Source organism: Cervus elaphus, chromosome 19, assembly GCF_910594005.1.
Source record: "Cervus elaphus chromosome 19, mCerEla1.1, whole genome shotgun sequence".
NCBI classification, from domain to species: Eukaryota; Metazoa; Chordata; class Mammalia; order Artiodactyla; family Cervidae; genus Cervus; species Cervus elaphus.
The window spans coordinates 74,467,216-74,528,163 of NC_057833.1; the positions used below are offsets into that span (position 1 = coordinate 74,467,216).

A 60,948-nucleotide genomic window follows, 5' to 3' on the forward strand; every position below is an offset into this window, starting at 1 on the left:
CTACGTGGGTGCCCAGGTGTGAGCCATGAGTTTCCAGCAAGCATTGTGAAGGAACTTCCTTGGCTGGTGGGGTTTGCTCTGGCCGCTGGGTGGCCCCTGGGTGCTGGGCCGGCCCACGAAGTCAGTGTCAGCATTCCATTTGACAGATTCAGAAGCTGAGGCAAGCAGCCCAAAGCTCCAGGCTCCACCCAGACCTGCTGGCCCTAGAGACAGGGACTCAGCTCTCCCCCTACAAGGGCTAATAGCTCAGGCTGACCCAGCATCTAACCACCCACAGTCCCCTGAGGGGCCTCTGTGTCAGCTGCTGGCTGAGGGGCTCTGTTTCCCCTCCCCCACTCCCCACCAACCAGGAACAGAGCCCCCCAGAGGGGCCGGGGGAGGAAGGAGAAGCCATAGTGGGTGGGGTGTCCAGGCAGGAAATGTGGGGGCCGCAGTATCGCCATGTACTCCACAGGGGCCACAAGAACCCAATCTTTCCGACGGCTTCCCTCTGGGGACCCCCTCTGGGATGGGGGAGGGTGGGCAGAGGAGTTTCTGGGTGAACCCCCAGCTCTTTCTCAGTCGGGGCTTTCCCAGCTGGCTGGTTTGGGGGGCCACTTCCCGCTCCGCCGTCAGACCCCCTCCCGCCGCCCACACTGGGAGGGGCCACGGGGATTTCTCTGCCAGTCCGGGGCTGCAGTCTTCCAGCTGCCCAAGTTCAGAGGAGAAAAGAGCCGGCCTGAATGAGCTGGGCCACTCGGAGGGGGTAGGCCCCCCAGGGGAAGAGCCCACAAAGCCCTACCAAACCAGGGGAGTGACCAGGAGCGGACCCATAGATGTCCCTCATCTTCTTCCCCGCTCTCTGGTCAGAATGCAGGCCCTGGGCCACCGGGGGCTGTGGACCAGGGAGGACCACCTGCAGCCCTAACACCGCAGGCCACACTCGGAGCCGCCTCACTGCTAAAGTGCGGTCCACCTCGGCATCGACCCTGGGGAGCGTCCCAAGGGCCGGGCAGCACCCCACCCGCGAGTGTGCAGTGCAGACCCTCATTCCCGGGGGCAAGGCCTAGCCTGGCCGGCCAAGTGCTGCTCTAGAAAGCAGGGTCCGGATGGAGGATTAGGCAGCTTAAATTCCAAAGGGCAAACCCGGGGCAGCAAGGAGCCACGCAGTCACGGATGCAGCGCCCTCAGCAGTGGTCGGACCCAGGAACACAGGCTCTGCATATGGGCATCCCTGGGGGCGGCCCCCAAACGGGGAGCGGGCAGGTCTGCCCCCCACCCTGTCAAGGCTTGCCCTGGGGGGCCTCTCCATGTGGCCGCTGGTCCAAGTCAGGCTCAAGCGGTGTGACACCAAGACAGAAGCAGGAAGCGGCCACGGGATTGTGTGGACACGGCGGCTGGACGTTGCCCCAGGCCACTCATGCCCACGGCTCGGTGGCCACAGCCCCTGCGCTGCACGTGGAGGGCGGGGCTCAGGACAGGTGAGCCGCCCCCACAAACCACCTGGGCCCGAGCTGCTCTCTTACCACCTTGGTGCCCGGCTCTCCCGTCCCCTCCCCTGGACTCCCCGGAGGAGAGGTCGGGTCCCTGCTCCACTGCGGTGGGGGGAGGCAGTTGGGCTGCACCCTGCGGGGTGGGGTCTCCCGTCCTTCAGTCCCACGGTCAGGCGTGTGGGCCAAGTTCCGGCCACACCCGAGGACTGATGCCCACCTCGCTGCCGCCCACCAGCCCTGAATTGAATTGGCTGCGGAGGAGGCTGGCTTTGACTAAGGACTTGCATCTCCTTGTTTTCCGGATGGGAAATCCTCTCTCTCTCTGAGTTCAGGGGCCTGAGAGTATCCGCTTGCCCTAAATCTCCTTTAGTTAGCCAGAGGAGGGCGGGTATGGAGATGCCCAGTGTGGGTGGAGGGAGGGCCGGCCTGAAGCTCAGGGAGCGAGGGGGGGCTCCGGGCGACCTCAGGAAGTGGACACTGAGAGCCCAGTGGGGGCTCCCACAAGGAGGTAGGGGGGCGTGACCTCGTGTCCCCGGCTCCCCCATGTTCCGAGTGCAGGAGGGAAGTCACCAGTCACCCGTGGACTCACCCAGGGTCGCCCCCAGCTCCCCTCCCCCACCCCAACTCCATCACCCACGACACCCCAACTCAGGAGTGGGGGCCAGTGCAGTCAGGGGGCCTGGAGCTGAGAGAGTGCTGCCCGGCAGGGCAGGGGAAGGACAAGGGCAGGCCCCATACCCTCACAAAAGGGGGGCCTTGGGCACCCCCTTCCCATCCTTTCCACCCTGCTGCCCCCCCCAAGACCCCTCCGTGTCCAGACAACACTCCACAGGTCCCCCTGACTGTCGGGCACAGTGAAGGCTCATGGGGCCGGCTGAGTGGCCAGGCCAGGGGCAGAGACAACGCTTCCCCTGTCCATGAGGTCACGGTGGTGAGTCCCTGCCCTCCCAGGACAGGTCCCAGCCAGCTTCCTGAGACCCACAGTTACCACCATCCCCCAGCAGATTCACCCCAAAACATGCCAACCCCGAAACGTGTGAGTCCTCACGATGCGGGGAGCGGGGTGGTGTCTGGGGCACTGAGTCTGTCACATGGACACTACCCCCCCTCCCCTTGACCTCAGGCCTCACGGACGCTCACAGAAACACAGAAACCACACCCCGCTGCTCCCCTCTCCTTCGCTCTCAGCACAAGTGGGACGGGGGAGCCGCCAGCACGCACGGCCCAACTCTCCTCTCTGGGAGGACAGACGGAGGGTGGAGCTGATTCAGAAAGCCGCCTGGGAGTGCCCCTGGGGGGTGGTGGGGACCCAGAGGCCCCCTGGCCTTCCCTTGCCCACCCCCTCCCCAGTGCACAGGGCCGCGGGGGACACGTCCCTGGGCAAGGCTCCAGGACCGTCTTGCTGGTGGGGCGGGGACTTGATCCCATGTTCCCTGAGTGGCGCCAGCATCTCCTGGTTCCGGGAAGGAATGTTTGGGGCCCCGTGGGCGGCAGCGCCTGGGCCCGGGTCAGCGGCTGCCCCATGAGTCTGCTAATAGGTGAATCATTGACGCCAGTCTTCAGGTCATCCATGGGTGGGCAAAAGAGGGTTGCCATAGCAACGCCTAAACAGGAACCCAGGCCTCCAAGTGTTAGGATGCAGGCTGGGCTCTGGGGGCCGGGGGGTGTGGCGAGGAACCTCAGACAGATGTATCCAAACCCAGATCTTAAAGCAGTAGCATGGCTGCTATGATAGAGACTACGGGGCGGCCTGGCCTGGGTGGGACAGGGTGGGGGGTGGTCATCAAACTCTTCACAGATCACTCACTGTCACTTACCACGAAGTCAAGGCATCACAGAATTTACTCACAAAGGGGCCTGAGGGACCTGCCCTTCACTTCATGGGTAGGAACATCCACTTGGGTTAACCCAGCCAGTGGTTGTGCCGGGGCTCCCCGTGCCCCAGGTCGCCTACCGCCGGCTGTACATTTCTAGGCCTCAGTTTCCTCTTCTTTAAAATGGGCTGGTGTCTGTCCTGCTGACCTCAGAGGCTTCCTTCCAGGGCCAAGAGGAGAGTGCCAACAAGCGAGGGAGTGGGTGTGACTCAGGCGGTCAGTCCTGGCCTGGGTGGAACAGGGGCCCCCAAAGAGCTGCCTCAGTTCTAAACCCAGGATCCTGCAAATGCAACCTTATTTGGAAAAACGGTCTTTTCAGATGGAGTGAAGGTAATTCTGGAATGCGCTGGTTGCCTAGTGGTCAGGATCCCAGACTTTCACTGCCATGACCCAGGTTCAATCTGGATTACCCGGGTGGATATCAAATCCAGTGACCAGTGTCATTAAAAGAAGAGCAGAGACACAGCAGGAAGGGGGCCCCATGACTGTGGAGGAGGCAGAGAAAGGGTGAGGGGAGCAGGGGGACATGGCCATGAGCCAGGGAGGCCCCATGACCCTGGAGGAGGCAGAGCTGGGGGCAGGGAGCAGATGTGGCCTCTGCCAGGGGGGCTGGCAGCACCAGGAGCCGGAAGAGCAGGAAGGAACCCCCTCAAGCCTCCTCAGGACCGATGACCTGACCACTCTGGCCGCCAAACACATGTCCATTGCTTGAAGCAGTCTGGTTCATGGTTAGTTGCTTCAGCAGCCCTGGAGACCTGGACAGCTGAGCAGGACATGAGCTGTCCTTCCCAGGAAACAAGCTCTCCAACAGCCAAGGGAACCGGCGGTAAAGACAGTCAGGATGTGGCTTGGGAGGAGATGGCTGGGACTCAACCCCTCGGAGCCCACATGTCCTCAGACCCCTGGTTTAGCTCGGTTTTTCACAGGAGACAAGCAGAAGCAGCTGCAACAGCCCCTGGTGAGTCCCCACAGGGAGCCGGGGGTGAGCTCTCAGCATAGACCAGCACGGGAGAACCCCACATCGCTATTACCAGCCGGCAGGAGGAAACTGATTTCCAGCGCCTCCAGGAACTGCCCCTTTCACCCTCATCCCAGCGCCCCTGGGCCAGCACAGGGCCTCCAAGTTCCTGCAGACAGAGCGTGGGTGTCTCATCTCCTATTCAGCCCCCAGGTCTGAAGGGTCTCCTTTGCTCGAGCCCAGAGCGCCAACCCCTCCATACGCAGCAATCTGCAAACCCATCCCCCAGCCTTACCTGCAGCAAGTCTCTGAAGACGCCTTTGAAAGCCACAATTTTGAGCCAGATCTTTTTTGTATTGATTTCTGGCTCTTGGTTGGGGGAGGGGGGAAGGCTGTGCAGAAAAGCTGGGCTCTGGGGACCGGACAGTCCCAGGGAAGACGGAGCCACCCTGCTCCTCACACTCCATCCCCATGACCTTGGGGTGCCCTTGAGCACACTGCCCCACCCTCTCTCGCTAGTCTCTAGCAGCAGCGGGTCAGCAGGTGCTTCCAGCAACACAAAGAACACTGGGCCTCCCTAGAAGTGATGTGACGGATCTGCTGACCGACACACACACAGGAGGTTTCCCCTCGAGGTGGAGAAGCTGGCAGGAAACATCTTTGTGTGACTATGCCTTCAAGTTCAAGTACAAATCAGACACAGAGGGAAGTCAATGAGAAGCAGAAAATAGAGCCCAGAGCAGGTGTGTGTGTGTGTGTTCTCTGTGTGCATGGATGTGCAGGTGTGCACACATGTGCATTTGTTGCTCCGTGTGTTGTATGGTGTGCACACATGTGCTTGCGTGCCTGTGTGTGTCTGCACGTGTATGGGACTTGCTGTGTGTGTGTGTGCACGTGCGTGTCTTCTACTCGGCTCTGTTTTTCTGACAGCAGCCTGCACACATAGGCATGGGGCTGCCCGCCTCCCCCACCCCTGCAAATTCAACCCTTGGCCTGGGATCTTGGAGGAAACCCCGCATCAGAGCACCTTGCCCAGTGACCACAGCAGCCAGGGAGTTGGCCCTGACATGGGCCAAGTGGGGGCTGCAGCCTGCATCCAGGCCACTGCTCAGCTGGCTGCGACCTGAGTCGGAATCCCCTTCCAGGACCCCTACTCCCCTCCCTGTTGCAGCAGGTGCCTGCCCGTGGGGACGCAGGTCCAAGCATCGACCCTCGGATCCCAGGTCCCATGGCAGCTTTTCCACTTTCAAATGCCGCTCTGACACATGTGCATAAGCCTCTGGGTCTCAGCCCGCTCCCCAGCAGCCACCCGCAGCATCTGGCTGGCAGGCCCTCTGAGCCCATGACCCGGACACTTGTGCCAGGCTCTGGGGCTGCCCGCGGAGTCCGCGTGCCCTCCTGGGACATGGGAGGACAGACACTGCTCTGCGAGTCTCCCCAGCAGCGGCTGTGGGGGCGGGGAGACAGGTGGCTGGGGCGGGCTGACATACCTCGTCATTCTGTGTGGGAGGAGATCCCGCCAGGGCTGCGGGAACCCCCAGCGCGGTGCTGGTCTGCCAAGGCAGTGATTTCCACTTTTTCAAATGATTTTGCAAAAAAAATAATAATAAGGCAAAAACTGCTTATTACAGAGAAATACCCCTGGGTCCCTGTGGGGCTTTCTGTGTCTGTTCTGGAGTCCTCTGCTGGACCCTGGCTCCCTGAGTCAGGATGGGGGCCTCTCAGAGCTCTCTACACAGCCAGCCCTGCCCACACAAGCGAGGGCCTCTGCGGATGTGTGTTGCGGCTGCTTCCCGAGGTCTGGACCCATGAAGGTGACCTTTGTGACAAGCTCCGTGCCTCCTTCCGGCGTGTCTCAGCAGCCAAGGCAAAGCCTCTGCTGCCATCTGGTGGTAAAACTTGGAGTGGCAGGTGTCATCTGGGAACTAGACATCCCAGGAGCATCTTGTCCACCACCCTGGTAAACTGGTGATACTCAGAGGGCTTGATAAACCTGTCTGTGGTCACACAATGAGTTGCCTGCAGAACAACCAGGCTGGCTTCCTCAGAGCCGCTGACTTACAGGTTAGGGGCGATGCTGTATAATAATACCCATCAAGTAGGGGTTCAGAGTCCTGCCTTTGAGGTCAAGCAGATGGGGTGGGTCCTGACAAGGCCCTCACCAATGGGGAATGTCAGGCAAGTGACTCAGCGTCCAAGCCTGGGTTTCCCCATAACAGTGGAGCCCATTACAGGTGGCTGGGCTACCTGGGGGCTGCCAGCTGCCAGTGCGGTTGGCACGGTGTCTGGCACACAGTAGGTGCTCAATCAGTGCTCTTGCTGCCACTCCTGCTGATGACAGTGATGATGTTATGACAATAGTGATGATCTCGCCACTCAGGATGAAAATGAGACCCCACTCAGGAACAGGATTGTTCTTGCTCCAGAACCTCGTAACCACATTCAAGCTGGTGTTTGCCGGGTTGAGATGCTGCCCCCCTCCCCACAGAGATGTAGAATGAGGCCTGAAGGAGGAGGCAGATCCTCACGGGACTGCCTTCCCCCACACTCACCCTGCCCAGGGACATGGTCACTTTCCTAAAGCATCCCCAGATTCACCTGGTCGTCAGTACCACTGGAGTCATCAGGCACACAGACTCCCGACTCCAGCCCCACAGTCTCGTTTGCTGGGTCTGGGGTGGGGCCTGGGCCTCTGGTGGGTCCCACAGGCCGGCAGTTTTGGGGGATGCTGACCAATTCCACCTTCTGGTCGATTCTGGTCCGGTGGTTCTGGTCGTGGGGACAGCCACGTGTCCTAGAGAGTAGAGGGCCAGGTTTGGTGGCCCAGGACTGCCGGGGAGTCCCCCCTCCCCAGGAGAGAGGTGTCCCCCAGGAGAGATGTGACCAGAGGTTCCCCAGGGCAGGTGGGGGCCTGGCACCCACACAGGTGATGTGCGCCAGGCCTGCATCAGGTAGACGGACATGAGCCTGAAGAGGGGAGCAGACAAATATCACAGACACAGAGGCCTAAGCATCAGAAGTTCATTTTCTCACAGTCCTGGAGGCTGGAAACCTGAGCTCAAGGCTGTGTCCTCTAGGGCCTCCCTCCTGGGCACATAGCCAGCCAGCCAGCCGGCTCCTCCCTGTGTTCCCAAGTGGTTGTCCTTCTGCATGTATGTCTGTGTTCAAACCTCCTCTTCTTATAAGGACACCAGTCCTGCAGGGCTAGGAGTCATTTTAACTTCATCACCCTTTCAAAGACCCTCGTCTCCAAAATGGGCTTCCCAGGTGGCACTAGTGGTAAAGAATCCGCCTGCCAACGCAAGAGACATAAGAGATCCAGGTTCAATCCCTGGGTTGGGAAGATCCCCTGGAGGAGGAAATGGCAACCCACTCCAGTATTCTTGCCTGGAGAATCCCCATGGAGAGGACCCTGGCAGGCTATAGTCCATAGGGCGGCAAAGAGTCGGACACGACTGAGCAGCTGAATGACAAGGATGTCTCCGGAATAATCACCTTCTGAGATGCTGGCATGAGGACTTCAGGATGGAGACTGGGGGCTCACAGCTCAGCCCGTGACCAGGCTGGGAAGGAAACACAGTGAACAGAAGAGCAGCGGCCTTCAGTAACAATTCCATCCTGGCTGCAGCCAGACCCACAGACCCAGGCCCCCCAGGCCCAAGCAGTGAGAGGAGAGTGTGCACAAAGGGAGGCGCCTTCTGGGGGGACCCGAGAGGAGCAGGCCACTTCAGAGACTCTGATTTTCCTAAATACCCGCCACTTCCAAAGAGACCCTCCCCAGACCCCAAGTGCGGTGGCCATTTATGCCAGTTACACAAGGTGCCCCCTTCTCCACGGATGTGGGTGAAATGGCAGGATGGTGGCAGGGGGCTTCCTATTGGAAGGAACAGGACAGGTAGGGGTGGGAAGGAGTCTAGAGAAACTCCCACAGAGGGAGGACCCTTCTGTAGACGGGGGCCAGACCTAGAGAAACCCCAGGCTACAAGGACGTGTGTGTGTGTGTGTGTGTGTGTGTGTGTGTGTGTGTTCCACTGCTTTCCACTAAAAACCCCCGTAACAGCAGCTGTTTCCCTGTGTTGAGCTGGGGTCACTTCTGGAAGTTCTCCCAAGTGTCCTCTCCTCTTGGTGTCATTTCTCCAGGAGGAAGAATATGGACACTGCCCCAAGGACCAGCCCACTGACCCCATCAGGCTGCTCAGGGCCCCCAGCCTCCACTCCCCAGGACAGGGTTGCCTCCAACCCGGGCATCTGCCTGCTTTCTGCTCCCAGAAGCCACGTCTAGCCCCACCGCCCTCTCCATGGTCACCATGCTGCCGGCAGGACCCCTGGCTGAGCCCCCTGCGAGCTCCCCAGTGGAGGCCGCTGGCCTCCTAGTCTCCTCCTGTCTCAGGGGAGTCTGGGCAGACAGGGAGAAAGCCACCCCTCTGGGTGAGGGACATTCAGCCCTGGTCACCAGAAGCCCCCCGAGGGCCCCATGACTGCTCCAAGAAGGGAGTGGCAGAGTGAAGGGGCACCTCCCACACAGACGCCCAGGGCGTGGTGCCTAGGCGAGCAGACACTTCTGACAGCCTGCCCTCCTCCCTTAGGGAGCAAAACCCCAAGGGAGCCTGGGCGGGATGATGAGGCCCCACGTGGCAAACCAGTTTGCACGCAGGTTAGAGAGGGGACCTCAGCTGCTCTCCCTCCCACGTCCCCCTCCCCACCTCCTTCCAACCTTGGGAGGAGACCCCGCCTTTCTGCACAGCTGAGGTCGAGGGGGGCACTGGTCTGGGAGCCGGGGATGTAACCTGGTCACTCAGAGGTGGCTGGGTTGAACAGGGACAGGTAGACCCTGCCTCCCCTCTCCCGTCACCTCCCAACCCAACAACAAGTCCCCCTCGCCTTCTCCATTGCCCCCCAACACCCCCGCCCCCCAGCCCCAGACAGATCACACAGCCACCACACCGCAAGTTGCTTGTGTCACCTGCTCTTTATTGACTGCCACGGGCTGCCTTCTCAGGGGTGACCAGATGCCCCGAGAGCGGCGCTACAGAGAGGAGGGTTGAGGGAAGGGGGTTTGAGAGGCCAGGCGCAGGGGAGCCCCCACCAGACGGACCTCACGAGAGTGCCTGCCACCAAGGGCCAGGACCACCGGCTGGGCCTGGAGACCAGAGGCCACCCAGAGATGGCTCAGAGACGGGTGCTCTCTGACCTCCGGGGCAGAAGCTGTGATGGCGGTCACTTCCACCAAGGAGCTGATGTTGGGATCCGGGTCACTCTGAGGTCTCTGCACCACAGGCTGGGGCCCTGGGTCCTCCTGGCTACTCTCTCAAACCCTCAAGCCCTCGGAGAAGAGGAAAAGGAACTGGAAAGGGGGGAAAGCAGAGGGAGATGGATGCCCCCACTTTCTAGGGTTCCCCAGATGGATGGGTGTGGGGGCCGCAGCGGGTGGCAGCCGAGGCCGAGGCCGAGCTTAGGACGAGGGCGCAGAGCTGGGCTTCTCCTCCCGGGACACGGGGATGGCCCGCTCGCTGTGGCCGGCGTCCACGCCAGATGGGACCTTGGGGCCAGAGAAGGTCAGCATGCCGTCCGCGGACAGGGAGCAGGAGAGTGCAGACTGGTCCACGTTGGAAGGCAGGCGGTAGCGGCGGTGGAACTCGCGGGAGATGTAGCCATGGTCATCCTGGGGACGGGGAGGGTGCGGTCAGAGGCGCTGCAGCTGCCGGCAGCCCCCAGCCCCCGTGGAGGAGGCCCAGGCCGCACAAGGTCAAACCCACGATGCTCCTCCAGGCAGTGGGCGGCAGGTGCTGGGCCGTGTCCAGGGCCCTGGACCTCCCTGCCTCCCTGCATGAGATCTGGGCCCACCCAGGGCCCTTTGCTCTTCTCGCTAATTTCATTCCAACATCTCACGAACGGTCCTGCCCTGGCCCCGCCCTCAAGTCCAGCTTCCCCTTCACCTGTGGCCCCAAGACCATTTGGGCTCAGGTGCCTGCCGTCCACCTAACCAGAAAGCCACACCTGGACATTCCCATCTCCTGAGGCCCTGGCCTGACTCCCCCCACCTCCAGGTGGAAAGACTCGGAGCACCGGGGGAGTGTCCGGGCTTTTCTCTGGGGCCCCAGGAGGGGAGGACAGCAGATGGATGGGGTCTGTCCCCCAAGTCCAGCTCCCCCACCACTGGAGAAGCCCTGGTCTCCGACCTGTCCTGGCTGGCTGGGGTCCTCGCTGAGTCAGGCTGTACCCCTGCCCCTGAGATGATGGGCAGCAGGGCTCCAACGGGAGTTGTTGGCTGCACTTTCCCCCTGAGTGAGACAGGTGTGAAAGCCTGCCTGGCTAGGAGCTCGCCCCTCAGTGCAGCGTCTCCCAGGGTCTTTCATAACCCTACCCCGTCACCCAGGGGTTTGTACAGAGCCAGGGACACCAAGCAGTGCCCCAGTGGGGACTGGCCACACTGCCCCAGCCTGCGGAGGTCCCCGGGGTTGGCCAGGGTCTGGAGCGTGGTCCTGCCTCTCGGCCGAGGCTGCAGCCAGCCCCCGGCTCACCTGCCGCTCATTGTGCTTGCCATGGATCTCCACGAAGTCCTCCTGCACCTTCACCGTCAGGTCCTCGGGAGAGAAGTGCTTCACGTCCAGGAAGATGACAAACTTGTCCCGGTCGGATCGGACCTGAAACCAAGCACCCGTGTGGGTCCTGCAGAGCTGCGGCTCAGGGACAGGGACTGGCTGGAGCAGCCGGAGCTGGGTGGCCGGGGTTCGGTCCCGAGTTATTGGAACAGAAAGTACCATCAGGGCTCTGATCGCTCCCTCCGAATGCCCAGAGACAGGGGCACCCGGGACTCAGGAGCGGGTGGACACTCAGCCGACAACCAGAACCTCGGAGGTCTGCTGTCCGCCTGACTGGTGAGGGGTTGAGTAGCCTGTTATAGATTGGTGGGTTAAGGTTGTAGGGTTGGTTATGTCTTAGTTGCTGGCTTTTTGGCTGGTTATGGGTTGGTTAACTATCCAGTTATGGTTGTGGACTGGTTATGGTTTGTTCAGAGGGCCGATGAGATCAAATACTTGGGCCCTGCCCGCCTCTCCATCAACAGCCTGGGGCCCTGTCTCTGCACATGGACAGATGTTCCCAGTGGTCTGCACAGACCACCCAGCTCCTCACACACTCCCCCTTCACTCCTCGGAGTGGTCAGCCTTGCACCAGCTCTGGGCAGGTCTCTGTGTTTTAGGCAGTGGTGAGACCCAGCACCCCCAGAGAGCTGGACCCTGCAGAGGGAAAGCCTGTGGGCCTCCTTGCTGCCCTCGGGGGCCTGGCCTTGGGTAGCTGGGCAAACTCTGCAGCTCTGGCCACAGACGGCTTCAGACGGGAGGCCTCCGACCCGACCTCGGGCAGCACAGCCCACGTCAGGTATCCGGCTGGAGGGCACGCACAGCCTCGGAGCATGAAGCTCGGCCTTCCAGCGCCCATGCCCCAGTGGCGCTGTTCTCGGGGACCCCGGATGGCAGTGGGGACCTCACCCACCACATACAGCTCATGAGTTGAGGGCAGGACGCATAAACAGTGGGTGGGCTCCTCTTCCCACCACCCCAGAGGCATGGAGGCTCTGCTGAGGGGATGGCCTGCCCAGCCTCTGAGTCCAGGGGGGACGAGATCGGGCAGGAAGGGACAGTGGCCCCGCGGCCCTTACCACCTGCTTCACGAGACACGATGGGAGCAGTTGGAGCAAGGGTGCCCCCGCTGGCCCTCAGAAGCCCCTCTCTCCTATCCGGCCCGCCCCACGGCCGCAGCAGGAAGCAGCTGCCCGCAGTCTCACCTCAGAGATGCCGGAGTCCAGCACGGTGCGGAAGAGGGACTGGCGGTAATAGGGGCTGATGGTGGAGGACAGGAAGGGCAGCAGGTCGTACTCGAAGAGGCCCTCGCCGAAGAACTGGTCGAACAGCCGGCTGGGGTAGAAGGGGCCCAGGGCGCGTTTGAACCAGGGGTGCTGAATGGCGATATCCATGGCGGGCAGCGGCTCTGCGGGCAGCCGGGGCGAGGAGATGGTCAGAGCAGGGCCTGTGGGCAGCGCACTGAGGAACTGGGATGCGGGCCCTGCCTATATACGCCGGGGCAGAATGGAGGCATTAGAGGGATTTGTCTGGAAAGCGCGAGCTCAGGAGGCAGGCCGCCCAGTCAGCAGAATCGTGGGCCGGCCAGGCTGAGCGCCCACCTCGCCCAGCCCTGGCTGCAGCGCCGACCAGCGGGAGCTCCCTACGCCAGGAGGACGGGGCCCCCAGGCAGCTTCTCTGTGGCGGCTCTGCGTCCCCCACGCTCTCCCTGGTATACAGGGGAGACTCTCATCTCCCTTCCCCAGGGGAGGGTCCGTGTGCCAGGGACAGCGCCCCTCTCTGCACACATGGTCCCCTGTGATCCCACGGCTGCCCCCCGAGTGAGAGCTCGTACCCCTGCTTCACAAGCAAACAGGCGCCCAAGTGGTCCCCCAGCCCCACAGCTACCAGGTTTGGCTGCATTTCCTTAAGACAGAATTACCTCCCTTGTATCTTGGTGATTACAAAAATGATACATACTTGTAAAAACCTTGGGAAAGACAAAAAGTGCAGCTCAGAAGCTACAAAGAGCCTGTGACTCCAGCACCAGGGAGGCCCATCATGGCGTCTGTGTGCATCCAGGAGGGGAGGTAGGTTTGCTTTGACAAAGGAAAACCGCACGTGCAGGAGTCTCCTCTGGACCCCGTCCCTGCAAACCTCAAGGCCTGGGAACAGACAGAGCCAGGCTCCTTCAAGCAGGTGCCCTGCCCTGTGCCAGGTATGTGACTGGTCTGCCCGTCCAACTACGGCCCAGAAGGCGTTTCAGGGAGACCCACCACAGTCAGGACACCCCCGGCTTTAAGGCTTTCATACTTCTCAGTAGCTTGGCCTCTGGGAGCCTTACACTAATGCACCATCCCCCTCCCCACTCACAGCATAATAGAGAGCCATTCCCACGCCCTACCCCAGCAAGACACTTATTCACCCGGCACATCTCCGGGTCCTCCTGCAGTTTCTCGTGTACTTAATCATTCAGTCACGTCCAACTCTGTTGTGACCCTTTGGATTGCAGCCTGCCAGGCTCCTCTGTCCGTGGGATTCTCCGGGCAAGAATACTGGAGTGGGTTGCCATTTCCTCCTCAAAGGGATCTTCCCAACTCAGGGATCAAACCCTCATCTCCCATGTCTCCTGCATCGCAGGCAGATTCTTCACCCGCTGAGCCATCAGGGAAGCCTGCAACTTCTTACAAAGGCCTTATTGCAGAGCCCTTGGGTACCATTCAAGGCCAAGATGACAGCGCCCTATCAGTTTCCAGCAGCTTCGATAACTACTAAAAAGGATCATTCCACAACAAAGGCCTTTTTGGACAGTTGGAGTATGGTGACCTTGAAAAGACCACCAACTTGTGGTTGAAAACAACATAAATGTATCACCTTGTGGGTTGGAGATCAGAAATCCACCTGCATCTCACTGGGCTCAGATCCAAGAGCCAGCAGGGCTGGCCCCTCCTGGGGATCACCCCCTCTCTTACAGTCTGCTCTTTAAGGAACCTTATTTCCCTGCTTGCCACATAAGGTGACACAGTCTTGGGTTCTGGAATCCCCCCACTGCAGCGAGGGTTGGGGAGAGCTGTGACCCTCCCTTGGGGCATCCATTGAAGGGACCCTCAGCTCAGGAAAGTCCTGCCAATCACACCCAACACAAGCTCACGTCACTCAGAGACAACACCTAGTTCATGTCAACTTACATCTCAGGCCTTTACAACTTCCTCTCCGGTTTGCCGACCTCACCTATTGGCCAAAACTGTGGGTCACACGTGCCACAGCAAGTGGCCCAGCCTGGTTCTGCAGAGCGGACCCGGGGATAGATGGAGGATGGCGGATGAAGGCAATGGGCACCAATGTTTCCAGCTCGCCTGTGCGGCTTCTCCTGCTCACACTTGGCCTCTCACACACAGCCCTCCCACCCTGGATCCTGAGAAAACAAGACCCTTTTTATCCAGGTCTGGGTTCCTCCTTGAATTCACAGCTGTGTGCTAAGGGGTGTGCTGTGTGTGTGCAGAGATTTCTTAAAAACAAGAACAAACCACCTAAAATCTGTTCTAATTATGCAGGTGCAATATACACCTCTTCTTCTGTTAGTCTACCTAATAATCTAGTTGGTTCTTGGGACTTCCCTGGTAGTCCTGTGTTTAGGACTTCATCTTCCAATGCAGGGGGTGCAGGTTTCATCCCTAGTCAGGGAACTAAAGCGGCTTCCCAGGGGGTACTAGAGGTAAAGAACCCACCTGCCAATGTCACATGAGACGCGTGTTCGATTGCTGGGTCGAGACGATCCCCTGAAGGAGGGCATGGCAATCCTCTCCAGTATTCTTGCCTGCAGAATCCTATGGCCAGAGAAGCCTGGGAGGCTACAGTTCATGGGATCACAGAGTTGGACACGACTGAAGTAACCCTTAGCACACATGTAAGAAGCTAAGATCCCACATACCTCGGAAGCTAAGATCCTGCCTACCTCGGAGCCAAAAACCAAAACCTAAAACAGAAACAACATTGTAACAAATTCAGTAAAGACTTTAAAAATGGTCAGAGTCAAAAAAAAAAAAATCTTAAAAAAGAAAATGTAGTTGGTCTATTTATTGGAAGTAGGAACATCCTATAAAGTTGCTGTGGAAGACGAATTAGCAGCTAGTGAGTCGTGGCCCCAAGGGAAGCACAGGGTCAGAGTTCTGCCAGCCTCTGGCCACAACAGTTTCATCAGCCAATCAATACTTGAGCTTGTTTGGTGTGTGTTTCTAAGTAAAGACAGCTGATTTCATGCGTGTTGTTGATTTACTAACCCTGAGCTCCCGCCTGCATCCCCATAACTCACTCCTGTAACAAAGCTCCTCTGTGACACCCTACTTTCTCCGGAGGTCACAGCCCAGCCTCCTGAATCTGGGACCCGAGACAGCATTCCCACTGTGCTTGGGCCATGAGAAAAGCAAAATCACCGGGAAAAAGCACAAAGATGTAAAAAACCTGGCACTCAACTGGCCTGGAAAAGAGGCTGGTTTGCAGCACGAGCTGAAACAAGCAGGCGGAGTTGCCCTGTCGCCCTCGGCTGGGGACGTGCATGTCCGGCCACTCAGATTCTCCATGTCGTCTGCGCTGCTCAGTGAGTGGCTGTGAAAAGAGCCGTGAGAATTGATTCGGGGTCAAAAATAAATGTCAGAGAGTAGATGATATGGACTGACTTGCACCTCCCCAAATTCCTGTGTTGAGGTCCCAACCCCCAGCACTTAGAACGTGAACTTGTTTGCAGACAGGTCTTTTAAATAGGTGATCAAGCTAAGATAAATCAGCCTGTGAGGATGCGTCCTGGCCTGATACGCTGGTGTCCTCACGAAAAGAGGGACAAGGACACAGACACACACCGGGGAGGACCTCATCCCCTAGGCTGGTGTCCTTACAAGGGGAAGACACCAAACACGTGTGGTCCCCAAACACGTGAAATACCCTGTGAAGACACAGCGGGAGATAGCCTCTCCACGCCAGAGGGGGAGGCCTCAGGGGGTCCAGCCATGCTGCACCTAGCTGTGGCTCCAGCATTCACACTGAGGAATCATTCCTGCCGTGTAACCACCCATGTGTGGTTCGGCGCTGTGGCAGCCTGAGCACCTAATGCAAAAGACTGGTCCTCAAACATGGAATCCACAAATACACAGAGGGCCTGCTTGTGTGTAAGCTTCACATCTGAAGAGTTCTTTCTTCTTAGCCATCTCTAAACATTTGCTGGGGCTTCCCAGGTGGCGCTAATGGTAAAGAACCCATATGCCAATGCAATAGACCTAAGAGATGCAGGTTAGATCCCTGGGTCGGGAAGATCCCCTGCAGGAGGGCATGGCAACCCACTCCAGTATTCTTGCCCGGAGAATCCCATGGACAGAGGAGCCTGATGGGGCTGCAGTCCATGGAGTCACAAAGACTCAGACACGACTGATCGACTGAGCGTGCAAACATTTGGAAATGGTGATCACCCAGAGGACCCTCAGTGACATGGCTAGCCCAAAGCTGGCAGATTCCACTCCATGTTTCTGTTCTGCAGCCCGTTTCCAAGGTCAGGAACCAATAAGGCTCCCAGGGCAGTTCTCACCTCTGGCCTCTGTGATGTGACTTATTTCTGTGCTTAAACATGGGATTTTTAGAATGCAGTGACAGCCCATGTAAAGCCGCAGCACCAGTTATCCTCGTTCTGTGGTTCTGTGTGACTTCTCACCACTTTTGTTGTTGTTTAGTCACTAAGTTGTGTCCAACTCTTTTGCAACCCCTATGGACTGTAGCCTGCCAGGCTCCTCTGTCCATAGATTTCCCAGGCAAGAATACTGGAGTGGGTTGCCATTTCTGTCTCCAGGGGATCTTCCAGACCCAGGGATCAAACCTGTGTCTCCTGCTTGGCAGGCGGGCTCTTTACCAGTGAGCCACCAGGGAACGTTTTGGCACTTTTACTGCATGTTTAAAAAGCTGTGAAATGAAGCACAGACTGTTACATGTGATGCTGCAGTGCAAACAGTTTTGGACACTGATTTAAGATGGAAATATATTCTATTTTATGGTTAATTGTTTGTTTTAAAAAACAAATCAGGAAACTCATGTTTATCCATGATTATTCTCCGATTACACTGGAAATAACTGTGCTCTGTGGACAAGGAAGGGTTCCAAAGTGACTGGCTCCCGGGGTTAAATGCACCGGCACGCCACTGGCCTGGGCTCCTCCGAGCACCCCACTGGCAACCCAGGGGCCTTCTGCAGCTTGACTAGGGTGGCATGGGCCCCGCAGCTTTCCAGAGACGACCCGAAGTCCACCCTACATGTGTCCCCTCAGGAATTCTCAGAAAGGCCTTGAGTGGAGCCCTTTGGCCGGGACTCCGGCCCCGCCTCTGGGAGTTCCAAGGTGTAACCCGCCTGGTCACCAGCAGCCTTGGGAACCCCAGGAGGAGACGATGCTCTAAGCGTCCACACCAGGATGTTGCAAGCGTGAGGTGCCACTCTCCACGTGCCACCCAGAGACAGGACCCCTGGTAAACCCACCCAGGGCAATGGCTCCTGCCTCTCAGCCCTTAGTGGTCAGGCTTGAGCTCTGAGGACCACACAGCCTCATGGACGACCCTGGCGGACGCAGCCCCCAACACTGTCCTTTTATTACTCCCAGGAACAAAAGCAGATCATTGACAGGAGGGGTTTTTCCAAGAAGGTCTGTGTGAACTAAGTTTTTAGAAGAGGACCAATGAGCCCTGTGATGTTCTTTCTATTTTAAACGGCATTTTTATTATAAAAGTGGTCCATCGCCCTTGTTCAGAATTTGGACAAATCCAGTAATCTAAAAGTGGGGGGAAAACCCGTCATCCTACCGAACCCTGAGTGTTTAGTCTTGGCTGCCTCAGAGGAAGGGTGAGACTTCCCCCTTCTGTTCATTGGGCTGTTATCAGGGTCCTGGGCACCGACCACAAAGCGGTGCCCAAGAGAAGTGGAGCCACAACACCCCAGCAATGTGCTCCTGAGACCCGTGGGGCCTCCAGGGTGAGGACTCACAGCGAGGAGGTGTCCTGGGGGCCCAGCCACCTTGCTCTCTGTCACAAAGACACCCCCGCAGGCCTGTGCAGAGACCCCTGCCCTCGAGCCGAGCGCTAAGCCAGGCCATCCCGGCCAGGACCCTGATCTGTGCAAATCCCTAGTGACCAGACAGCTGTATTCCCATATCCCTGGCCCTCTGGCCTATCCCCAGACCCCAGCAGAGGTCTTCCCACCCAGCCCAGCCATGGAGGCTACAAGGCCAGAGTTGACCCCAAGGCCACCCCCAGTACCGATAAGGGAGCAGATGCCATGCACAGACGTGCCCGTCTGCCTCCTGGGCCTGGGTTGGCCCCGGAGCCCCCACCTGGAAAGGAAGGACCAAGCTCATGGAGGGCCGGGGCGGGGGCAGGCAGGAAGCCGAGGTCCTCAGGCTCCCCAGTGTATGCCTCTGTGTGTGTCTACTGAGGGGGTGCAAGTGTGTGCCTGTGTGTGTAAGTGTGTCTCTGTGTGTGTGTCTGTATGGGGTGGTGCTTGTATGGTGTGTCTGTTTTCTATGTGTGTGTGTGCATGTATGTCTGTGTGTGTGTCTATATGGGGGGATGCACATGTAGGGTATGTGTGTCTCTGTGTCCATGCAAGTGCTTGTACGTATGTCTTTTTGTATATGTGTTCGTGTGCACCTCTGTGTGTATATATGTGTGTCTCTGTGTATGTGTGCTTGTGTGTGTCTGTACAAGGGGGTGTCCATGTGGGGGGTGTGGTGTGGTATGTGTGTTTGGGGGAGCATGAGTCACAGTCCCCAAGATCATCTCTCTAACATCTGAATAAATTGGGACCCGTCAGGAGTTTGGGGTCCGACCCTGGCAAAGCCCTGCGTCGGCAGGAAGTGGGGCCTTGAGGGTGATCCCGGCATTGTTTCTGCAGCGCTTAAGCTGCTCTCAGCAGTTTTGCATCCCGCTGCCCCAGCTGAATGTCAGCCCTTCCCACACAAAGGCTGGTATTTGCTTTATCCACAGCATTCCTGGACGTCAGCAGTCTGCAGGCGTGTTCGCAAATCCCCGGGCACCCTGATTTTCCACTCCAGGGCCCAGCGGGGCTCACCCACAGATGTGCCCCGTGCAGGCCATCAGGTGGTGCTGGGGGTCAGTGGGCTGAACCCTCACTCACCCTGACTCTCCGTGAGGCCGACGGGCTGCAAAGGCAGCCCCCTGCCCACCCCTGCAGCCCAGGGAGGGAGGGCAAGTCTGACCACCCTGCACCAGCGCCTTTGCAGGTCATGCTTGACCCTGGCAGGACATACACTTTTGCCCACAACACTTCGCATTTTCAATTTTTGTCATGAGAGTAAAGTGCTATCTCATTTAGTTTATTTTTTGTTACAAATGTTTTCATACATCTAAAATGTAGAAAAAAATGGTACAATGACCCCAGGTACTTATCAACCACATTCAGCAATGATGGTGAGTCTGGTCCCACTTGCTTCATCTTCTTTTTTCTTTCCTGAAATATTTTCAAGCAAAGCCCAGACTGCCTGTCATTCCGCCCTTATATGGGTCACTCCTTCTCTTTTTTCCTCTATATTCCAATAAATGGAATGTAGTGGCTTTACAGTGTTATGTTAGCTTCTTCTGTACAGCAAAGTGAATCAGCTGTATGTGTACATATATCCCCCTCTTCCTAGAATTTCCTTCCTGTTTAGGTCACCACAGAACAGAGTAGAATTCCTTGTGTTACACAGCAGGATCTCATTAGTTACATATGTTATACATAGAGTGTATATACGTCAATCCCAATCCCCCATTTCATCCCGTGCTTCACTTTCCCTCTTGGTATCTATATGTCTGTTTTCTATATCTGTGTCTCTATTTCTGTTTTGCAAACAAGTTCATCTATACTATTTTTCTAGATTCCACACTTAAGGGTTCAGTTCAGTTCAGTCCCTCTGTCATGTCTGACTCTTTGCAACCCCATGGACTGCAGCACACCAGGCTTCCCTGTCCTTCACCAACTCCCAGAGCTTGTTCAAACTCATATCCATCGAGTCAGTGATGCCATCCAAATATCTCATCCTCTGTCGTCCCCTTCTCCTCCTGCCTTCAATCTTTCCCAGCATCAGGGTTTTCTCCAATGAGTCAGTTCTTCCCATCTGGTGACCAAAGTATTGGAGTTTCAGCTTCAGTATCAGTCCTTCCAAACAATATTCAGGACTGATTTCCTTTAGGATGGACTGGTTTTATCTCCTTGCAGTCCAAGGGACTCACAAGAGTCTTCTCCAACACCACAGTTCAAAACCAGAAATCCTTCAGCGCTCAGTTTTCTTTATGGTCCAACTCTCACATCTATACACAGCTACTGGAAAAACCATAGTTTTGACTAGACGGACCTTTGTCGGGAAAGTAATGTCTTTTTAATATGCTGTCTAGATTGGTCATAGCTTTTCTTCCAAGGAGCAAGCATCTTTAAATTTCATGGCTGCAATCACTATCTGCAGTGATTTTGGAGCCCAAGAAAACAAAGTCTCTCACTGTTTCCACTGTTTCCCCATCTATTTGCCCAGAAATAATGGGACCGCATGCCATGATCTTAGTTTTTGAATGTTGAGTTTTAATCTAACTTTTTCTCTCTCCTCTTTCACTTTCATCAAGAAGCTCTTTAGTTCCTCTTGGCTTTCAGCCATAAGGGTGGTGTCATCTACATATCTGAGGTTACTGATATTTCTCCTGTCAACCTTGATTTCAGCTTGTGCATCATCCAGTCTGGCATCTCGCATGATGTACTCTGCATAGAAATTAAATAAACAGGTTGACAATATACAGCCCTTACATACTCCTTTCCCAATTTGGAACCAGTCCGTTGTTCTATGTCCAGTACTAACTGTTGTTTGGAGAGGGGAATGGCAAACCACTTCAGTATTCTTGCCTTGAGAGCCCCATGAACAGTATGAAAAGATAAAAAGATATGACATTGAAAGATGAACTCCCCAGGTCAGTAAGTGCCTGATTTGCTACTGGAGAAGTGTGGAGAAATAACTCCAGAAAGAATGAAGAGGTGGAGACAAAGCAAAAACAACACACCGTTGTGGATATGACTGGTGATAGAAGTAAAGTCCAATGCTGTAAATAACAATATTGCGTAGGAACCTGGAATGTTAGGTCCACGAATCATGGCAAATCAGAAGTGGTCAAACAGGAGATGGCAAGAGTGAGCATCGACATTTTAGGAATCACTAAACTAAAATGGACCGGAATGGGCAAATTTAATTCAGATGACCATTATATCTACTACTGTGGGCAAGAATTCCGTAGAAGAAATGGAGTAGCCCTTATAGTCAACAAAAGAGTCTGAAATTCAGTACTTGGGTGCAATCTCAAAAGCGACAGAATGATCTCTGTTCATTTCCAAGGCAAACCTTTCAGTAATCCAAGTTTATGCCCCGACCAGTAATGTCAAAGAAGCTGAAGCTGAAAGGCTCTATGAGGACCTTTTAGAACTAACACCAAAATAATATGTCCTTTTCATCACAGGGGACTGGAATGCAAAAGTAGGAAGTCAAGAAACACCTGGAGTAACAGGCAAATTTGGTCTTGGTAGACAAAATGAAGCAGGGCAAAGATTAAGAGTTTTGTCAAGAGAACACACCGGTTCTTCCAAACACCTGCTTCCAACAACACAAGAGATGACTCTACACATGGACATCACTAGATGGTCAATACCAAAATCAGAGTGATTAAATTCTTTGCAGCCAAAAATGGAGAAGCTCTATAGAGTCAGCAAAAACAAGACTGGGTGCTGACTGTGGCTCAGATCATGAACTCCTTATTGCCAAATTCAGACTTAAATTGGAGAAAGTAGGGAAAACCACAAGACCATTCAGGTATGACTTAAATCAAATCCCTTACAATTCTACAGTGGAAATGAGAAATAGATTTAAGGGAGCAGATCTGATAGAGTACCTAAAAAACTATGGACAGAGGTTCATAACATTGTACAGGAGGTGGTGATCAAAACCATCCCCAAGAAGAAGAAATGCAAAAAGGCAAAATGGTTGTCTGAGGAGGCCTTACAAATAGGTGAGAAAAGAAGAGAAGTGAAAGGCAAAGGAGAAAAGGAAAGATATACCCATCTGAGTGCAGAGTTCCAAAGAATAGCAAGGAGAGATGAGAAAGCCTTCCTCAGTGATAAATGCAAAGAAATAGAGGAAAATAATAGAATGGATAAGACTAGAGATCTCTTCAAGAAAATCAGACATACCAAGGGAATATTTCATGCAAAGATGGTCTCAATAAAAGAACAGAAATGGTGTGGACCTAACAGAAGCAGAAGATATTAAGAAGAGGTGGCAAGAATACACAGAAGAAATATACAAAAAAGATCTCATGACCCAGATAACCATGATGGTGTGACCACTCACCTAGAGCCAAACAACCTGGAGTCTGAAGTCAAGTTGGCCTTAGGAAGCATTACTACAAACAAAGCTAGTGGAGGTGATGAATTCCAGTTGAACTATTTCAAATCCTGAAAGATGATGAAAGTGCTGCACTCAGGATGCCAGCAAATTTGGAGAACTCAGCAGTGGCCACAGGATTGGAAAAGGTCAGTTTTCATTCCAATCTCAAAGAAAGGCAATGCCAAAGAATGTTCAAAGTACCGCACAATTGCACTCATCTCACATGCTAGCAAAGTAGTGCTCAAAATTCTCCAAGCTAGGCTTCAACAGGATGTGAACCTAGAACTTCCCAATGTTCAAGCTGGATTTGGAAAAGGCAGAGGAACCAGAGATCAAACTGCCAGCATCCGCTGGATCATCGAAAAAGCAAGAGAGTTCCAGAAAAACATCTATTTCTGATTTATTGACTATACCAAAGCCTTTGACTGTGTGGATCACAACAAACTGTGGAAAATTCTTCAAGAGATGGGAATACCAGACCACATTACCTGCCTCCTGAGAAATCTGTGTGCAGGTCAAGCAGCAACAGTTAGAACTGGACATGGAACAACAGACTGGTTCCAAATTGGGTAAGAAATACGTCAAGGCTGTATATTGTCACCCTGCTTATTTAATTTCTATGCATAATACATCATGTGAAATGTCAGACTGGATGAAGCACAAGCTGGTATCAAGATTGCCAGAAGAAAAATCAACCTCAGATATGTAGATGATACACCCTAGTGGCAGAAACTGAAGAGGAACTAAAGAGCCTCTTCATGAAAGTGAAAGAGGAAAGTGAAAAAACTGGCTCAAAACTTGACATTCAGAAAACTAAGGTCATAGCATCCAGTCCCATCACTTCATGGCAAATAGATGGGGAAACAGTGGAAACAGTGAGAGACTTTATTTTCTTGGGCTCCAAAATCACTGCAGATGGTGATTGCAGCCATGAAATTAAAAAATGCTTGCTCCTTGGAAGAAAAGCTATGACCAGCCTAGATAGCATATTAAAAAGCAAAGACATCACTTTGCCCCCAAAGGTCTATCTAGTCAAAACTATGGTTTTTCCAGTAGTCATGTATGAATGTGAGAGTTGGACCATAAAGAAAGCTAAGAACCGAAGAATTGATGCTTTTGAACTGTGGTCCTGGAGAAGACTCTTGAGAATCCCTTGAACTGCAAGGAGATCAAACCAGTCCATTGCAAAGGAAATCAGTCCTGAGTATTGTTTGGAAGGACTGATGCTGAAGCTGAAGCTCCAATACTTTGGTCACCAGATGGGAAGAACTGACTCATTGGAAAAGACCCTGATGCTAGGGAAGATTGAAGGCAGCATGAAAATGGGAAGACAGAGAATGAGCTGGTTGGATGGCATCCCCGACTCGATGGACATGAGTTTGAGCAAGCTCCGGGAGTTGGTGAAGAACAGGGAAGCCTGGGGTGCTGCAGTCCATGAGGTTGCAAAATGTCAAACAGGACTGAGTGGCTGACCTGCTTGAGTGAATGACCACCTGCTCAGCCGCAGGAGCAGAGAACTGGGCGGAGCCTTCTCTCTGCCTAAACGTGGGAGAAGAGCGCCCCCTCGTGTGCATCGCCTCAGCCAGCTGGGAGTTTCCACTCCTTTCCCGTCAAGAACCTGAAATTTACAACGTCTGTTCCTGACTGCTGTCTGGTAGATACACCCACAACCACTGACATACAACACACTACTACATATGAAATAGATGACAAATGAGGACCCACTGCATAACACAGCAAACTCTACTCAATACTCCATAAAGACCTAAATGGGAAAAGAATCTAAAAAAGAGTGAATCTGTGTATATGCATATGTATAGCTGATTCACTTTGTTGTACACCTGAAACTAACACAACGCTATGAATCAGCTAGACTCCAATAAAAATGTTTTAAATAAAATAAAAATTGGCTTTCAGAATTTCCAGAAATTAGAAATAAGTAAATACACCCACAACCTTCACACCATCACTCAAGATTTGACACATCGGAAACCAGCTTACAACAGCTGCCAGATGGAAAGAGCTCAAAGTTTACAGAACCACAGACCTCCTGTCTGATGCAGCCGTTTCACCTGCAGGAAGGCACCCTACAACGTGTGTTTAATGGTTTCACAGGCGTGGAGTAGCCTGGGCCCGGGGTTACTTGGTCCGGCTGTGTTCGTGACAACAGCAGTGGACACTAGATAAAGGCACCCCAGAGAAGGGTAGGTGCACTGAGTTCCATTGCCTAGGACATTCTGAAACCACCTTCAAAATGAAGAAGTATGCACAGCCACACCCCCAGCAGCTCATGCACATAGTGAAAAGGTGGAAGCAACCTGAGTGTCCATAGCGGATGACAGATAAACAAAATGCAATCCATCCACACGGTGGAAGGTTTCTCTGTCTCAAAAAGGAAGGACAGATACATGTATAATATGTATGGCTGAATCCCTTCACGCTCCTCACCTGAAACTATCACAACACTGTTAATCAGCTATACTCTGATATAAAATAAAAGGTTTAAAAATTAATAAGTAAATATGCTACCAGGGGAAAAATTAAGCATGTGTGGCATATAACAAAAGGAAAGACATTCCAACATCTGCTACAGTGTGGATGAATCTTGAGGACATGATGCTCTGTGACGCAAGCCTGACATGAATGGACAAATACTGTATGATCCACTTATATGAGGTCCCTGGAGGAGTCAGATTTATAGAGACAGAAAGGGGCTGAGCGAGCGGAATGGCCATGAATGTTTAATAGGGACAGAGTTTTCCTTGGGGATGATGGAAAATTCTGGAGATGGATGGTTTTACAGCAGTGTGAATGAGCTGAATACTGTAACGAAGCAGGATACTGTGGGGCCTTCCTGGGACAAACAGCCTACCCCATCTCTACCGTCCTCCTTGTCTGCAGAAAAGCATTAGCTTCCTAGGCTTTCCCCGAGTTCTAAAGAGTAAATTTAGTCAGAGGAGTGAGAATAGGCAGAAAGAAAGGAAAATAGTTAAGCAAGACAAAATAATAATAGTTTGGCCATTAAGCAAAGTCAAGGAAACTTTAGTTCCTCTCAAGGGCTATAGATAATATTCTGAGCCATGTCCTTTGAGCTGCTTTGCCGATGCTGAAACCCTCACCAGGAGGAAGTTAACTCTGTGCTGCCCACAAGCAAGTGGACCCCAGACCAGTTAGAACTAGAAGGTTGAAGATGTTGACTCCTGATTACCTCACCACCAGCCAATCAGAGGAGTGGCCATGAGCTGATCACACACCGCACAACCCTTCTCACTCATCCTGTCTTTAAAAACTTTTTCCTGAAAGCCTTTAGGAGTTCAGGGGTTTTGAGCATGAGCTGCCTGGACTCCTTGCTCGGCATCTGCAATAAGCGCTGCATTTTCCTCCGCTGAAACTCAGTTGATGTCAGTAGATTGGCTTTACTGCTTGTAGGAGAGTAGACCCAAGTTTGGTAACAGTCCTCTGAACTGTGCACTTAGAGATAGTTAAGATGGTAAATTTTGTGTAATGTATGTGTGTTAGTTGCTCAGCCCTGTCTGACTCTGTGAGACCATGGACTGTAACCCACCATGCTCCTTCATCCATGGGATTTCCCAGACGAGAATACTGCAGTGGGTTGCCATTACCTTCTCCAGGCAAAGATGAAGCTATAAATGACATTATAAATGTCAGCTATAAATGACATGATATAGCTATAAATGACATTATTTCATTCTTTTTATAGCTGAATAATATTCCATTGTATATATGTACCACATTTTCTTTATCCGTGCATCTGCTGATGGACATTTAGATTGTCTCCATGTCTTGGCTGGCAGGTGATATTTTCTGTTCACAGCAGGCAATGTTTTTGTGCCCATCACCTTTGTCTATTGTAGAATAACACTGCCGTGAGCATTTGGGTACAAGTTTGTGTGAGACTGAATGTTGTTCTAAAATCGGATGGTGTCGGGTGTTCTCTGGTGGACTAGTGGTTAGGATTCAGTGTTTTCACTGCTGTGGCCCACGTTCGATCCCTCGTCAGGAACTAAGATTCCCACAAGCTACACCTTACGGCCAAAATACCTTAAAATCTTAACAAAATAAATAAATAAGTGGATGTCATCGGAGAGCTTGAATGACACACTCCACCTTTGAGACTTTTAAAACATGAATCAGATCTCAACTCTGTCCTCCTTCAAATTTCCCAATGGCATCTAGCAGTGTCACAGTGACATCTACGTGACCTGGCAGGAGCAATTTCCAAACTCGGTCAGGCTCGCCTCCGCTCCCTGCCCCACTCCCGGGGCACTGGCCCCCCTCCTGTGCCCTCCTCTCACCAAGTTCACTCTCCACTCCCCTCCATTCCCAATTCTCCACACCAATCAGGTCTCAGATCCAGCATCAGGACTTCAGTGGCCACCTTCATCCCATGCCCACCCTTCCAGTCACTCATTCCTTCTTAACTCCCTTCACAGCTCTTAGCAGGATCTGAAATTAGCTCATGCATTTTCTTGTTTTCTCTCTTCCCCTTAATGAGGGTTTGCTGACATTTTAAAAAAAAAAGCAAGAGTTCCCAAATGGAGCCATTTGCACACACACACACACACACACACACACACACACACAAACCAAGACTTAATTTCAGTGCCAACCACTCACAGGAATGTGACCTTTAAACTGATAATCTAAAATTTCCGGATCAGCAAGAGTTAGGCAGGCTGAATGGTACTGACCCTGCCAGTCCCTCCCCCAAGAAGGTGAGGGGCCTGAGAAAACCCTTTTTCTCCTGTTAATACCTTCCTCTCCATCCTTCTTCTGCTTCTTACAACCCCCTCAGGCCCTTCTGTTTGCTGGTTGTTATTGCTGTTTAGTTGCCCAGTCATGTGTGACTCTTTTGTGACCCCATGGACTACAGCCCACCAGGCTCCTCTGTGCATGGAATTTCCCAGGCAAAATTACAGGAGCAGGTTGCCACTTCCTTCTCCAGGGGATCTTCTCGACTCAGGGATGGAACCATGCCTTCTGCATTGGCAGGCAGATACCTGAGCCACCAGGCAAGCCTCTGTGTACTAAAGGAGATGTTATTGACTAATGGTTATGAGTCATTGAATAAAGCCAATTAGCCTTTCAAATCTATGCAGATGAACTTCCTTTTTCAACACTTGAGGACATGACCTGGTATCGCACGCCTGGTGTCCCCGTCCTTCCAGCAGTGAATGTGTGGTCCTGAAGGTGCCAGGGAAACAAGTGATGAGTGAAGAAACAGAACATGGAAGCCCCAGGAGCTCCCGCAGTCCTAGCTCCACAGGGCTCTTTTGAGATTAGCAAAGCCTGCTGTCCTCTTCCTACCCCACCTACTGTGTTTGTTAAAGTGCCTGTCTAGCGAACAGGAGATGCTGGGTTTGAACCCCAGTGGTATCTGGGACAGTTGATTGTATGTGTATGCAGTTTTGCTTGTCAGTCGGTTGGTGGTTGTGATTTGAGGGTTTTCTCCTAGATCCTGAGAGCAATGCATCCATCCACGGAAAAAGGTAAACTGTCCTCTGCCAGGCCTGTCAGACTTGAAATGAAGGAGGGCATGGGTGCTACCAGCATGCACACAAAGCGTTTTCTTCTCCTTTAAACATAAAGCAAGAAAGAGCAGGCGTGTGGCTTTGGGGTGGGCATGGCTGCCAGCAGAAGCTGCAAAGGCGCAAAGCAGCCTGTAGCTTCTGCCAGGAAGTCCTCCCCACCCAGAGGAGAGAATGCTTGGCTGATGTGCCCAAGTCCCCCGTCCCCTGTCCCCCTGGCATCGCTGGACACCAGCACCCAGTTCATCTGTACTGCATCACCTCCCTGTCTATCCGCTACCTTGGCCTAAACACACTCTGGTCTCATCTCCTCAACAGTCACAGGACAGTGGTCAAGTGGTCGGGTCAACCAGACACCAGTCCCCAGGTGGAACTACTATTACTATGGTGGAACTAGGGTTTAATTCCACTTGAAAGCCCACACATGGCCAAGAGCCTATATCAGCTATCTTCTGCCACAGTTAACGCTGCGTAACAAACCACCCTAAACCAACAGTGCTTTTACAAGCACATGATTCTGGGGATCAACCACTGAAGCTGGTCCACTGGGGCTTGTCCACTGGCAGCTGGACACCTCACACATCTGCCATCAGCTCAGGTGGACACAGCTGTCCCAGGCTCCAGGCTCCAGCAGGGTGGCCCGCCTGTTGGCAGTTCCTGGAGAATAAGTGTGAAATCCTATGGAAGTTCAGGCTTGGAATGGCACCACAGCCTTTCCGCCACATCCTGCCACGTACAGCCTCCCTCGAGGGGGTGAGGACACACCCGCCAGCTATTGATCTGAGGAGCTATGGAGTCGCAGCTCCAAGCGGCAGAGTCTGCGTGCAGCCTCGCAGAGCCAGAGTGCACAATCAGCCCGAGGCGCCGTCCGAGGCCCGGAGCTGAACCCTGCAAACCCCTCTCCCCCACTCCTGACCCCGTGGGGTGAGGTCCGGGAAACTGCGTGCTTAGCAAGTGCCCAGGCCCTTCTGACACGAGGGGTCCATGACCACATGTTAAAAGACACAGACCTGGGCTGATGGTTCTTAACCCAGACCTGCAGACCTCAAGATGTTCATGAACCCCCAGAAAAGTAAAATTTTTCACACTCAGGCCAGAGCCTTTATTCAAAATTGAAAAGGACTCCGTGGCCCGAGAAAGGTTAAAAGTCGCCCATAATCCACAGGTACTCACTTTCTCCGCGGTCTTATCCCTCTTGCCCAAGCCGAGTGTGACAGCCCACCCCCTCCACCGCACACAGAAGTGTGAGAACTGTTTGCCTGATTTCACATGCGGAGATCTGTGGCCAAATGCCTCTGGTTTGGGGGGAGAAAAGGGAGGGGGGGTTTCAGGGCACTTGAGGGAGGGGGCTGCAGCTGGGGGCTGAGGAGCATCCCCTATGCAACAGCTTACCGAACATGCTCAGGTCGGATGAAGTCTTTGTAGAGATAAAACCCTAAGGGAAAAAGAGGCCCGAGGATTTTGTTTCCTTCTCTAAAGTAACCCAAGAGCCTGGGTTTACTGCCCCAGGCCCACTATGACCATGTGGCGGGGGCTGCTGGGGCGTCTGTTTGGGTGGAACCATCATGAAAGGGGCGTCTTGTGTCCACTTCTGGGTGAGACCCACGTGACCTCTCCAGCCAACCTTAGAAGCCGAGCAGGGATGTCCGAGTCCCTAAAAGAAAACTCTGTGTCACCGGATTGTGACCCTATGACCTGAGCAGGACGCCCCTGGTAAGATCAGAAAATCCCATCTGGGAGCTTCGGAGGCAACGTGGACTCCCAATGCTCCCATCAGCCCAGATCCTTGAGTGGCCAACTCGATATGATCTCAGATGGCCCCAGCCTACAGCAGCTTGGAGCGGGGCTTCGGTTCCCAGCCAGAGATTAAGGCTGGATCATGCTGGTGAAAGCTCCAAGTCCTAGCCACTATACCAGTGATCAGTGACAAGGGCCCTGGCCCTTCAGCTTTGCAGAAAAGAATTCCTGCAAAGATGGAAAGTAGCGAAGCAAGTCAAGTATTAACAGAAGAGGAAAAGGAGTACAGTGAGTGTACAGAGACACACGGACAACTCAGAGGGAGAGAGAGAGCTGAGTCGCGCCCCAGTGGCAGTTTGAACTACTTTTATGGGGTATTCTTCCAGGTTTCCTTTGGCCGGTCATTTTTATTTCCCTGGTTCACAGTCCATATTCAGTATATCTCAGGATCCTTCCACATGTGCATACGCATCTCCTAGTAAAGATGGAATGTGGCCAGAGCATCTCTTGACATCACTCCCCTTTGAACTCCAAGGAGCCTCACTGCACAGGGAGGTCTCCTGTCTTCAGGAATGAGAAGTATGTGGTCTGAGCAGGGCCCAGCCTCCTCTTAATTGTGCTGTTATTCTGGTCTTAAAGTTTCCATCCACAGGGAATTTACCCTGGGGGCCCGAGGAGGGGATGGGGGGGGGGGGGTTGGAAGGCATCCACTTCCTTCCTCAAAAGGCAGGAGACCCGGCAACTCCCAGGAGAGGCTGCCCTAGAAACACAGATTGAGGACTTCCCTAGGGGTCCAGTGGTTAGACTCCAAGCTCCCATTGCAGGGGGCCCAGGTTCCAACCCAGGTCAAGTACCTAGGATCCTGCATGCAGCACAGTGCTGCCTAAGAAAAAAGAAGAAGAAAGGCTCAGTGCATAAAGAATCTGCCTGCAATTCAGGAGACCCAGGTTTGATCCCTGGGTGGGGAGGATCCCCCCGGAGGAGGAAAGGGCAACCTGCTCCAGTATTTTTGCCTGAGAAATCCCATGGACAGAGGAGCCCGGTGGGCTACATACAGTCCATGGGGTCACACAGAGTCGGCTACAACTGAGCAACTAAGCACAGATTCTGAGCCCCCAGAGTGGAGATGTTGACAGATGCTGAAGGACAACACAGGCTCCCTAGGATCGCCAGCGGCCCTGAAATTCCCCCAACTCCACCCTACTGGAGTAAGTCCAGACCCCTGGGTCTCGGGGCCCCCTCCTGCCAGAGTGAGAGGCAGGGGTCTCCCCGGAGAAATGCCAGGAGAGCCCAGAGAGGTTGGGGACCATCCCTGAGGGTAGCCTGAGAGGCCCTGGGCCCCCGGACTCCTCTACTGATGGAACCAGGCCTCTTCTCAAGACTTCCGGCTGATGAGGGAGGTGGGCAGTGACTGCCCTTAACCCTCTGGCCCCTCTCTCCCGTTAGAGACCTGCAGGGTGACAGCACTGGCTGCTGACAGGCTTTCAGGTGGGCAGAAGAAGAAGGTCTCTTGGAGGCCCCATGTCCCCTGGTCTGATTACACCACTCTGGTTTGTCTTCTCCTCTGCTAGAAACTGTTGGGGAGGGGAAATTCCCCCCTCTGCCCTTTTTGGGTTCTCATGGCTGGACCAACAGTAAAACTGACACTAGACAGATGAGCAGGAGAAAAAGAAACTAATTTTAATTCATGTGCCTGGAAGTCTCATATAGATGGAACCTAAGAAATGGGCAAAGCAGGCAGCTTTCCTAAGACAAAAAAAAAAAGGTAAATTAGGGAGGAATTGACAGGACAAAAAATTTTGGGTTTGGGTGCCCTGTTAGTGAAGAATCTAAACAATTCAGGCTTTAGTCAATGAACGAAGTCAAGAGGTCGATGAAAGACGTCACAGGCCTCTCAGCCCCAAATACCTGTCTCTGGTGATAAGGGTCCTTCTGCCCCCAGGTGCAGGCGTCCACCTTTCACAGGAAGAGAAGAGAGAAGAGTCAGAGTGTTCCTCTTCCACTGGTCTTTTTTTTTTTTTCCGCCACGCTTTGAGGCTTGAAGGATCTTAGTTCCCAAACCAGGGATTGAACCTGGGCCCTCAGCAGTGAAAGTGCTAAGTCCTAACCCCTGGACCACCAGGGAAGTCCCAGAATGGGCATTTCTTGAGCAACTTTAATTCAAAATAATCAACATGCCATTGAGGCACATTTGGGGGTTGCCTGCTCTGAGCCCCCACAAAACCACCACTGGAGCCTGTGCTTAAGAGCTGCCTCCAATGACGCTCCGGGTGGAACATGGTGTTCCTCTGGGCTCCCATTGCAGCCAACTCCAAGTTCCCAAACCCCCTCCTGGGGAAGAATCTTGCATCAAGTTCTCTGCATCCCTTTATGTCCAGCCCCAACCCCAGGCTGGCCCAGCTTCCCCCTCTAAACTCGGGAGACCTGGCTCCCCCATGTTCCTTCGGCCAGGGGCTGGTCAGTGGTTACGATGACATTATGTGACCTCCACTTCTCAGGAGGCAGACAGTGATCTAAGGGACCCTGGACAGGCCTTTGAGTGGCATTTGGTATTTTCAGTCCTAGTTCCATCATAAAGAATCAGGCCAGCTATCAAAACAGATCCCCTTCATGGATCACTGCCTTGTGGAGAAGGAGCTTGCCTTGTGAAGCTATGAGCTATGCCATGCAGGGCCACCCAATACAGATGGGTCATAGTGGAGAGTTCTGACAAACCGTGGTCCACTGGAAGAGCAATGGCAAACTGCTCCAGTATTCTTGCCTTGAGAACCCTATGAACAGTATGAAAAGGCAAAAAAGATATGACACTGGAAGATGAGCCCCCGGGGTCAAAAGATTATGCTCAAAACATTTCAAGCCAGGCTTCTGCACTACATGAACCGAGAACTTACAGATGGTTAGATAGCATCACTGACTCAATACACAAGAATTTGAGCAAACTCTGGGAGACAGTGGAGGACAGAGGAGCCTGGCGTGTTACAGTCCATGGGGTTTGCAAAGAGTTGGACACAACTCAGCGACTCAACAACATCAAAGCAGAGCTCCCATTCTGAAAGAGAAAGCAGCCTAGGTTCAGAATGAAAGCAAGCCTAAAGACGCCTCATGCTTCCGCCAGCAAGGTCCAAGCAGGAGACAGAAACCACAGGGAGATTTTAAGGGGAAGGCTTATTAGAAGAATTACAAAAGGGCGTGGGGGTGACAAAGAATTGGCTGTAACCAGTACAGAGAGCTACAGAACACAGGCGGAGCAGGTGCAGGGAGGAGCCCTAAGGCTGACATGGGGCTCCCAAGGGAGACCCCCACCCCTGGTCTTGCTGGAGCAGGCAAGGCGTGGCCCCGTGTGGCCGGCAGCCTAGGACAGGCATGGCAGAGAAGTCTCGAAGGCCTCCCTAGTGGGGCTGTGGAGGCCTGCCCTCTGGGGTGTCTGGAGGGGCCCTCCCCCAGAACTCTCTGCCAAGCCACAAAGGGGGGAAGCGGGAGAAGTTGCTCAGGGGACGTGACAGGTCAGCCCCGTGATGAGGCCCTAGGAGAATGGCCTCTGCGGGGGCACTGCGGGGCCTGAACACTGAAACCAGAAGAGAAACCCTTCTCTCATGTCCCTTGGGGGCCCTGTATTGAACAGGCTCCATACGGCTCTGGCCGCAAAGCCCAGAGCAGGCAGAAAAGGGAGTGTCTGGTTTATAATAGCCAGGACATGGAAGCAACCTAGATGCCCATCAGCAGATGAATGGATAAGGAAGCTGTGGTACATATACACCATGGAATATTACTCAGCCGTTAAAAAGAATTCATTTGAACCAGTTCTAATGAGATGGATGAAACTGGAGCCCATTATACAGAGTGAAGTAAGCCAGAAAGATAAAGAACATTACAGCATACTAACACATATATATGGAATTTAGAAAGATGGTAACGACAACCCTATATGCAAAACAGAAAAAGAGACACAGAAGTACAGAACAGACTTTTGAACTCTGTGGGAGAAGATGAGGGTGGGATGTTGCGAAAGAACAGCATGTATATTATCTATGGTGAAACAGGTCACCAGCCCAGGTGGGATGCATGAGACAAGTGCTCGGGCCTGATGCACTGGGAAGACCCAGAGGAATCGGGTGGAGAGGGAGGTGGGAGGGGGGATCAGGATGGGGAATACGTGTAAATCTATTGCTGGTTCGTGTCAATGTATGACAAAACCCACTGAAAAAATAAATAAATAAATAAATTTAAAAAAAAAAAAAAAAGAAAGAAAAGAAAAGGGAGTGTCTGAAGCTGAGAGGTAACAGGCCATGAGCTGGCATGGCCCAGACCCCAACGGAGCCTGACCCTACAATCAGCTGTTCCACAAATGGCCGCCACACGAGTCCCGCGGCCGGCTGGGCTAGGGGGCGTCTACAAGCCGCCAGACTTAGTACGTACAAGTGCAGGACGATGTTCAGATGCACGACAGACACTTTGTTAGTATAAATCCCATGCAACACTTGGGACATACTTATACTAAGAAATGATTCATCCTTTATCTGAAACTCAGATGTAGCCGGGCATCCTGTGTTCTTTTCATTGAAGCATGGTTGATTTGCGATATCACATTATCATTTCAAGTATGCAACAGAGTGATTCAGTTACCATTTTTTCCTTCAGATTCTTTTCCATTATAGGGTATTACAAGATATTGAATATAATTCCCTGTGCTGTACAGTAAATCCTTGTTGCTTATCTATTTTATTTATAGTAGTTTGTTAATCCCATATTCCCAATTTACCCCACATCTTCCCTTTGGTAACCACAAGTTTGTTTTCTCTGCCTGTGAAACTATTTCTTTTTTTTTTTTTAATGGCTATGCTTGGTCTTCGTTGCTGCTCGTGGGCTTTCTCTAGTCACAGTGAGCGGGAGTTACTCTAGGGTTGCAATACGTGGCCTTTTGTTGTGGCCTTGCAGTGGCTTCTCTAGTTGTGGAGCACAGGCTCTAGGAAGTGTAGGCTTCAGCAGTTACAGCATGCAGGTTCAGTAGTTGTAGCACAGAGGCTTAGTCGCTCAGTGGCTTGTGGCATCCTCCCAGACCAGGGATCAAACCTGTGTTCCCTGCATCAGCAGGCAGATCTTAACCACTGGACCACCAGGGAAGGCCAAGACTATTTCTGTTTTGTTAATAAGTTCATTTGTACTGGTCTCTAGATTCCACAAAAGTGATGGCATATATTTGTCTTTGTCTACATACGTCACTTAGTACGATCATCTCTAGGTCCATCCATGATGCTGCAAATGAGAGTATTTCATTCTTTTTTATGGTTGAGCAGTACCCCATTGTATTAATATATAAACATATATATGCTATATATATTCTGCATCTTCTTAAGCTAATCATCTGTTGATGGACACAGGTTGCTTCCCTGCCTTGGCTGTTGTAGATAGTGCTGCTATGAACATTGGGGTGCATGTGTCTTTTTGAATTAGAGTTTTCATCTTTCCCGGATATATGGGCATCTCTGTTTTATCTGACACCTCAACCCCAGCACTTCCCTCAGGGACAGAGCTTGATAGACAGAGAAAAGTTTCCTTGAGGCATTTACTCCAGCATCTTCTATTCACAAGAGCATCAGTCAAATACAGGGCTGGCTGAAGTGGCTTAATCCCTGTTCCCCTCCCCTCTCTTCCCCAGGGGCTAGCCTGGGTTTCTTCCATCAGAGTGTCTGTAACAATCCCTCCTTTGCTCACAAGCATTTCCTGGGACCCTTCTGCTGAGCTCCAGGCTGAGTCCTCTGGGCCAGCTGTGCTTTGGAGTTCAAAGCATTTGGAGCTAAAAATAATGACAATAGGACATACTATACACTATATAACCTCCATCAGGGCTGGGGGCGGGACCCCGACATCAATACATGAACACTTCTGCAGCCAAATCCATCCCTCTAAGGGGATAAATACCCCATAAACAGTATTGCAGCTTGCTTACAGCTGATTTATACAGTAATAGACTGGCTCCTGAGATGCCAAGATAACTTGAGACAGTAAATTCTCTAGGACTTCTCACTCCTAAGGAAAATGTGATACAGTTTCAAGTTTACACCAGTTCAAGCGAAGCTCTAGGCCTGGACATGAATGTGTAGTCGGTCATCTCCAGGCCCAGCTGCCACAGCTCTAGAGGAGGCCCAGACCCTCTGCATGGCTCCGGTCACTGGGCTGGAGGTGGGCACTGGTGGATGGTCATCTCAGGCCACGATGCAGCCCTGTAAAGATGGGGCCTCTCAGCATATCTCGAGAAACCCACTCAGAACTAAGCCATCTCTCTGTCTTAGTAATCACCTGCTTGCTGATCAATGTCCTCAAAATCAGTGTTTGGCAAGTCACATCTCATGACCGCACAGTCCCTGGCAGCCTCCCCAGTGTCCAACAGAGCCTTCACCACCTTCTCCCCACCTTGTCCCCATCTATATTTAATTCAGTCCAGCAATTTCTCCATCCCTCAAGGAAGGCATAAGACCTGCTCCATTTCCCTGTCCAGCTTTTCTTCCGTGGCCCTGTCCCTGACTTATACTTCTGGTGGATCACCTTTTGGGGTAAACAATAAAGGTCGGATCACCTTTGCCTCCTCTGGGCAGGCTTCCTCTCCAGGTCGGTTCCAAGCATTGCATTAGAACAGTCTGGTCCATCCATATGTCAAGGAGCTCAGCCTACCGTCCAAGCACCAGTCGCTGTGGAAATGGCAGTCTTGGGAGGGGACAATTCCAGAAGCCTGGTTTATGTCCACTTTAGGAAGCACTCACACCCCCTACCTCAAAAACACATCTATATTCACTCTCTTTTTTTTTTTTTTTTTTTTTTGCCATAGCGCTCAACTTGTGGGATCTAATCAATAGCTTCCCGACCAGGGATTGAACCCAGGTCCACAGCAGCCTGTGTCTTATCCACTGGACCCCCAGGGAAGTCCCTATATTCATTCTCCATGGAGTGCAAAACTCCTTTCATAAATTTGGGGGAAAGTGAATGTCAGAAATATTACTTCTCAAAAGACTTTCAAGAAGGTATGGTATGCAGGAATAAGACAATATTTGTTTTCGCCCAGCCTGGCTTCTCTCAGTGAATTCATGCTGCTGATTGAAAAGGATTATCAGGCAGATGGAAAAACACTCACTGGGTTACCAGTACGTATTTGTTTGTATAAGAGGGCATGGGCACACATTCGTCATGCACACCTGTGGCTTTTTCCATCCACAACCAGTGCTTTCATCCTGAAACCCTGCTTGCATCCTCCTCAACCATTCTAACGCTCTTCTAGAAATGGAGCACGGGGCCCAGCTGCCTCGTCAGATCTGAAGACCGGTGCAGACAGGTTTTAACCTGAAACAATCTTAGCAAATTCATCCATGTGATTTTCAAGTGGTTCCTAAAGGGAAGGTTTTCTACCACAGACATTCAGATTGTTTTTCATGGAGACACCTCCTAAATTTCCACAGCCAACCTTCTGAATATTCATGCTCACCTTTAAAGATCATTTCTTCCTGCGACATCCAAGCTGTTTCATGAGCAGCAAACCGCCATTTGGCATATGCTGGCGTCCTCACTGCCAAACACACCGCTCATTCCTGTTATCATCCCCACTCACCCACCCACCTCATCACTACCCACCCCACTCCCCCCACCCCGCCCCACCACCACCTCCCCGCCCACAGTGGTTTCCACTCCATGTTTCAGTAGGTGTTGGTCATCACCAATACTGCAAAGCTTTGACAGCCTGTCCTGTGATCTTGAAAGTCATCTCATGGTGGGTCCCAACATCTCTAGCTTCTTTATATCAGCAAGGAGAGTTTCTCCCACAGCAAGCAATGGGGTGTCTTTCTCTTTTTCTGCATGAACAGTGCAATTGAGCCCAAAGTCACAAAATGGAAAAGAAGCCTCAGCGACCAACAGAGATGCCTATATCCTTGGGAGGGCTGGAATACTACCGTCAAATCAGGTCAGATTCTGCAGCAAAATGAGTCTTGGCACCAAGCTTAATGGGGAAAAAAAGTCTCAGTCTTAACTTTTTTCATTTTGGAATTGCAGGGACTGTGGGTTCTACCAGGGAATCAAGGAAAAGATAGAACCAGGATCTTCAGTGAGCTCCCAGTCCAGCAAGAGAGAGCTATCAGCCATCAGAGCACGGCTCAGTGGAGAAAGCAGTACTGCTCCACGACATCGGGGAGGAATACCGCTCCCTCTACCCCTCCAGGTTCTTCCAGCAGCTCTGAAAATTAAATTGTCCTGGGCCAGATTAACAGGAGAACGTCAAACAAAAGTTCAATAACATGGAGGAGGCCTGGCAAAGTGAGCATCTCACCAAAATGGCCTTTTCACACTGTTCATGGGGTTCTTGAAGCAAGAATACTAAAGTGGTTTACATTCCCTTCTCCAGTGGCCCATATACTGTTAGAACTCTCCAAGATGACCCATCCGTCTTGGGTGGTCCTGCGTGGCAAGGCTCCTAGCTTCCTTGAGTTACACAAAGCTGTGATCCATGTGATCATTTGGGTTAGCTTTCTGTGATTGTGGTTCTCCTCCTGAAGGGTGTGGGATTTATAGTTCTTGCTTTCTGATGGGGGGAATGGCTGGTGGCAAAGCCAGGCTCAGTTCAGTTCCATCGCTCAGTCATGTCTAAATCTGCAACCCCATGGACTGCAGCACACCAGCCTTCCCTGTCCATCACCAACTCCCGGAGTTGACTCAAACTCATGGCCATCGAGTCGGTGATGCCATCCAACCATCTCATCTTCTGTCGTCCCCTTCTTCTCCTGCCTTCAATGTTTCCCAGCATCAGGGTCTTTTCTAATGAGTCAGTTCTTTCCATCAGGTGGCCAAAGGATTCAAGCTTCAGCTTCAGCATCAGTCCTTCCAATGAATATTCAGGACTGATTTCCTTTAGGAAATCAATTTCATCTCCTTGCAGTCCAAGGGACTCTCAAGAGTCTTCTCCAACACCACAGTTCAAAAGCATCAATTCTTCGGTGCTCAGCTTTCTTTATGGTCCAACTCTCACATCTATACACAGCTACTGGAAAAACCATAGTTCTGACTAGACGGACTTTTGTCACTGCTTTTTAACATGCTGTCTAGGTTGGTCATAGCTTTTCTTCCAAGGAGCAAGCGTCTTTTAATTTCATGGCTGCAGTCACCATCTGCAGTGATTTTCGTGCCCAAGAAAACAAAATCTCTCACTGTTTCCATTGTTTCCCCATCTATTTGCTGTGAAGTGATCAGATGCCATGATCTTAATTTTTTTAATGTTGAGTTTTAAGCCAACTTTTTCACTCTCCTCTTCCACTTTCATCAAGAGGCTCTTTAGTTCTTCTTCGCTTTCTGCCATGAGGATGGTGTCATCTGCATATCTGAAATTATTGCTATTTCTACCAGCAATCTTGGTTCCAGTTTGTGCTTCATCCAGCCCAGCATTTCGCATGACATACTCTGCACAGAAGTTAAATAAGCAGGGTGACAATATACAGCCTTGACATACTCCTTTCCCTCTTTGGAACCAGTCTGTTGTTCCATGTCCAGTTCTAACTATTGCTTCTTGACCTGCATACATATCTCTCAGGAGGCAGGTAACGTGGTCTGGTATTCCCATCTCTTGAAGAATTTTCCTCAGTTTGTTGTGATCCATATAGTCCAAGACTTTGGCACAGTCAATAAAGCAGAAGCAGATGTTTTTCTGAAACTCTCATGTTTTTTCTATGATCCAATGGATGTTGGCAATTTGATCTCTGGTTCCTCTGACTTTTCCAAATCCAGCTTAAACATCTGGAAGTTCACGGTTCACACTGTTGAAGCCTGGCTTGGAGAATTTTGAGCACTACTTTGCTAGCATGTGAGATGAATGCAATTGTGCGGTACTTTGAACATTCTTTGGCATTTCCTTTCTTTGGAATTTGAATGAAAACTGAACTTTTCTAGTCCTGTGGCCACTGCTGAGTTCTCCAAATTTGCTGGCATACTGAGTGCAGCACTTTCACAGCATCATCATTTAGGATTTGAAAAAGCTCAACTGGAATTCCATCATGTCCACTAGCTTTGTTTGCAGTGATGCTTTCTAAGGCCCACTTGACTTTGCATTCTAAGATGTCTGGCTCTAGGTGAGTGATCTGGGTGGTTATCTGGGTCATGAAGATCTTTTTTGTATAGTTCTTCTGTGTATTCTTGCCACCTCTTCATATCTTCTGCTTCTGTTAGGTCCATACCATCTCTGTCCTTTATTGTGCCCATCTTTGCATGAAATGTTCCCTTGGGATCTCTAATTTTCTTGAAGAGATCTCTAGTCTTTTCCATTCCATTGTTTTCCTCTATTTCTTTCCATTGATCACTGAGGAAGGCTTTCTCATCTCTCCTTGCTATTCTTTGGAACTCTGCATTCAAATGGGAATAGCTTTCCTTTTCTCCTTTGCCTTTCCCTTTTCTTCTTTTCTCAGCTATTTATAGGGCCTCCTCACATAACCATTTTGCCTTTTTGCATACCTTTTTCTGGGGATGGTCTTGATCACTGCCTCCTGTACAATGTCACAAACCTTAATCCATAGTTCTTCAGGCACTCTATCAGATCTAATCCCTTGAATCTATTTATCATTTCCACCCTATAATCATAAGGGATTTAATTTAGGTCCTATCTGAATGGTCTAGTAGTTTTCCCTACTTTCTTCAGTTTAAGTCTGAATTTTGCAATAAGGAGTTCATGATCTGAGCCACTGTCAGCACCCAGTCTTATTTTTGCTGACTGTATAGAGCTTCTCCATCTTCAGCTGCAAAAATATAATCAATCTGATTTCGGTATTGACCATCTGGTGATATCCATGTGTAGAGTTGTCTCTTGTGTTGTTGGAAGAGGGTGTTTGCTATGACCAGTGTGTTCTCTTGGCAAAACTCTGTTAGCCTTTGCCCTGCTTCACTTTGTACTCCAAGGCCAAATTTGCCTTGGAGTTACTCCAGGTATCTCTTGACTTCCTGCTTTTGCATTCCAGTCCCCTCTGATGAAAAGGACATTGTTTTGGGTATTAGTTCTGTAAGGTCTTGTAGGTCCTCATAGAACCTTTCAACTTCAGCTTCTTCAGCATTATTGGTTGGGGCATAGACTTGGATTACTGTGATATTGAATGGTTGGCCTTGGAAATGAACAGAGATCATTCTGCCATTTTTGAGATTGCACCCAAGTACTGCATTTTGGACTCCTGTTGACTATGAGGGTTACTCTATTTCTTCTAAGGGATTCTTGCCCACAGTAGTAGATATAATGGTCATCTGAATTAAATTTGAACCATTCCAATTCATTTTAGTTCACTGATTCCTAAAATGTTGATGTTCACTCTTGCCATCTCCTATTTGAACACTTCCAATTTACCTTGATTCACGGACCTAACATTCCAGTTTCCTATGCAATATTGCTCTTTATAGCATCAGACTTACTTCCATCACCAGTTACGTTCACAACTGGGCATTGCTTGTGCTTTGGCTCCATGTCTTCATTCTTTCTGGAGTTATTCCTCCACTCTTCTCCAGTAGCATATGCCCAATATGACCTACTGACCTGGGGCATTCATCTTTCAGTGTCATTATCTTTTTGCCTTTTCATACTGTTCATGGGGTTCTCAAACAAGAATACTGAAGTAGTTTGCCATTCCCTTCTCCAGTGGACCACATTTTGACAGAAATTCCACCATGACCCATCACCTGTTATCTTTATCTGTCAGAGGGCAGACAGAATGAAATCCACAATCATAAATAGCATCACTGACTCAATAGACATGAGTTTGAGCAAACTCCAGGAGATAGTGAAGGAAAGGGAAATCTGGTGTGCTGCAGTTAGTTCATGCGGTCACAAAGAGTTGGACAGGATTTAGTGACTGAACAACAACCCCATAAAGGTTGAAGCCCTTGCCTTCAACACCATCTTCAGCTAAAGACAAAAGAGGATTTCAGGGGTAGTGGTTTGGGGCTTCAAAGGGGCAGAAGGCAATTCACCAAGATGGAAAAGCAGATGTTTGGTAAACAAATGTTTGTGGGCCCTGCAGTGACAGAGGGACACAGAGTGGACTCTGATCTGTAGATTTCCCTACCACTCTGGCCCATGTTCTTTGTAGATATCTCTGGTGGTGGTTCTATTCCAGGAACAGGCTCCTTATCTAAATTCTTTAGGCAGCTGAGGGAGAGGTAAAAAGACTTCCCAAGTCTTCTTTCTTAAAAAACTATCAGTCTAAATTAATCCTCAGGCCAGAAACACATTTTTGGGTGGCACATTTTACCTGTCCCAGTGAGCATGAACTGTCAAGCTTGACACTATGCTCCAAGGTAGGCACTACTGATCCCATGAACAAACAGAAACTCGAGTCCAAATAAGTTCATAATCAAGTGCTATAGGCTAAATACTCATGTCTCCCCACCCAACACATTTAAATTCTAACCCCCAAGGCGTGAGACTTTTGGCTCATGATCAGGCCATGATAGTAGAGTTCTGATGTATGGAATTAATGCCCTAATAAAAGGGACCCCAGAGAGCTCTCCTTTCCCCCACATGAGGACTGTGGGGAACCAGTATCAGTTCAGTTCAGTTCAGTCGCTCAGTCGTGTCCGACTCTTTGCGATCCCATGAATTGCAGCATGCCAGGCCTCCTTGTCCATCACCAACTCCTGGAGTTTACTCAAATAGTATAGGCCATCTCAAAATATACCTCAAAATGACATATTACTTTCTTCTTAATATACATATTTTATTGAAGTATAGTTGACTTACAATGTTTCAGGTGCACAGCAAGGTGATTCAGTTATATTATACACATATATTATTTAATTATTTTCCATTATAGGTTATTACAAGATATTGACTATAGTTCCCTGTGAATACAGTAAACCTTTGTTGCATATCTATTTTTCAGTTGGAAATACAGCATTATACTAAGTCAAACAAGCTGAATCAAAATGTCATAAATTTTTTAGTTAGGCAAAAATTCATAGCTTTTCTAAAACATTTACATTACACATTATTATTTATATATATGTATACAAAAGATTTTCTACTACACTTGATAAAGGCTTGAAAAAGAACATCAAAAAAAAAAAAACCACGATGGAGGAATTGGAAAACATAAACTAAATCAAGTGGGAGCACTGAGTATGAAATTTTAAAAGTGGAACAAACTAGATAAAAGTAAAATGTCCTCATATAGTCCAGTTGTTTTTAAACATGACTGCTCATTAGAAACATATCTGGAGCTCTGGAGAAAAAAAAGCAACACCCAAGCATTTGTATTTTCCAAAAAATTCCAAGATAATTCTGATACACATCTGGATTTTTAAAAGTGATTACAGGTGTTTCTATTAAATCATAGTTTTGGTGATATAGAGCTCCATTATTTTTCTGTTGATCAGTTAATACTATGATATTAGCTGAGTAATAGTCACATAATCACAATAGTAAAAAATGTTTATCAGTTTTCACAATCAATAACCAGACAAAAAACAAAAGATAATTACAATTGCAAGCCATAATGGGAACATGGTCAACCTAAGAAGATAATTACATACAATTTGGAGGATCAAGCAAAGTTATGTGGCAAGTGACGTGCATACATAAATCCACCCAGCCAGCCTGTCTTTTGGTTGATGCATTTGATCCATTTACAGTCCATCCTAAAGGAGATCAGTCCTGGGTGTTCATTGGTAGGACTGATTTTGAAGCTGCAACTCCAATACTTTGGCCACCTGATGCAAAGAGCCAACTCATTTGAAAAGACCTTGATGCTGGGAAAGATTGAGGGCAGGAGAAGGGGACGACAGAGGATGAGATGGTTGGATGGCATCACCGACTCAATGGCCATGGGTTTGGGTGGACTCGGGGAGTTGGTGATGGACAGGGAGGCCTGGCGTGCTGCGGTTCATGGGGTCGCAAAGAGTCGGACACAACTGAGCGACTGAACTGAACAATTAAGGTAATTATTGATATGTAGGATTCTATTACCATTTTAATTGGTTTGGGTTTATTTTCTGTAGGTCTTTTCCTTCTCTTGTGTTTCCTACCTAGAGAAGTTTCTTTAGCATTTGTTGTAAAGCTGGTTTGGTGGTGCTGAATCCTTTTAATTTTTGCTTGTCTGCAAAGCTTCTGATTTCTCCATCAAATGTGAAGGAGAATCTTCCTGGGTAGAGTGTTCTTAGTTGTATATTCCTCCCTTTCATCACTTTAAATATATCATGCCATTCCCTTCTGGCTTGTAGAGTTTCTGTTGAGAAATCAGCTGATAGCCTGATGGGTGTTCCCTTATATGTTGTTATTTCTCTCTTGTTGATTTTAATATTTTATCTTTGTCTTTAATTTTTATGTTTGATTACTATGTGTCTTGGTGTGTTCCTCCTTGGGTTTATCCTGCTTGGGACTCTCTGTGCTTCCTGGACTTGGTTGACTATTTTCTTTGCCATGTCAGGGAAGCTTTCAGCTATTATCTCTTCACATATTTTCTCAGGTCCTTTCTCTCTTTTCTCCTTCTTCTGGGACCCATACAATGTGAATGTTGGTGCATTTAATGTTGTCCCAGAGGTCTCTTATGCTGTCTTCATTTCTCTTCATTCTTTTTTATATATTCTGTTCTGCAGCAGTGATTTCCACCAGTCTGTCCTCCAGGTCATTCATCTGTTCTTCTGTCTCTATTATTCTGCTATTGATTCCTTCTAGTGTATTATTCATCTGTTCTTTCGTTCTTGCAGGTCTTTGGTAAACGTATCTTGCATCTTCTCCATTGTTTTCCGAAGATCCTGGATCATCCTCACTATCATTATTCTGAATTCTTTTTCTGGAAGGTTAACTATCTCCACTTCATTTAGTTGTTTTTCTGAGGTTTTATCTTGTCCCTTCTTCTGTGACATAACTTTCTGCTTTTACATCATGATAGATTTTCTGTAATAGGGTTTTTGTCTTAGCCACTGTGGGACTGTGCTTCTTGCTTCTTCTGCCTGCCCTCTGATGGATGAAGATAAGAGGCTTATGCAAGCTTCCCAAGGGCTGGCTGGGGGTAAAACTGGGTTTTGCTCTGGTGAGCAGGGCCTTGCTCAGTAAAACTTTAATCCAATTATCTGCTGATGGGTGGGGTTGCACTCCCTTCTTGCTGGGGTCTATGATAGAGTTAATGGTAACCTCCAAGAGGGTTTATACAAAGGGGGACCTTCCTGGCCTGCTGCTGCCAGTGTTCCTGTCCCTGTGGTGAGCCTCTGCCAACCCACACCGCCACAGGAGACCCTCCAACACTAGCAGGTAGTTCTGGTTCAGTTGCCTGTGGGGTCACTGCTCATTTTCTCTGGGTCTTCAGTTCAGTTCAGTCTCTCAGTCATGTCCGACTCTTTGAGATCCCATGGACTGCAGCACTCCAGGCTTCCCTGTCCTTCACCAACTCCCAGAGCTTGCTCAAACTCATGCCCATCGAGTTGGTGATGCCATTCAATCATCTCATCCTCTGTCCTCCCCTTCTCCTCCTGCCTTCAATCTTTCTGTATCTTGGTGTGCACAAGATTTTGTTTGTGCCCTCCAAGACTGGAGTCTCTGTTTCCCCCAGTCCTGTGGAATTCCTATAATCAATTTCCACTAGACTTCAAGGCCAGATTCCCAGGGGATTCCCAGTCTCTCTGTCAGATCCCCAGGCTGGAAAGCCTGACATGGGGTTCAGAACCTTCACAATGAAAGAGGAACCCAAGTTCTTGTTCGTGGAGCCAAAGAATGGAATCCACGAACCTGCAAACACTCACAGTAGCAAGTGAATAGGATTTATTAAAGAGGAGGACAGTACAAAGCTCTCAGCATAGACACTGAGAGGGGGTAAAGGGCCCCTTAGAAGGTGGGGATTACAGTAGTTTTTTACTTTTACCAGTATTAATTTGTACATTTTGGGTTGGCTCTGGCTCCTGTCCTTAAAATACATCATTTTTAAACCATCAGTTTAAAGGTCAAGATGCTTAACATCTTTATGGCTTCTCTTGATCCTCAGATTAAGTCTACACCCTTTTTCTTGTCCCCTGGCCATTTTACAATGGACCAGATGTATGGACTTAAGATTATTGATCACCACCTTATTTTTCCCTCCAACATATAGAACAGAAGTTAATTACTGCTCTTCCCTGGATCTTACGGGCTTCCCTCATAGCTCAGCTGGTAAAGAATCTGCCTGCAATGCAGGCGACCCGGGTTTGACCCCTGGGTTGGGGAAAGGAATGGCAACCCACTCCAGTATTCTTGTCTGGAGAATTCCACGGAGAGAGAAGCCTGGTAGGCTACAGTCGATGTGGTTGCAGAATCAGACAGGACTAAACAACTAACACTTTCACTCACTCAAGTTTACTTAAGAAACAATCAATACAAGAGACACACACTGTCTCCCTGAGAGTAGGAAATAAGTCTCCCCTGTAAAAGGGGCAACCCTGCACCTGGAGGCAGAAGGATTCTTATCACCAAAGACAGGGAATTTGGGGACATGAAGCTTATATAAGCAAACCTTTCTACTTCTTTAACTGGGCACCCCAAACTTAAGTCTATCAATTCCTTACAAAATCACAGCTTGTCTCAAAAAATAAAAGCTGCCTGCTTTGCCCACTTCTTGCTGTGCTTACTTGCTCAGCTGTGTCTGACTCTTTTGCGACCCCGTGAGCTGCAGCCTGCCAGGCTCCTCTGTCCATGGAATTCTTCAGGCAAGAATACCGGAGTAGGTTGCCATTCCTTTCTCCAGGGGATCTTCCCATCCCAGGGATCAAACTCCAGTCTCCTGCATTGCAAGCAGATTCTTTACCCTCTGAGCCACCAGGGAAGCCCTTGCCCACTTCTTAGGTCCCATTTCTATGGGGCCTCCATGTGCATGAATTAGTTAAGTTTCTTCTTTTCCTGGTAATCTACCTTGAGTCAGTTTTACTATTAGTCCAGCCACCAGAACCCAAGAGGGTTGAGGGGTTATTTCACCTCCCCTAAAGTACAAATAGCATCAGAGCCCCCGCTATGACACCCACCAACCAAAAAAGCAGTTCTCAAACTGTGTTCAGAGGGAACCGAGTCCTCCTCACACCTGCTTTGAGGGCTATACAAGCACCTGATTATCATTGTTACCTTCACTCTCAAATGTGCTCCATACCACATTTTAACACAGTAGACACTGCCAAAGCATTTCTGCCAGGATAAAACTCATTTTTGTGCAGGCTTCTTCCCAGGATAAAACTTTTTGTGGCATTCTCTGTTTATGAACTTGAGACTGCAGACCTGGGTGGACAAATAAACCAGATGTGCGTTTGCCCCAAATGCAAAACGATACCTGCAGAACTGTCAGTAGAGGCGAGACCGGCTCATCCTATGGGCCCATCAACAGGGGACTGGTTAGCCACACAGCGGAGCTCTGGGGAGCCATCAAAGTAGTCAGGACTGCGACCACAGTCCTATGGAGCCATCTGTGGGATGGACCGTTAGGTGAAAAAAGAGAACGAGGAGGAAACAGTGGGTTAAAAGGAGGTGCCTCCAAAAAAAAAAAAAAACCAGGATGAACTAGGAGCACCGGAGGTGGGTAGCTCTGGGTGAAAGGACCCAGCGTCCACGCAGATCTCTAATTCTCCTCGGCCCCCAGCCGGGCCCCTCCCCGCAGAGGCCCCTGCATTTGGCTTCTCCGTGGTCTTCAGGGTTTCTATGCCTGGCATTGCTGGACGTCCCTAAACCGGTCCTAAGCCCGACACCCCTCACCCCCCCACCCCCACCCCCCGCACCGCTCCGTCTTGAGGGCCAGTGAGCCCGGCCCGAAGACGTGCGCTCTGCCTTCCCGGCATCGGAGCCTCTCCAAACCCGCCGGGCTTTCCCAGGGCCGGGTCCAGGCGGCGCACCTCCGGACCGGGGAGCCGGGGAGCTCCGACTCAGCTCCCCGAACAAGAGGAAGCTGAAGAACGCGTCTTCCCGGAGGAAGGGTTCGGTGGGGATCCCCCAGGGAAAGTGCGGGGAGGGGGGTCTCGCCCCGCTTACAGCCCGCGGAAACCCCCACGCGGGACAGGCGCGCTCAGGGTCCGGGCCCAGGGACTGCGTGGAAAAGCCCCTCGGCCGCTGCCTCCTCCGAAGCCGCACTTTGAGCGCTTGGCTTCTCTGGCCACTGCGGAACGCCGGTGGAGGTCGCGGGGCCCCAGCCGAGGGCGCTAGGAGCGTTGGCGCGGGCCCGGAGAACGTAACGAGAGCCGGGAGGTGGCGCTGGCGGGCGGCTCGCCGGCTCCACTACCGCCAGGGGAGCACCTCCCGCGCGCGCCAAGCCCCGCCCATGCGCAGACAGCGCCTCTCCTGATTGGGCAGCGCCGCCACGCTGGTGGGGCGGAACGAGCGTCGTCGCGTCCGGGTGACGTATCCGGCGGGCGTCGGGCGGGGTCGTCGGCGTCGGCAGTGGTGTCGGCGGTGGCGGCGGCGGGTGGGAAATGGCGGAGTACTTGGCCTCCATCTTCGGCACCGAGAAAGACAAGTAAGTGAGATCCGGCCGCAGGGGTTCCGGGCTGGGGAGGCGGGTGGCGCGCGGAGGAGCTCGGCGGCGGGGCCCGGGCGGCAGCGGGAGGCCCGGCGGGGGGAGGGGCGGGCTGCCCTTCCGGCCTCGGGAGCTGCGCGCCGCCGCGTGCGCCCTGGCAGGCGGGCGATGGGCCGGGCGGGCGCCGGGCTTCCGCTCGGGCAGAGCGGCTTCTCCCGCCGGGGCTCCTTGGCTGCCCACCTACAGGCGACCCGTGCCCCCGGCTCTCGGAAGCCGACTCGAGTTGTGCTGAAGTTGTCAACGTTAACGATTCTCCCAAGTTTGATCTTTTAATGTCGAGTCGGGCAAGCTGTAGTATAGACTCGCCCGCGTTAAATCGTTAGATAATTGAGGTTCCTGTTAGGGTTTTAGGTGCTTAACAAACCTCTTGTGTGAGTTAAGCGATCATCGAATAGATCATAAGGACATTTGTTGTGAAACAGTATTTTGGAGATGACTTGTTAACTAACCGTGAAAGACAGTCTGCTTTTAAAATACTTTCAGGTGCAATTCCAATATAAGAATAAGATGGGTGAGTTTTTAGGTTGCATACCTTCCGTAGTGAGTTGTTAGGTTGAGAGTAAAAAATATAATTTGGGTTTTGCCAGGTGTTAACTTGGGAGGATAATACTTGAAAACCTTAAGATTGAGCTGGATGTATTCTTCCAATAAATGGTTAGCATCTTGGTGTTCTTCAGGGCTGTACAGGGTCTATGTGAATATTTTTTTAACAATTAAACTCATAAATTTGCAATAGCTAATGTTTTGATACAACTTTGTAAAAAACTTTAAATTGTTTCTGTTTTCCAGGATGCAGTGTATCTTGTAAAATGTCTTCTTTTACACATTGTAGACTCCTGTGTTGTTTGGAAGAGGGGGTTATGTTTTTTCCTAGCAAAACTCACAAGACAGTCATCAGTCATATTCACCCCAGAAACACTTACTGGGTGCTCAAGGCCAGTGTCTGGGGACTCAGAAATGGGTAAAATTTGGATCTTGTTCTCAAGGAGCAAGGGGTGCTTGTCATGCAAAGGATAACTGAGTTAAAATGAATTGAAATGCATTAAGTGCTGTGGAAGAGAGCCATGCCCTGAGTGCTGTGGCCCCAGAGGCAGCAGCTTGGGAAACAGGATCTTGAACAGATCAGCCAGCTCTGCTGGACAAAGAGGCTTCTCAGGTTTGCTGAACAGCATGCAGTGTCGATTTTACTCATGAGCTTATATCAGTGTGGGCCATGACTTATGTCTCGCAAAGTTTTTATTTCCCTCCTTCTTGTAAAAAGCTGTATAAGGTGATGTCCTCATTGTTACTCTGTGAGGACAGAGGTTTATTCCTGCCATAAATAACTCCATTTCATCTGTTAGAGTTGTATTATAAAAGTCACAGCTGTAATTTAGGAAACTTGATTATTTAATCTAGGCTTCTCATTTCAGGGAGATTTTGTGGAGTTTTAATTTCTGGGAAACAGCTCAAAATTTTCAGCTGAAAAATGATTCCTGCTAACTTTTTTTTTTAATTTAATTTGAACTGAAAGTAAAATGTACATCTAGCAATTAAAAATATTTAACCAATTACACATTTGAGGTTTTAGACATTTTCTAAATCTAAGAATGGATTAACCTTTCTAATATCTTCTCTCAAATAGTACGCCACGTCTTTATTTTAATATCTTTTCATTGTATTGCAGTAGTCCAATGAGCCTACTGGAAAAGTTTTGACTAACAGATTAAATTCAGTGATTAACTGTCCATTGTGAAATGAGAGTCATTTCTGATAGTACAGCAACAAGGATTGTTTTAATTATATGGAATAGTTGGGTGTTAATGGTTGAGACAGGGGTTTTTGTCAATTCTGAGATAGTCTTAAACTATTCTCAAGTGACTTTCTCAAGATGTAACATGACGTACTCAAGTGTATGTAGTAATCATTTTTCTCTCCTCATAAATTTAAGACTTTTCCATTTTTATTGCTACCTGAAAATAAATAAATGGCTAGTTGATTTCATGGGCCATCAAATTTCACTGAGGCCCTTTAATCTTAACTGAATGTGAAAGTTGCTCAGTCGTGCCCAACAGTGGGTAGCCCTTCCCTTCTCCAGGTGATCTTCCCAACCTAGGGATTGAACCCAGGTCTCCCGCGCTGGCAGCTGTGAATGGCCCTTGCTAAAATAATTGAATGTACAGGGTAACTTTCCCACCTCTGCAAGTCTGAATTTTAATGGGACACATCTAGTAAGGTTGCGTAACTCACCGCAGATCTGCTCAGCCACCATGCGTTGCTGTCATGGTGGCTGGATTGCTAGTTTTGATTTTATCCGCATCATCCAAGTATTGGAGCATATTGAGAGACAACCTCGTGTAGTTTTTACAGGCAGAGTGGGTGCCCCAGTAGCTTGTTCTCAGTGTATTGAAACTGGGGAGGATTGTTTACTTCAGACCTCTTTTTGGAAATCTTCTGTTGGTCTGGTGTCTTGGGTGGGGGAACCTGGACTCTGTATTTATTGAGATGATAGTGACTGCATGTGATGAGCACACAGTATACTCAATTCTGGCTCTTGGAACAGTGCCAGGGTTGGCATTTTCCTCAGTTTACAGAGACCCGGACAGGTGGGGGTGACTGGCCCAAACCCAAGCAGAGTCAAGGTCCTGACCCCTCACCAGACTGCTGGTGTCCTCAAGAGAGGAGTTCATCATGGAAGGAAAAGAAGCAGATAGGTTTTGAGTTAAATATAGTTTTAGACTAACTTACATTCAGTTTAAGAGAAAACAGTGGAGCAGAGAAGTATTGAATATAATTGAACCTTTGAACCACATGGAGGTTGGGGTGCCAGCCCTCTGCACAGTCAGTAATCCAATCCCAGTTTATTTAACCTCCAGTCAGCCCTTCGTGTCTGCTGTTCTGAATCCTGCAATTCATCCAACCACGGGTCCTGTAGTACTGCAGGATTTAATACCTGAAAAATCTGAATAGAAGTTGTTTAAGGATCAACCGTACTTTAAAGTGAAGGGGATTTGAATGAGGAGGAAATCAGGTTAGAATAGAGTGCCATGTTTGAAGAGGGGCAAATTGAAGCTAAGTAAACCAGAGCTTGCCAGGGTACGGCAGTGGTAAAGAATCTGCCTGCATGCAGGAGACGCAAGGTTTGTTCCCTGGGTCAGGAAGCTCTTCTGGAGGAGGGCATGGCAGCCCCCTCCAGCATTCTTGCCTGGAGAATTCCATGGACAGGAGTGTGGCGGGCTGCTGTCCATGGGATTGCAGAGAGGTGGACACAACTGATCAGGTGGGCAGGCAGACCTAAAATATGAGAAAGTACCTATTACCAAGAAAAACAACGTGCCTAGGTCTTTGTGAAGTAAAAGAAAATTAGTGTGGTGGCATTTGTCGTGTTGATGACATATTTCCATCTATTTGATGTCTTTCCAGCAAAATAATCAGTTCTCGTTTTCCCTTACAGAGTCAACTGTTCATTTTATTTCAAAATTGGAGCATGTCGTCATGGAGACAGATGCTCTCGGTTGCACAATAAACCGACCTTTAGCCAGGTTTGTTTGTTTTTCCTTTTTTTTCTGTTTTCATGTAAATTGTCAAGACTTCATGTACTTTACAGAGGCAGTTAGTAATTTCCATGTGTTAATAATAAGCAGGATTTTTTTTTTCCTCTAGTTTTATTTTTCTATTTGTGTTCATAAATGTGTTTTGTTTAAATGAGAATGAGGCAGGTGAACCGCCCCAGCAGAAGGTGTGAGAGCACCATTCCCTGTTTTTATCAGTAGAGAAACTTGTTGGCTGTGACTGGTTTTCACTGCCTTCCCACCCTCCCTGCCTCTAATAGACGTGGGTCGGGAGGGGCAGCCAGGCCAGCGCTGACCTTGCCTCTTCTCCAGGCTGACAGATGTAGAGGTGGGCAGGGCCCCCTTGGAGGAGACTGCCATGCTCTGCACAGAGGGGCTTTCCAGTACTACTGGGCATGTCCCCTTAAGACCCCAGCCAAGGACACAGCCAGCTGTATCATGTTATAAAAACATGAAAAATGAAAGTTAATCTTGGAAGGTGGGCGCTTCCCTTCAGGTTAATAGCCAGTCTCTAAAGTTAATTGGGAGAAGCCAGTTAATTGAAAGATTGGGCTTAGCTCTATTGGAAGTTTAGTCAAAAATTGTGATTTTTGATCGTTTCTTTTCGGCCAATTGAAGAAAAGGCAGGGGTTGACACCCTTCGAGTGATCCGGTGAATTTAAGGGAGAAGGCACCTCCGAGAGGAACAGAAACCTTCTGCCCATGTTCACCTGAACATTTGGAATTTGAAAAAGATCTAGACTTCAGTCTTTCTAGACTTGAGGGCTCTTGAGCTCCTTCACATGGCCCGTGAAGTCCAAATGTGCAGCCTCTGCACCAGTGGATATAATGTTTACGAAAGCCAGCCTGGTGGTGTAAGAGAAAGACAGTGTTTTCTAATTTAATTGCTTTGAGCATGTCTCTTTTGAAATTCAGAATATTGGAGATTTGCTTTACATTTTCTTTTTTTCTTTAAGTGCTTCCATTTGTGAACTAAGTCTCCCCCACTAGGCCAGTGGCCATGATTCCATAAAGTTTGGTGGGAGTCAGCTGTATGTGTTAACTTGAACATCTTGTTTTGATTCATTTGGTTGGTTTCAGGTAATCCTGACCTCCTCTGGTTTTAATGGAACTGCATTACTCCCTTTAAGTGTCGTTTTATTAAACGGTCACTGCCGCGTGACCTGGGTGAGATCTAACAGGAATTTCCTGGGCTTCGTGTAGCTGTCCATCAGACTTGTCATGCTCAGGTGGTTTTAGTTAAAAACCTAGTGTGGTTGGCTTTGGGGAACAGCCAAGGCCTGAGATAGGCCATCAGTGACTTGAGGGAGAGGCCAGGCCAGAGGACGAGGCTGTGCTGTGTGGCTGGTGGTCATCCTCCCAAGTAGGTTTCCCAGAGCAGATGTTTGACTGGGGGGCTCTCTTATGACCACTCCCCTTGAACACTCAGCTACAAGTGGAACAGGCCAGTTTTATAAAACCAGTTACAAAACTGCTTTGGATACATGTTGAGACTGAATATTTATTTTCTTAAATTATGCTGTTTATTGGTTCAGCTTGTAAATCTCTAACATAATGTCAGTGTGGGTTTCTTTTTAAGCTTCTTACAGTGATGTGGACATTAAGATTCATGTAATGTGCTAGCCTACTAACTTAAACATGGTTTGTTTTTTCAGACAACTTGATTTTAAGAAGAACGGTACAATGTAAGGTTTCAAGTCTACCTGATCCAGTTTAAAGCACAAGGGCTAAAAGGATTTTTTTCCCTTAAAAGAAGGATCGGAAAAGAGCAAATGTTTTAAGCTATTGTATTATGTAAACAGAGATCCCACCAAGAAAATGTAAATGTGATAGATGCCTCTGAGAGTTAGGAAACCCATTCGTGTGCCTGTTTCCTACGAGATCAAGAGAGCTTGATGGACTGCATATGCTTGAGTTACACATTTGGTTTTAAAAACAATTTCATATGGGGAATATGATTATAACATGAATTTTTTGACATCATAGTGTCTGCTAGCTTGAAGCATAAAAAATGTTAGTGTTCTATTGCATTAAAACACTTCAATAACATGGGCCTACTCAGAATAACAATTTCTTCTTGGTTGCTGGCTGACTTGACCTAAGTCACTTGACCGAAGTCACCGCTCAAACTCTGTTTTCATAATATGATGGTTTGGGTGTACTCTTCAGAAGACAAGTGTCTGACTTGCAGGAAGCAAACAAACAGCAGGCGTCGAGCCTTTTGCAAACAAGTTGTCTCTTTGCAATTGTCTGATATATGCACAGCAGCCAGTAGAATTCCCCTTTTTATTTTTTTTTCCCCGCAGACCATCTTGATTCAAAACATCTATCGTAATCCCCAAAACAGTGCACAGACGGCTGACGGCTCACACTGTAAGTCCCACAGTTGGAGAAGTTTTTTTAAGACAATGGTGTTAAAGAGCCCACTCTTAATTGAGACAAACCATGTTGGCTTCTGAGCTGCTGACATAGAGCTGTTGCAAACAGGACACGGTGCCGGAGGTCCTTGGCATTCACAGTAAGAACTTGATACTTGGCTGAGGTCAGCAGGCTGGCCGGGGAGGTCGCTGGCCAGGCCTCTCCCGCCCTGGATGTTTGTTAGCGAGAGGGGTCCGGCCCTGTAACAGCCGAACGTCACCAGCCAGTTATTGGTCTTAACAGTGGCTGAACCCCTGGCAATTATTAAGTTCTTTCTGTGAAATCAAAAACCTTAGGAATATGTAGGAATCAATAAGGTAAGTTGCCCAGTAAGTGTGGGTTTTATTTCACCATTACGATTTTTCCTCTAGGGAGTGGAGATTTCATGATATGTAATTATTGTATTTCTCTAGTCAGTTTATACAGGCACACTTCTTTCTCAGTTGTTCATTAAGTTTCCTATTACAAGAATGGTTTTGGTGGTAGCCTGCCGACTTGTCTGCATTCTTAACTGGATTGGAACTTTGAAGTGGTGAATTCTTCTAGTCTGTGACAGAAATACAATACTAGCATATCATGGGATCTCTGTTACACTGAAGTGTTAGGGCGCTCCAGGACAGCCATCAGCTGAGAGAAAACATCACTGCTTCAAAAGAAAATAACTTGCTCTTTTTTCAGCACTGAGTCTTGACTGAAGCGATCGCCACAGGAAACCGGTTAAGTGTTTACATTTAATTTTCCATAATATAAAGTTGTTGCGTTTTGTATTTCAGACCATTGCCCTCTTGAACATTTACCGTAACCCTCAAAACTCTTCCCAGTCTGCTGACGGTTTGCGCTGTAAGTTCATACAAGTTCCTTCCCTGGTTCCCTGGGCTTGCGCGTCAGAGCTCAGTGCCGGCTGCACCTGGTCTGCCGCTGTAGTGTCGAGGACCGCCTTCCACGGAGGGGTCAGAGCTTGTGTCCCCCTGAGCCCGTGGGAGCCTCTGCTGGAGGTTTAACTGTGCCCACTTAGGAAGGAGCGAGTGCCTAGAGAGGGTGCCCTTCCCAAGAGCACGGAGCTGCTGCTCTCCTGGGACCTTGGCCGTCACCCGGGAGAATGTGTGTCCGCTTAAATGTGGGCTCACGTTTTACCCGCTTAAAGTGAAAGTCGCTCTAACTTTAAAATAAATAGTTCTGAATTTTTTTTTCAGATGTTATTTCTTACTAGAGTTTTTTTCCCTTAAACTCCACTTGAATGGAGATCATGCTTTTCACTGTGAGAGCGTTGTCCTGAGTGTGACCCCAGTAGGGCCCTCCTGGTTGCACTGACCTTCAACACCAGTCCTGTGTGGACTCTGATTTCATCAGATATTTTACGTAGGTGTCTCCTGCATTGGGGAAATAAAGGATACTTGGCAGAGAATAGCTCTGGAGTGGGCATTCAGTGGACATTACTCCTTTATGTACCGGGGAATGCTAAAGTCAAGTCATGGATGTGGTATTGATGGGTAGTTTTTAGGGAACAGTAGAAATAATAACTGTTGAACTCCAGAGTAAATGTAGTCATTTGAGGATAAGCTGAAACAAACATCCTGGACTCGTGTTAAAATCTGAGGGTCCAGACCAAAGGGTAGGTGCTTTCATTCACCAGTTTGTTTTAAAGCTGTTTTTAAAAAAAAATAGATCACAGAATAACACCACGAAGTACCTTTGGTGGCCACATGCCTGGATCAGATACACCCTTGGCCCAGAGCCCCTCAGTTTGTAGGGTGACCTGCAGTGGGTGAAACGGTCCTGGCAGCCGCCACCTCCCTGAGCTGGTCCAGACTGGGAGGCCTCCCGGTTCCGTGCTGTGGTGCGTGGCACCCACGTCCAGGGGGACCGGACTGGTGCGCTTTTCCTGCCAAGACACTAAATGTTTTTCGATGCTAATACTGACCTGATAAGAGAATTTCTTTCCTTGAATCTGATGGTAGCAGGACTTGGTAGCCCTTGGTGTATTGTTTTTTTAAAGAAACAAGATCAATGGGTGAAAGAAACTGTTGCTGTTTGGATGGTTAAGTCATTTTGTAACAGCTCTACCCTGGGGTAGAAGTGAATGAGAAGTAGGGGACTGAGGAACGACAGTGGATCGTTCTTTGCCCTGTTTGTTTTCTGGGGGGTTCGCATGCTTTATTGACAGAAGGATGTTGTATTAGTTCTCTGTGTGTGTATTTGTGATTCACAGGACTCTTGTTTTGCATATGCTACAAAATAAAAGTTTAGCTGTACTAAATGCTACAGTTCTGGAGTCCAGATTGTATCAATACAAATTAAATGCAATTCTGATTATACAATTTAGCTACTAAGTTCATCACTACTGGCTCTTTTTAATATAACTTTGTATCTGCAGAAAAATAAACTTTCTATGCTTGGATTAAGCTTAAATATGAATCCCAGTTTAAGAATGTTTCTTTAAGAAAACTGGGTACTTGCAAGTTGTATTTAAAATATACTGAGTTGTGTTAATACTTTAGTTGAATAGCTTTTTTAATCACTCACCTACCTCTGCCTTTCAGGTCATTTTGATTGACTCAGAAAATTTTAACCACAGTATAGGAGATAAAATATGCCCACTAGGAAGCATTTTAAAACATGAACTTTATATAAGTTATTAAAATACAGTATTCTGTTTATGTGGTAACAGAATAGAAATACCAGTCCCATGAATACAGCCAATAGTTTAATGGCCACCAAAACGTGATTCTCGGTATTGCTAAGACTTTGAGTGTGTGATTGATTTCTGTCTTCTCATTTTCCTAATATGGAGAAGGAAATTAATTTTAAACATTAAAATTTGCCCTTTGGAATGGGCTTCTCTTGACTGGCTTTTCTGTTGTTTAGACTTTGGTTTCTACTCAGGGAAGGAGATACACTCATTGTAACTTTTAAATCAAGACGAGCTGTCTGGAGTGGCGTCACCGCACGTGTTCACTGAGCTCTCTTCTGTAAAGTGAGCTGGGTTCCTGGAAGTTCAAAAACAACTAAGAAGCAGGGACACACACACCTACCCACCACCACCCCCAATGGCTAGAAAGGGAACTTAAATCATTGCCAGAACCAAAAGATTGAAGTTAGTTTTTACCCTTAGAGGGAAACAGTTTTCAGAGAGCTAGGGCATTGTGGACAGAGCCCATGGCCACAGCCTAGAGCCCTTGGTGGGGGCCCAGGGGAGGCCGCCAGTCCCAGAGGATTCCTTTGAAAGGTGGCTATTAACAACAGGCTGTCCGTGCCTTGAAGCTACTGCCAGTCTGGCTGTGTTGGGAATATCAGCTTACTGACTCTCCAGCTTTCTGCTTCCTCAGATTTAGGTTCAGAGAGTGTCAGAGTTTGAATGGTAGAATATAATGAGGATGGGATGTGGATTTGCTAAATCTGTCCACAGAATGGACAAGAGTTCACTTAGTACATGTGAATTATGAAGGATAAACTTGATGAAAACAGTTTGACATTTAAAATAATGCTTTCTTCAACAAAAACCTGTAACTTTCCCTTTATGCAAAAGAGGGCAATCAGATTACTGCGATTGAACTTTGTCATTGTCCTTCTCAGTCTTCACTTTCCATCATTTGGGTTTTAATCGCATCAGAAAGAATAACATTCCATGTAGCTGATAATTGGTAAAAGAAGCGAGTAGGGAGCGTAGATTTTAATCATCTCCCCTGCCTGATTGCCACCTTTCATTTTAACCTAAGAATGGGAAGGGAAAAAGTCAGTGATTACTTGGCCTGTATCTTAAATCTAAAAAGGAAGAGAATTTTCAATTTAAAAATTTCTTTTGAGAGTCAACCTTTTCCTCATGCTTTCTGAAAATTTTGGCCCTTTGATGCTGATGAAAACTTGTCATGATTTTAATATTTTAATAGCCAGAACTGAGGTGGTCATAAGGGGCTTTTAAAATCTCACCACACTTTAAAACTTTAACAAGTGGCTGTGTGATGCACTGTCTTCAGTCTCCAGTAGAGTGCAGCTCTGTTTTCTCTCTAGATGAGCTGATGTGTGTTACGTAGCAGTTTGAGTTTAAGCACAGAGCTCTGGCGGTCACAGTTCCCGGCTCTAACCAGCAAGCTCTCTTTGTTCACAGGCGCTGTGAGCGATGTCGAGATGCAAGAACATTATGATGAGTTCTTTGAGGTGAGCTAGTGACTGAACCCTGTAGACCTGTTCACCCACTGTATGGGGTTTGGGACTTTACTCCATTAATAAGAATACATACTCATGAGTTCTGTTCTGTTCCTTTTTCATCTATATTGTGATCCTCTAACCCCTGTTCCCCCCTTAGGAGGTTTTCACAGAAATGGAGGAGAAGTATGGGGAGGTGGAGGAGATGAACGTCTGTGACAACCTCGGAGACCACCTTGTGGGGAACGTGTATGTCAAGGTAGGACTGAGGCGGCAGTTAGGGCCGAGGAGTGAGGAGTGCCTGCCTCACCTTAGCTCACAACCCTGAGAGAACAGCCCTGCTCAGACCAGGCTGGAGCCTTAACGCCCTGACCAGCCCTCGTTGGCCATGGCTCCAGTCTGGCAGCTGGCATGTGGGTTCTGGGAGGATGGGTGTCTTAGACTGTTGGTTAGTGGTTGTGGGACTGTGGAGGAGAAACTGAATTATATGTTTCGTTTCTTTTTCCTTTTTTTTTTTTAAACTTTTCTTGCCTGCATAAATCATGACATTTGTCCTTTTAACCAATTGAATTTGAAAACCAAGGCAGCATGCATGGCATGATCTTGGACAGTTGTAAAAGTAAGTCATCATTAATAAAGGATGGTCCAGTTTTTAAATTGCTCTCTCGCATCATGCCACCCGTGTGAGCACGTGATACGTATTTGAATCAGTCACTGAAGATACTTGTTACTGAAGCGTGGGTGGTGAGCGGTTCTGCTTTGTCACTTCAGTTTCGCCGTGAAGAAGACGCAGAAAAGGCTGTGATTGACTTGAACAACCGCTGGTTTAACGGCCAGCCGATCCACGCCGAGCTCTCCCCCGTGACCGACTTCAGAGAAGCCTGCTGCCGCCAGTACGAGATGGGGTAGGTGCGGGCCGGCCCAGGGGGAGCGGGCAGGAGAGGCGGGGTTGTGTACCCAGCGTGACCGTTCTCTTCTCCTGCAGGGAGTGCACGCGGGGTGGCTTCTGCAACTTCATGCACCTGAAGCCCATCTCCCGGGAGCTGCGACGGGAGCTGTATGGGCGCCGGCGCAAGAAGTGAGTACTTGTGGGCAGGCTCAGCCCTGGGCCTTCTCTTCAGAAGGCTCTGCTGGGAATGTAGTGTACACTGTGGGATATAAAAGGCACTCTGAGGGACATTCCACACATGTCTTCTGGCTTGTCAGGTAGAGGTCAGACCTTAGTAACAGGGACCCATCAGGCGGGTGACCATTTAAAAGTAGATTTGTTTGCACAGGAACTTATTCTGTCCGCTACATGTCCGAACTTCTTTTTCCGTTGGGGTTTCTTGGATTTTCTTGGTTTGGGCAGGTCTGTAGCGGGGGGGGGGCGGGGGCACTGTCCTGTGAACCAGAGACAGTCAGGCACAGTCTCATGGCCAGTCCCAGTGCTCAGCTGCAGGTGGGTGCTATTCTCAGAAGCAGAGAGAAGGCCAGAGTGGCAGTGTAACAGTCAGTCTTCCCTCTCAGATTGTGTTCTGGCCCCAGAGGGGTTCTTATCCCTCTCCTGTTAAACATAGGTTTGCAAATTCACCATTGGTGATCATTTTATTGTCAGCAGAAAAGTGTAGGAGAGAAAGAACCCCATTCTCCCTTCCCCACAGTGGGCTGATGGGCCCGTTGCTGAGCCGAGAACATCTGAGAGGCTTGGCTCAGGTGGGATGGTATGCGTGCCCCTTCCATTCTGGGTATTGGCTCCCCTGGCCACTTGAGTTGGCTCCACAGGAGAAGGGGGAGAAGGTGTCGTTCCTCTTCGGTCCCCAGCTGCCCGTTTTTAGCCCAGGCACTTGAATGTCTGAAATCAGGGCACGTGGCACAGTGTCACCTGTGGCTCAGGCGGCAGCGTTTCTCCCTTTGTCAAGTGTCTCCAGTGCGACGAGCGGCCGTGCTAGGCTGCGTGCTGTGGTTTGGGTGCCACGGTTTGTTTCTTGTCCTCTGTTGCAGGCATAGATCGCGGTCCCGCTCCCGGGAGCGTCGCTCTCGGTCCCGAGACCGCGGTCGCGGCGGCGGAGGTGGCGGTGGCGGAGGACGGGAGCGCGACAGGAGGCGGTCGAGAGACCGGGAACGGTCTGGGCGATTCTGAGCCATGCCATTTTTACCGTATGTCTGCTAGAAAGTGTTGTAGTTGATTGACCAAACCAGTTCATAATGGGAATTTTTTTTAAAAAACAACAAAAAAAAACAAAGATGGGTTTCTGAATAAAATTTGTAGTGATACAGTGTTCTTGTGTGACTTATTCCTTGTGCACAGTCCGTTTTAAATCTTTGCCTTCACATCATGAGGTGACATACCTTGAGGTGACGGTATTCCACCAGTCACTCTTGGTATAAATGACAGATTTTTAAACTTAGGGAATGAAATAAAACACCTCCCAGTTAAGGGGAAAGTCTTGGGAGAAAAAGTCAGACTTGTTTCTCGTTACCTTCATGTTAACAAATGGTCTTCTCTTCTGAAGCTGTTAGTAGGCTGGGGTAGAAGCTGCCAGTGGTGCCGGCTCTTAGAACAGGGCCAGCCCTCGGAGAAGATGCGGTCTGTGGCCCCTGCAGGGGTCGGCTCTCACATCGTGAGCTTTAGTGCTGCTCCCAGAGCCACCTTGTGTCCCTGAGACTTGGGGGCATGTAACACGGGGCGTGCCCAGGCCCTCGCATTCCCGTTTCACCCTGTCAGGAGCAAGACCACCAGGGT

At 49.9% G+C, this 60,948-nt stretch overlaps 3 protein-coding genes and 1 non-coding gene across 7 annotated transcripts; 1 reads left to right on the forward strand and 3 right to left on the reverse strand.

The window, feature by feature from the left end:
• Positions 1–9,256: 9,256 nt before the first annotated feature.
• Positions 9,257–14,844, reverse strand: CRYAA (crystallin alpha A). The gene is made up of 4 exons (XM_043874907.1): positions 14,593–14,844; positions 12,091–12,293; positions 10,826–10,948; positions 9,257–9,966 (listed from the first exon to the last, which is right to left on the reverse strand). The coding sequence occupies exons 2-4, from the start codon at positions 12,277–12,279 to the stop codon at positions 9,757–9,759; spliced, it is 522 nt and encodes a 173-aa protein (XP_043730842.1). The 5' UTR covers positions 12,280–12,293; positions 14,593–14,844; the 3' UTR covers positions 9,257–9,756.
• A 16,798-nt stretch (positions 14,845–31,642) lies between these two features.
• TRNAE-UUC lies at positions 31,643–31,715 on the reverse strand. The gene has a single exon. It is a non-coding gene; the product is annotated as a tRNA-Glu (tRNA).
• An 11,139-nt stretch (positions 31,716–42,854) lies between these two features.
• On the reverse strand, positions 42,855–48,079 carry LOC122675644 (wiskott-Aldrich syndrome protein family member 1-like). Of its 3 annotated transcripts, XR_006335305.1 has the most exons (3): positions 47,571–47,707; positions 46,879–47,011; positions 42,855–43,342 (listed from the first exon to the last, which is right to left on the reverse strand). XR_006335305.1 is itself a non-coding variant. In XM_043874619.1 (2 exons), exon 1 carries the CDS (start codon positions 48,028–48,030, stop codon positions 47,605–47,607), a length of 426 nt encoding a protein of 141 aa, XP_043730554.1. In that variant the 5' UTR covers positions 48,031–48,079; the 3' UTR covers positions 46,276–46,826; positions 47,571–47,604. The 3 variants fall into 3 exon arrangements, 1 of the variants encoding a protein (XP_043730554.1); XR_006335306.1 differs by lacking the exons at positions 42,855–43,342; positions 46,879–47,011; positions 47,571–47,707 and adding exons at positions 46,276–46,826; positions 47,435–47,569; XM_043874619.1 differs by lacking the exons at positions 42,855–43,342; positions 46,879–47,011 and adding an exon at positions 46,276–46,826 and having other exon boundaries at positions 47,571–48,079.
• U2AF1 (U2 small nuclear RNA auxiliary factor 1) lies at positions 47,917–60,484 on the forward strand. 2 transcript variants are annotated; one of them, XM_043874618.1, is made up of 8 exons: positions 47,917–48,051; positions 51,545–51,632; positions 53,969–54,035; positions 58,186–58,235; positions 58,384–58,482; positions 58,995–59,128; positions 59,209–59,301; positions 60,207–60,484. In XM_043874618.1, exons 1-8 carry the CDS (start codon positions 48,008–48,010, stop codon positions 60,343–60,345), a joined length of 714 nt encoding a protein of 237 aa, XP_043730553.1. In that variant the 5' UTR covers positions 47,917–48,007; the 3' UTR covers positions 60,346–60,484. The 2 variants fall into 2 exon arrangements, with proteins under 2 accessions (XP_043730553.1, XP_043730552.1); XM_043874617.1 differs by lacking the exon at positions 53,969–54,035 and adding an exon at positions 54,854–54,920.
• Positions 60,485–60,948: the final 464 nt, after the last annotated feature.

Bases quoted from the DNA above. Each gene is read 5' to 3' on its own strand.
- U2AF1 (XM_043874618.1), top strand. From the start codon at position 48,008: ATGGCGGAGTACTTGGCCTCCATCTTCGGCACCGAGAAAGACAA. The intron at 54,036-58,185 runs GTAAGTCCCACA...CTTTGTTCACAG, and splicing joins GACGGCTGACGGCTCACACT to GCGCTGTGAGCGATGTCGAG. The intron at 58,483-58,994 runs GTAGGACTGAGG...TTGTCACTTCAG, and splicing joins TGGGGAACGTGTATGTCAAG to TTTCGCCGTGAAGAAGACGC.
- LOC122675644 (XM_043874619.1), bottom strand. From the start codon at position 48,030: ATGGAGGCCAAGTACTCCGCCATTTCCCACCCGCCGCCGCCACCGCCG.
- CRYAA (XM_043874907.1), bottom strand. From the start codon at position 12,279: ATGGATATCGCCATTCAGCACCCCTGGTTCAAACGCGCCCTGGGCCCC. The intron at 10,949-12,090 runs GTGAGACTGCGG...GCTTGGTTTCAG, and splicing joins TGGACTCCGGCATCTCTGAG to GTCCGATCCGACCGGGACAA. The intron at 9,967-10,825 runs GTGAGCCGGGGG...CCCCGTCCCCAG, and splicing joins GCAAGCACAATGAGCGGCAG to GATGACCATGGCTACATCTC.